A 72,089-nucleotide genomic window follows, 5' to 3' on the forward strand; every position below is an offset into this window, starting at 1 on the left:
ATATTAGAGTGGAGGCGCGGGCACGACTACCGGACATTTGATGTTGCATTGCACGACCGGTGCGTTACCAGCAGGCCGGAGGTATCGGGTGATTAGGGCGCGTACCCACAAAGAAGATTTTATCCGACTGCAATGAGTCTTTAATAAATTAGTGTGATTGTATAATCGGTTGTACGTGCGCCAATCCCAGATTTAACACAAACAGTTAATGGTTTTTATTTCTTTAAAGCAACACGGACCTAAAATACACATACAGATGTAGCCATCTTTATCTTGACTATTAACGCATTAAAGGTTAACTAAAAACATTAAACGAACTTCTAACACGTCAGTGACATCAGAAATTTTGATTGGATTGCCGAGACCCCCAATTGCTAAAACGAAACGGGAGAAGGGCTCGTGTGACCGCTTAGTCACTTCATTTCAGCTTCTTCCAGAACTCGACGTAGCGGAGTACAGGGTCTATAGAAAGTCTGAGCCTGCACACCAATACATCGGCTTTCCAGAAAAAGGCGAACAGAAAAACAGCGGCGCTGGGTCAGACCTTCCGTGCACTGTTACATCAGCTTTCCGAGAAAAGCAAACAAACGGCTCAGCGCTCACACAAGCACTTCTGCCACTTCGTTTTAGCAACCGGCAGAGGTCTCCACGCTCAGACCCCCACCAATCAAAACTTATGACATGTCAGAAGTTTGTCAAACATTTCGCTCCCCTTTAAATACACAGCGCCAAGAAACGTTAACGTCTTTTTCAACAGCTTTTGCCGTGTGACATCGCGTCGCAGCAAGTCAGCCAGTTTCGCACCCCTTACACCACTAGCTAGGGGAAAGCAGTGGCGCTCCACCCATTAGGGCTTATTCACACGAACGTTGTATACATCCGTTAAAAAATGTCGGTCGCCTGAGTTCGCACTCGGTCGCCTGAGTTCGCACTCGGTCGCCTGAGTTCGCACTCGGTCGCCTGAGTTCGCACTCGGTCGCCTGAGTTCGCACTCGGTCGCCTGAGTTCGCACTCGGTCGCCTGAGTTCGCACTCGGTCGCCTGAGTTCGCACTCGGTCGCCTGAGTTCGCACTCGGTCGCCTGAGTTCGCACTCGGTCGCCTGAGTTCGCACTCGGTCGCCTGAGTTCGCACTCGGTCGCCTGAGTTCGCACTCGGTCGCCTGAGTTCGCACTCGGTCGCCTGAGTTCGCACTCGGTCGCCTGAGTTCGCACTCGGTCGCCTGAGTTCGCACTCGGTCGCCTGAGTTCGCACTCGGTCGCCTGAGTTCGCACTCGGTCGCCTGAGTTCGCACTCGGTCGCCTGAGTTCGCACTCGGTCGCCTGAGTTCGCACTCGGTCGCCTGAGTTCGCACTCGGTCGCCTGAGTCCGCACTCGGTCGCCTGAGTCCGCACTCCGACAGCTTAGTCCTCGAATTAGTGTAGAGTATCCGGCGCGTCCTGAGCAGCTGAATAGCCGCATGCTGGATGGAGACTGATCAAGACAAAACACCACATCCATTTATATCCCGTCCTCCATATAACAATGCGGACACCGGTAACTCCATAATGACCACATTCCCCGTTACAGGAGCACACGCACCAGCGTAGATAACCAGGTTATTACCCCCCCCGTATAGGACGACACACAGGACAGAGGTTTTATGTCATTTATTTTCCTGTTAGAGAATGCAAAGATACAGAACTGCACATTCCCTACAGGACTCTGCAAACCTTGGCAGTCACACGACCATGATCTCCTGAACACCACGGTCAGGCTGCAGATACAGAACTATTGTAGATGGTGCAATAAAACCCAAAGTGACCCGCCAACGCCCAGGGGGACACTAAACCTGGCCCGGAAAGTCACTTAATCGGCTAGTGGGACGGGGTTTCTTGGCATTGCTGCGTCTATCCGTGCAGAAATCCTCTGGGACTCCCTTAGATATGACATATGGCAGCTGCGGCATCAGTACTCCTGCGTTTATACTATGTATAACTATACCATAGAGTTCCCTGCATTTATGGAAGCAGCAATACTAAAATCTCCAAGTAATTTTAAAACCCATGATCACAATTGAAGCCCATGTCTCAATCCAGAATTATACTCCAGAGTTGCACTTAATTCTGCTGGCTTCAGAGCTGAAATCTCCCGGCATTCCCTGCTTGATCAGCATCTGCACTAAGATCGCTCTTGTGATTATTACTCTGGTAAATGCCTAGTTGCATTACAGGACCTCAGTTAATCAGCAATCGTGGTGGACAGACTTCTCCCTATTTCCAACCACAAACAGCAGAATTAGGAATGCAGCTCTGGATGAGAATTCCAAATCAGTACAAGTAATGTAGTTCCAATGTGACAATTTTGGTTTTAATGTAGATTAATTCTATAAACGGTCAAATGAGAATTAAAGGGCGAACAGATACTTCAATGCTAAAGCGGACGTGACCTGAAAACTAAGTGCGCACTCAGTAAAAAAGCAATTTTGCCAATTAAGAAAATCCCATAATATATAAAACATTAAAATCAACCTGGACAGGCGCATCGTCAACGGACAGAAGAGTTTGAGAAGATGTATCAGTTCGTTATAACCAGACAGCAAGTGATTGTGCAATTTCTGCTAAATAAAGGGGGGGGGGGGCGCTTGCCGAGAACCCACCTGCAGTCGGGATCAGTGTCAGGGTCTCCATCCAGCCCTGGCCAAGAGATTAAAACAGACTATACAGAACAGATTTGGAGACCGGTCTCATCTATCCTGGGTCACATACACTGATTAGAAGTTCCACTTAAAATAAAGCAGGACTTCAGCTTCACCCCCATCCTAAAGTAGCAAGCTATAGGGTAAAACATACTTGCCATAATGTGAATCCTTGATTCAATGGATTAAAAATTGGTATAAAAAAACCACAGTGGTAGAGGAGAAACCGAACGAGACCTTGGCCCGTGTTCACCTGGGAGTTTCGGTACAAGAAACCATCACTGCTAATTAAAAATGGAGGGTGGATCACGTGACCTGCAGGATCATGGGACCCAACGTCACCGAGAGATGAGTCGGCGTCTAGCGCAATACTGGGAAAATGTCAGAGTTAGTGGATTTACACCATGCGGCTGCTCCAGGCAGTCCCAAGTAAATCCCCAGCCAGGACCGCTGAACTTTTCCTGCCCCACTTCCCAGGGTCCGTTCCAGTCAACAATCCCATAGATGATCCCAGTCCGTGGAAACAGTCCGTTCAGTGTTTTCAGAGCTTCTTGAGACGGCTGTACAGCTCCCGCTTGCTCTTCTCTCCGGCCCACGTCCGGCTCTTCATGCGACACTTGCGCAGATCTTCTTTAAAGTCTTCGTGGTTCATGGGACGGTAACCTTCTGGATCGCAGAAAGGCTGAGGAGGCAGGAAAAGCAGCAGGATTAAGAAAGAGCACGGAGCAAGACGGTCCTCAGATCACCCGTTATGTGAACCTCGTTGTGGGCGACTACATCAAGACTAAAAAAAAACACCAAGAGCTGTACTCCATGTGATCAAGTCCACAGGATCTACTCTGGGGGTGGGTTGGTAATTGGGTTGACCACTATTGCAAGATCACATACACATATGTAGAGGTGTATGGTTAATTCATTCACAATTCAAAAGGAGTGATCGAGATGCATATCTATCTCTCCATCTCATCGCTAATCTACAGGTTGCAAATACAAAAAGGTCCCCATTGATTATAGTCCAGAGCTGCATTCATAATTCTGCAGGCTTCAGCTATGGTTTTGCCTTTCAATTGTCCGCACAAGGTTTGCTCTTGCGATTTGCATTTGGGAAACAACAGCAATGTTTCTTTAAATACATAAATAAATTACCTTGCACTTAGGAAAGAAATCCTTGTAGCCTCCCAGCAAGATGTACAGCTCAGGGTAGTGCAGTTGGGGGTACTCATTCAGGTCTCTGTCCTTCTCTCGTAAGAACTTGCACCTGCGAAGAGACGAGATCAATTCTAGTCACAGGCAACTTACACAGGAGGACCATGGACCGGCACGGCTAATAGTAACATCTGCGACGGCCAGTGAAGTTCAGTAGATCTGGTCGATATTTCAGCTTTGGACGCCATTAAGTCACAACCTGGATAATCACTCACATTCTGGGTCCCCGCTCGGAGGAGAACTCGCAGTGGAAGATGATGATCACTCGCTTGGGCCCGTGGGGCTGGATCGCTTTCTTCAGCAGATAGTCTTCTACCTGTTGTTCCATGTACAGATTGATGGCTCCCTGTGAAGGAAAACAGGAGGTTCTTTAATGTCGTCAGCCCGAGTGAAGTCGCACTGCAGCACCGCTATGCAGGGAAGGACAGTGGTGGGGACACAGGGCTACACCAGCATTGTGGCCTCCATCCTCAGGATTATATCCTAGTGATAAACCATCGCTTTGTGTGGTCGAATTAGCCCTTTAAATTAGATTATGCTCCATTTACATCCAGAGCTGTATTCACAATACAGCTGTACCATTAAAACAGGCCGGTTACTCTACATCGACATGTAACCCCCAACAGCGTAGCTGGAACTATCCTCTTATTAGATGTCCCATAATGCACTGCACTCGTCATAGGAAAGCAGAATTTAGTTTAGCTTTGAATGCAACCGGAGAAGACGTCATCCAAAAGGCTTAAGGTTAAACGACTCCAGGGAGAATGTACGATGGACGACTCACCCTTATGTGTCCCCCTTCATACTCGTACGGGTATCTGCAGTCAATGATCACACATCGCTCAATTACAGCGTCAAACTGCCCGTTCAGGATAATCGTCACCTGGAGGAGTTCAAGGCAGACGATCAGAACAGGCTCAGCAATGACGGCAAGTAAATTCTGCTCACACCGAGATCTCACCATGTCTGGGGTGATGTATTTCAGCTCCTGATGTTTACCGCTCACAACTGGAAACAGGAAAGCCTGTGGAGGGAGAAAGTCATGAATTCCTTCATAGATAAACTCCTAGTAGTGCGGCCCAGATTTTCTAGGCGAGATTATAAATACAGAAAAATGGAATAGTAATTCTGATATTCCGCAGAATGACAAGTGTGCTCCAAGTCTAAAGGAATTGGTTTATAGTATAGACGTGTCAGGTGAGGCGACAGATAAGAAAAAAAAATACAAAATAAGATTTTGCTCCTTTACCTTTGAGAAGTCACCAATAAGATCCCTTTGTTCATTGTCCAATATACTCTCAATAGTTTCTTTAGAGAAGGACTTGGAGCGCATCAGACACGTGCCCTGCAAGATAGAGATGGTCAGTGAATAGCGGTCACCCGCAGGACGCAGTCCACGTGCCGTCTTCCTCCAGACTCACCGTCGCAGCCTCGTGGTCTTCCGTCACCTCAAACATGCTGCGCCGCCTCTTAATCTTCTCCGGCGTGTCTCCGTGCGGAATCTCCGGCCTCTTCGTTGCGAGTCTGCCCACGGGAGTGTTGGAGAGGGAAGCCGCCTCATAACACTGGAGGAGAGACCAGCACACCGTTTAATATTTTACCACGAGCTGAATATAAAGAAATGGGCACAAATACTTACAAGCTCAGGGCGGCTCAGAACCAGGGGAGCAGTCCAGAGGCTGGCAACACCACAAGGAACCTCAGCGTCGTTCTAGGGGGAAAAGACGACAATTCAGAGGACGAGATCGGCTGCAAATCTCTTCTGGATCTCGTCCGTGTATGAAAAACCTGCAGTTCTGACACTTCTATATAGACAGAGCAATGATGGGGTGATCAGGCGGCAGAAAATAATCTTGTATTGATCTTAACAGTTTATGACGCAGCTTCCTAACATACGACTTACGGAACTGGCCCCTCTCAGACTCCGTACAATGTCATGCGTCCTTTAGTTTCTTCTGATTTGACGATGACAGTGGGCCCGTTCACGTTTTGGTGCCTGAAGTTTATCCGCTAGGGGCTGGAACCGAGGCTCAGAACGAAAGGCTATGGGTGGGTCCTGCAGTTTTTCAGAGTGCGCTAAACAAACAAGTCCCTCCTCATAACCTCAACGTGAAGAGCGAGCGTGGCGTAAGTGGGGTGCGGTGAATAACCTTTAATGCATCCACAGGATAGGTCATGAATGTCAGATAGGTGCGGGCCCCAGAGCTGGGACCCGCATCCATCTCCAGAACAGGGCCCCCTAAACCCCGTTCAGCCGTGGTGTGTTGCAGCTGAATGAGGGGTTTTCCGACCATGAAAAAAAAAAAAAAAAAGTTATATGGTCATGAGTTACGTAAACAGCGTAACTCGGAGCTACACGGCTTCTGTGACGCCCATTCACTACTATTGGAGTTACGGAAAGAGCAGAGCTCAGCCAGTTACGCGGTTTACATAACTCGATCATTTAACGTTTTTCATGGTCAGAAACCTCATTCAGCCGTAACACAAAGCGGCCCCGTTCTGGAGATGGGTGCGGGGACCGGCATCGGACGTTCATGACATTCTGTGGACAAATGTCTCCTGGGAAAACCCCTTTAAGGGAAAATGATTGGTGGACATTAGGAAAAGTGTTCATGATTTAATTGATATTTTGAGTTCCCGGATAAACACATTAAATTTACATCCAAGCAGGCCAAGCTAATGTCCAAAGAAACAGCCAACATGGAAGAGCATCAGGTACAAAATCCCCAACTGTAGGACAAGATATTCTATTACTCCCTGTTATCAACCAATTCAAGTTGGGGATATGATCAGCGTGGGAAAGGTGAACGTGCCGTTTTCTTCCCACTTCGAGCTGAGGAGAGAGACTATTGTGGGGTTATCCCAAGATAAACATTAACCTATCCTCAGGACAGGGGATTAGTGTCTGATTGTTCCAGGCAGCACCGGTCACTAGAGGGGGGACACGAGCCCCCTTCATCCTTGCTGCACTCCCCGCACTTGAATGGCACAGCGGTTGAGCATGCTCCCTGCCACTCCATTCAATATCTATGGGACTGTGGGGAAAAATAGCAAAGCGCATGCTCAACCGCAGCTCCAGTCAACGTCATCACTGCAGTTTTACCAAGAGAACTAATGGGGGCGCTTGGGAGTCAGTTGCCGTTACCAGTGGGCCCCCAGTAATCAGACGTTTGTCACCTATCCTTGGTAGAACCCCTTTATGCCCAGGCAAATCCCTACACCCCTCCCAAACATGATCGCTCCTTTAGGTCCCATCCTCAGACTATAACCTTGCCCTTGTATTAGCCGTGTAGTGCCCGCAGCTTCAGTCAGGATCTTACCTCGTCATCTTCTCCCTCCAGCATGTCCAGGAAGCCATCGTCGCTGCTCTCCGTTGTGGTGGAGGAGCAGGAAGACTTCCTCACCAAGACCAGATCGTGTCCTCCGAATTCATAGTCCTTCCTTGGAGAAGAGAACTAGCAAAATAAAAAAAATAAAAAAGCCGTCAGAGACTAAACATCCTACACAGAAACCTCCCCTAGAGGCTGCACGTGGCCCCATCCAATGCCCCATCATAAGGTATAGGGGAAGCGTCGCCTGTAACGTACCATGCACGCCGGAGCCGACTTCTGCCTTTGCACAAGCGCTTCCTTGCCCTCTCCGTGGCTTCGTGGTCGAGAGAAGCTTCTGTAACATGGTCTGGCTGGAATTTTGAATTGGAAGGGTTCCTGAAAAGAATAATTTACAAACTGCAGGCTACACGGCTGGACAACATGCGTCTGAATCTGTAACGTCAATCCTGATATTGATAACACGGCTGAATACAAAACAAATAGTGCTTGTCATTTGATATCGGTCCTTGCAATCAGTGAATGGAAACAGTCTGCAAAACCCCTCATTGCCTAACCCTGCTCACAGCAGAGGGTTTGTTATAGTGCATCAGTAGTTCGGAGCTAGCTGCCTGGAGTTTAGGACTGCTTGCTTAGATTTAAACATGATCAGCTAGGTCAGAAGAGGTTTTCAGAATGCTCTTATTCACTGCCAGCAAGCAGATATATTGACAATGTGAGGGATTACAACAATTAGATTAGAACAGTACCTTATTATGCAACGCACTGTATAGTTTATCACGTTACTTACATTCTCTTTGTTCTCGTCGTCCAGATTAAATACTTCACAATCCAAAGAATCGGAGAGGTTTCTCTTGAAGGCCGGACTGGAGCCGAGGAGACTTTTCTGGAGGGCAAAGAAAGTTTTGCAAATTTAACCGGTGAGAATTAAGGTAGTGTCAAGTCAGATCACCGCAGCCAAACCAGAGACCCCGCACCACAACATGCCGGGTGAGAGGTGAAGACATGTAACCCCTCTTTTTTGGGTGCCTTCACAACACGTACAGCATCATTGGGACAGATTGTACTTTTTTTGCAGCAATCCTAATTATTTTTATTAAATGCCGTGGCCAGATTTTTGCAGTAAGTCAGACAAATATAAGACTCAACACAAAAAAAAAAGTGCAATTACAAAAAGAGGACTGGCACCCCAAGGCCGGGATTCCACAAACCACAACACTGCAGAATTTTCGCAATGGAGTTCTGTGCGGAGGTTCCACAGAATTTACAGTAGCGGCGAAGTAAATGAGATTTTGAAAATCTGTCCACGCCGCGGAAAAAACGTTAATTGACCTGCGGTGCGGAAGTTAGATCCTTAGTATGCCGATTTATGCTGCCTTTTCGTTGCAGGTTTTCCCCATTCGTCCACTACAGCCGATCACAGGCTCTAGCGGTCCCACGGGCTGCAACGTCAAGGGAGGCCGGACATGGCACCATGACAACGGCCATTGTAAGCATTAGTCATTTTTTTTACCGCTGCTTTTCACAGTGAAAATGGCAGCCAAAAAAACATGCACAAAAATGTGGTGCGCTTTTCGGGCCGGAATGTGCTGCGTATTTCAGGTCGGTTACGCTGCGTGTCTGCCACGTGGGAACCCGGCCTAATGCACACGAACGTAGCCATGTGCACGGTCGCGATTTCCGGCTCGGCCGGCCACGGAATGACAGCTGCGAGCCGGCCGTAAATCGCGGATTGTGCACATGGCCGCAGCCATTATTTTAAATGAGCCCGGACCATGCGTGGGCCCATAGGATTGAATGTGGATTTTCAGGGGAACTGCGGCTGCAAAAGCCCGTTCGTGTGCATGAGGCCTAAGGGTAAAAATACCTTCAGGAAGTTGTGATTTTGTTTCTTAATCTTGATAGTCTGGAATATTTAATAATTTGTCAGATTGCGGAAAATTAAAATAATTTTCTTGTGATAAAAAAAATAAAAATCATAAGGTCCACAGATAAAACGAGTAGTAGCTACAGCTCAATACAGACCGTTCTGCATGTGGAACTACTCACCGGCATGGACCGTCTCCTCCCTAGAGGGAACTTTGCGCTGAAAGAAAATAAAAAATATATATTTATGCTAAATTTTTTAAAGAAAGGAAACCCCACAAAACAGGTCTGAGCGGATTGTAGGTTTCATTTAACCGGGTGCAAAACAGTCCTTATAAGTACAGAAACGGAGTCCGTACAGCACGCCGAGGAAAGCCCAGCAGAGAAGGAGCAGCACAACATGGCCCAGCAGAGAAGGAGCAGCACAACAAGGCCCAGCAGAGAAGGAGCAGCACAACACGGATCACCCAACAGAATCGTTTTAATAAGCTCCCACGGATCGCAGTACTCGGACCCCCAACGATCAAAACGTGACAGGTCTAAAGTTACATAAGTTTGGTTACCCTTTAAAGGGGTACACCCATCTCAGAAATGTACGGTATATTCAGAGGTGGTATCCGCATCTCTCAAACTGGACCCCCTGTCCCACCTTCTGCAGCTGAACTCCAGCCACTGAGTTACAGGGCGGCCGGTAGCAAAAAAAGAGCCAAGAAACCCCATTTCCGTAACTCCCATTCACTTCTATGGGTGTTCTAGAAACGGCGTAGTAAGACGCGATTGGCTGTTTCCAGAAGACCCAGTCACCTCATTACTCAGTGACAAAGGATAGGACAGAGGGGGGGGGGGGGGGGGGCTGACGGGATGGTCTGGCGATAAGTGGGGGTCCCACAGGGGGCACCTGCATCTATCAGACACCTACAGTATAGGTTATGGATACGCCATAGACGTCCGAGATGGGAAAACATCTGATTGCTTGCAGTAAGTCCTGTGCTTGCTTTGTAAAGATTTTTCTGAGCTTTACTTGAAACCAATGTAATATACTTTGTGCTCACATTTCACAAGATCTATGCTTGCTGTCAGACTATGAGCATTCACAACCAGAAGCGACAACACATGTCCAGACCCAACACCATAGCATTTAGCTCAGAGGATAGTCTAAAATAACTACGTGCGCAACAGTCTCTCTCCGGTCCCGATATTCGTTACATTGTATCAGTCCAGAGTCCGGCTTGTTTATTAAACCAGATACAATTGTAGCAGTGAACGCGACACATGACAAACTTACTTTTTCGTCCGTCCAGTATCAAAGATCGCCTTTTCAAACCTGAAACCAGAGAGCACTAGCATTAGTCGGAGGTGTGCGTCAGAAGTCACCACCATGATCAGTCCGCTCAGCAGGACGCGTTCACTATAGAGGGGGGGGGAGACGGGACTATATGGCAATGTCCTAAAACATCACCAGCAGGACGCATAGATGGTTATCTGACAGTCCAGACCCAGCAGCGTCCGCATGTAAAGGTCAGATAATGGGGACATCAGCCTAGGATAGATAAACTCGTCTGACAAGCCGCGGGGTAAACAGGAGGGTGGCAACCTAACAACCCGGGAACGCCAAGTATGTCAGCCACAGCCCCCCCACCCACGTCCTCACTCATACACTGTAGGGTATTCAGCTCCATCCGCACGAGAATGTCAGGGGGCAACTAGAACATTCAAGCGCGGCCAAATGTCATGAACCCCAATTTTCTGCCAGATCTAAAGAGTGTGGGGAGCAGTTTTAGGATATCGTCAGATAACGGCTCTTACGTCTCTTCCAGGTCCTTTAAGTGCATTGGTGGGGGCGATTCAAGACCGAGTCCTACAAAAAAAAAAAATCATAAAGTAGATTCACGGACTGTAAACAGTCAGCAGGTTATAATAGTGCAGGAGTGTAATAAGAGGAGCGGCTGCCATCAGTCATACATGGATCTGGAGGTTCTCAGCCCTGGAGATAGGAGACATGGCACTCGTGGGGGCAGGGAGGGGGGGGGGGAATTCTGCACTTCTCATCAATTATACAGTCAGCCTCTCCCATGCTTAAAATGGCAGATAACAGGGGACAATAGACTAATCAAATGCACAGCAGAGGGAATTATTTACGGTCCCTTTAAACAGGACAACCCCTATATATACCCTGGAGCAAATGGACATTATAGAAAGACAACTTACGGTCAGAACCCCCCCCCCCCCATTCGTGTAGGAGTAGAAAGCCACCAGGACAGCAGCTCCGTCAGTGTCTCCAGAGCATAATCTAATATTAAAGGGGTCATCTGATCATAATGTCACCGCTCATCACCTGCATCCATGGACTCCGAGGAATCTGTTCTCTGAAAAGAAAAGCGGTCACATAGTTTCCTCTTTGGAGTTTCACATTGACTGAGAAAAAATAAATAAAAAATAAGTCAGCCACCAGCAGAGAACACAGGTATTTACAGGTTAATATGAACTGGACAAGTAAACAGCATAAATACACAATACAACATAATATCTACACAAGAACAGAGGCCGATAGTCAAACTCAGTACCTTATTGTACCAGAAAATCCAGCACAACAGTCACCCCGTAATACTGATCTGGAGTTATATCCTGTATTATACTCCAGAGCTGCACTCACTATTCTGCTGGTGGAATCACTGTGTACATACATTACTTATCCTGTACTGATCCGGAGTTACATCCTGTATTATACTCCAGAGCTGCACTCACTATTCTGCTGGTGGAGTCACTGTGTACATACATTACATTACTTATCCTGTACTGATCCTGAGTTATATCCTGTATTATATTCCAGAGCTGCACTCACTATTCTGCTGGTGGAGTCACTGTGTACATACATTACATTACTTATCCTGTAGTGATCCTGAGTTATATCCAGTATTATACTCCAGAGCTGCACTCACTATTCTGCTGGTGGAGTCACTGTGTACATACATTACATTACTTATCCTGTACTGATCCTGAGTTACATCCTGTATTATACTCCAGAGCTGCATTCACTATTCTGCTGGTGGAGTCACTGTGTACATACATTACATTACTTATCCTGTACTGATCCTGAGTTATATCCTGTATTATACTCCAGAGCTGCACTCACTATTCTGCTGGAGGAGTCACGGTGTACATACATTACTTATCCTGTACTGATCCTGAGTTACATCCTGTATTATACTCCAGAGCTGTACTCATTATTCTGCTGGTGGAGTCACTGTGTACATATATTACATTACTTATCCTGTACTGATCCTGAGTTACATCCTGTATTATACTCCAGAGCTGCACTCACTATTCTGCTGGTGCAGTCACTGTGTACATACATTACATTACTTATCCTGTACTGATCCTGAGTTACATCCTGTATTATACTCCAGAGCTGCGCTCACTATTCTGCTGGTGGAGTCACTGTGTACATACATTACATTACTTATCCTGTACTGATCCTGAGTTACATCCTGTATTATACTCCAGAGCTGCGCTCACTATTCTGCTGGTGGAGTCACTGTGTACATATATTACATTACTTATCCTGTACTGATCCTGAGTTATATCCTGTATTATACTCCAGAGCTGCGCTCACTATTCTGCTGGTGGAGTCACTGTGTACATACATTACATATCCTGTACTGATCCTGAGTTACATCCTGTATTATACTCCAGAGCTGCGCTCACTATTCTGCTGGTGGAGTCACTGTATACATACATTACATTACTTATCCTGTACTGATCCGGAGTTACATCCTGTATTATACTCCAGAGCTGCGATCACTATTCTGCTGGTGGAGTCACTGTGTACATACATTACTTATCCTGTACTGATCCTGAGTTACATCCTGTATTATACTCCAGAGCTGCACTCACTATTCTGCTGGTGGAGTCACTGTGTACATACATTACATTACTTATCCTGTACTGATCCTGAGTTACATCCTGTATTATACTCCAGAGCTGCGCTCACTATTCTGCTGGTGGAGTCACTGTGTACATACATTACATATCCTGTACTGATCCTGAGTTACATCCTGTATTATACTCCAGAGCTGCGCTCACTATTCTGCTGGTGGAGTCACTGTGTACATACATTACATTACTTATCCTGTACTGATCCTGAGTTATATCCTGTATTATACTCCAGAGCTGCACTCACTATTCTGCTGGTGGAGTCACTGTGTACATATATTACATTACTTATCCTGTACTGATCCTGAGTTATATCCTGTATTATACTCCAGAGCTGCACTCACTATTCTGCTGGTGGAGTCACTGTGTACATATATTACATTACTTATCCTGTACTGATCCTGAGTTACATCCTGTATTATACTCCAGAGCTGCACTCACTATTCTGCTGGTGCAGTCACTGTGTACATACATTACATTACTTATCCTGTACTGATCCTGAGTTACATCCTGTATTATACTCCAGAGCTGCGCTCACTATTCTGCTGGTGGAGTCACTGTGTACATACATTACATATCCTGTACTGATCCTGAGTTACATCCTGTATTATACTCCAGAGCTGCGCTCACTATTCTGCTGGTGGAGTCACTGTGTACATACATTACATTACTTATCCTGTACTGATCCGGAGTTACATCCTGTATTATACTCCAGAGCTGCGATCACTATTCTGCTGGTGGAGTCACTGTGTACATACATTACTTATCCTGTACTGATCCTGAGTTACATCCTGTATTATACTCCAGAGCTGCACTCACTATTCTGCTGGTGGAGTATAACACAGGCTGTAACTCATTAGTTTGGGTATGTATGTCATAAACATCTTATATATCGGTGCGGGTCCCTGACCTGTGAGCCCATCTCTAGAAGTCATTCCACCCCCTTTACCGACTGGAGAGTCGGCCATTCACAAACATCGCATGGCATGGACAGGTTCTCCACTCATATACCCCCCCCCCCCCCCCAGATAACCCACCACATCTTGGGGAGCATTACAGCCTGGCTTTCGTCATCACATGTATAGACAAGATGCAATCCAAATAATCCCACCTAAGTGATGGAGTGCCCCTTTAAAGGATCTACATATAAATACATTGTACATGGAGAGGACTCCTTCACAGCAGATCCATGCAGACATATTCCTTATTGTAGGACTAAGTATTATTTGTTGTACGTTACCTCCCGAGGCCTGCCAGCTGGTCCATGTTGAGAGCCAGGTTGGTGACTGGAGACAAGGCCAAGGCGGTATCTGCTTCACAGGAGAACAAGGCCTTCACCACGGGTAAACCGGAGAGGCGGCTGCTTCCCCTAACGTGAGCTGGGGCCGAGCGGTACATGTCCATCCTTAGGAAAACTCTGCGGCCGGGCACAGCACTGCAAAACAAAGTATTAAGAGGTCAATAGAGAAGCACAGACACGACAAATACAGAGGAAGAACTGAGGTAAATCTCATGTGTCACGTACACGCGGACGGTTATAACCGGGTGGTAAATAACTAGTTTTACGGAAAAAAAAAAAACAAATAACTTTATCATGCGGTCGGCCACAGTAGAGAATAAAGGGAAGGTTAGCAGCACATTTCTGATGGTAGTGTACCTTTACTTGCGCTCACTGTAGCCTGCGTGTTCTCCTTAATACGCAGGACTCAACGGGCACCCTCACGGCCGGACATACGATGACTCTACCGGGCTCGGCCCGCAGCTCCCCTCTTAACTCTCACCGATCACCATTTCCACCGCCCAGCCCGCCTTGGATTTGGCGCCACCAACGTGTAACCAATCAGAGCTCAGGACGACAAAAAGGCCAGCCAATCAAGTGCTTGAGCATAGGACGTCCTGTATGCACAGTTTACGCGATGGCGCCAATCGTTAAAGTCGTTGATTGGTCAATGAGCGATATATTGGTGAGTGACAGGTAGAATAACCAATGAAAGAGAAGATCGAGCACCAGGGGAATAATGAGTGACAGAACTCTTATCCAATAGTAAATAACGTAACAGTTTGACAGAACAGAAAGTGACAGCGTCGATGTCCAATAACCGCTCACGTTGGAGAGTGACAGGACGCGCAGGCAGAGGCATCTGATGGTTACTGGCCAATGAGATCGCAGATGCTTCGGTGATTGACAGGAAAAGGGACGTCAGAGAAGAGATGAAATGCAAATAGTGCTGGGAGGCAAGGCGAGAGAAGTAGAAGCCAGAGCTGAACCTCTGCCACCCCTGCTCCATCTCACACTGAGGTAATAATTGACAAACCAGTAAGAACCGTAGTGTGGACCAGAGCAGCCAATCAGATTTCATTTCTTCCGGTCAGATAAAAGCAGCCACCTGATTGGTTTTTAAGAGACACACATTCAACAAAACCGTCTAGACGAAAATCTGGCCTTGTTGTCCTAGACAACCAATCAGAGCTCAGCTTTCATTTCCTAAACTACTCACAAATAATGAAAGCTGAGCTCTGATTGGTTACCACTGGCAACAAAGACCGTTTTTACTGTTGAATAGTTTTGATAAAACCCAAATATTTGTTCTCATCCCCAGTGGTCACCATGACTGACACTACTCACCAGCACCACCGTGATTGGCTTTATCATTGACCCGTGTGGTGAGCGGTTAAATAGCTATAAGTCTACTGAGACGATATGATGGAGCGGATTATTAATCATTGTGTTTCCCACATTTAAAGGGATTCTCCTCTTTTGCTGCTTCTGGCCTCAAAGTCAGAGCAGGGCGCTGCATAATTAAGCATTTTTGGCGCTCAGGACCCGAGGAGAGTTCACTGACCACCCTGTGCATGCAGAAAATGAGGACTCGTCTATAAGGGGCTCATCCGCGTCTTGTTTCTGGGGGGGTAAAGCCTCTGTACACATACATGAGAGGACAGCAGGACTATCAATCAGACTTCTGACAAGGGGCATAAGGGAGATTCTGAAGCGTGGCGTATAAAGGGGCGCCCTGTGTTTGCCACCCAATATGTTGTGGCCCAATGCCCTGCTCATTTACATAGGACATGCCGGATTCGCATATAGTGCATATGACCCCTTCATCACATCCCAAAATTAATACAACCCCTAAACTAATACAGACCCCAGACCAGACCCCTAAACTAATACAGACCCCAGACCAGACCCCTAAACTAATACAGACCCCAGACCAGACCCCTAAACTAATACAGACCCCAGACCAGACTCCTAAACTAATACAGACCCCAGACCAGACCCCTAAACTAATGCAGACCCCTAAACTAATACAGACCCCAGACCAGACCCCTAAACTAATACAGACCCCAGACCAGACTCCTAAACTAATACAGACCCCAGACCAGACCCCTAAACTAATACAGACTCCAGACCAGACCCCTAAACTAATACAGACCCCAGACCAGACCCCTAAACTAATACAGACCCCAGACCAGACCCCTAAACTAATACAGACACCAGACCAGACCCCTAAACTAATACAGACCCCAGACCAGACCCCTAAACTAATACACACCCCAGACCAGAACCCTAAACCAATACAGACCCCAGACCAGACCCCTAAACTAATACAGACCCCAGACCAGACCCCTAAACTAATACAGACCCCAGACCAGACCCCTAAACTAATACACACCCCAGACCAGAGCCCTAAACTAATACAGACCCCAGACCAGACCCCTAAACTAATACACACCCCAGACCAGACCCCTAAACTAATACAGACCCCAGACCAGACTCCTAAACTAATACAGACCCCAGACCAGACCCCTAAACTAATGCAGACCCCTAAACTAATACAGACCCCAGACCAGACCCCTAAACTAATACAGACCCCAGACCAGACCCCTAAACTAATACACACCCCAGACCAGAACCCTAAACCAATACAGACACCAGACCCCTAAACTAATACAGACCCCAGACCAGACCCCTAAACTAATACAGACCCCAGACCAGACCCCTAAACTAATACACACCCCAGACCAGAGCCCTAAACTAATACAGACCCCAGACCAGACCCCTAAACTAATACACACCCCAGACCAGACCCCTAAACTAATACAGACCCCAGACCAGACTCCTAAACTAATACAGACCCCAGACCAGACCCCTAAACTAATGCAGACCCCTAAACTAATACAGACCCCAGACCAGACCCCTAAACTAATACAGACCCCAGACCAGACTCCTAAACTAATACAGACCCCAGACCAGACCCCTAAACTAATACAGACCCCAGACCAGACCCCTAAACTAATACAGACCCCAGACCAGACCCCTAAACTAATACAGACCCCAGACCAGACCCCTAAACTAATACAGACACCAGACCAGACCCCTAAACTAATACAGACCCCAGACCAGACCCCTAAACTAATACACACCCCAGACCAGAACCCTAAACCAATACAGACCCCAGACCAGACCCCTAAACTAATACAGACCCCAGACCAGACCCCTAAACTAATACAGACCCCAGACCAGACCCCTAAACTAATACACACCCCAGACCAGAGCCCTAAACTAATACAGACCCCAGGCCAGACCCCTAAACTAATACAGACACCAGACCCCTAAACTAATACAGACCCCAGACCAGACCCCTAAACTAATACAGAAACCAGACCAGACCCCTAAACTATTACAGACCAGACCCCTAAACTATTACAGACCCCAGACCACATAACTAATACAGACCCTAAACTAATACAGACCCCAAACCAGATGCCCTAAAAATATACAGACCCCAAACCAGACCCCTAAACTAATACAAACCCCAGACCAGACCCGTAAACTAATACAGATCCCAGACCAGACCCCTAAACTAATACAGATCCCAGACCAGACCCCTAAACTAATACAGATCCCAGACCAGACCCCTAAACTAATACAGACCCCAGACCAGACCCCTAAACTAATACAAGTGTAACGTCTATGGCCGCGGCCCGTCGTTCTGACTTACCCTCTGACGGCCATGGACATGTGAGTTCTCGGTGGCATCTACCTCCAGGGAGACGCCGGCACTCACTTCCTGCTCCAGAGACTGCCTCCCGCAGGGCGCGCTGGGCCAGTGCGCGCACAATTGCAGGTAATCTGCAATCAGTCCAGAATGCTGCTGGACTATAAAAAGGGCTCTGCCCTCTTGATCATTGCCTGAGCGTTGTTGTATACCTAAAGTTTGTCTTGCAAATGGTCTCCCAGTGTTTTCCATATCCCAGTGTTACCCGTTCCTGCTGCCTGTACCCTGTATCCTATGCCTCTGTGCCATCTAGAGTTGAAGTTGAGCTGTGTCTTCCGCTGCATCTGCTGTGTTACACCCACCGGGGGTCTGTCAGCTGCCAGAGCCTTATCTTTAGTCTGAATCACCGCTACTGTCTACATTTCCACAGGTACCCTTTCTGGACTATAGACATTGTATTTTACCTGGTTGGCCAGCTGCCTATCCGCTACGCGGTACGGCCCAGTGGGTCCACACCCCGCATCGTGACAGTACGCTCAGGCCATGGATCCCGCTGGTCAATTCAAAGGTCTGTCACCCTCCCAAGCCATGCAGGCGGACCTGCAGGATCTGCGAGCACGACAGGATCAACTTCTTGTGGCAGTAGATTCCATGGCACAGCAGCTTGGGGCGCTAGCTGCTTCCTTTCCTGTTCAAGTTCCTGCGATTGAACCTCTTGCTACACCTCCTGGCAGCTCCGGTTCTGATCCTCGGTTCTCGCTGCCACTGCCACCTCGTTTCCATGGAGACGCAAGTGCGTGCAGGGGATTTCTTAACCAGTGTCATATCCACTTCACCCTGCACGCCAGAGCATTTCCTTCAGACGGAGCCAGGATCGCCTTTATTATCTCCTTACTTGCCTGGCGTGGGCGAACCCAATATGGGAATGACAGGGACCCGAGATCAAGACTTCAAGGGGTTCGTGCAGTTAATTTGTACGGTGTTTGAGGAGCCTGGACGAGTCTCGTCAGCAGCCACTGCTATGCTGAACCTTCGCCAAGGAGACGCCTCCGCGGGCGAGTACACCATCCAGTTCCGGACCCTGGCAGGAGAACTGTCTTGGAACAATGATGCGTTGGTAGCTTCCTTCTGGCATGGCCTATCACCTGAGATCAAGGACAAACTTGCTGCCCGGGATCTACCAACTACCTTGGACAACCTGATTCTACTAGCTACTCGAGTGGATATAAGACTCAAGGAGAGATCTCAAGAGGTTCGAGAAGAGAGACGGCTGCCTAGACTGGCGCCCAACTTCCAGCAACCCCTCTTGCCTGCATCTACTGCTCCACCTGAGGTTCCTATGCAGGTGGACCGGATTAAACTGTCAGTCCAGAAGAAGCAGCACAGGCGCACCGATGGACTCTGCCTATATTGCGGCCTCGCTGACCATGTCGTGTGTCTGTGTCCCCAGAAGCCAAAAAACCCAGACGCCTAGGACTGGTTGGAGAGACAACCCTGGGTGATACAGCATTTAATAGAGATCTCTCCTCCAAACGGTTTATTCCTGTGACCATTGTCGTTGGCGAGAGTTCCCCACCTGGTCTCTGCCTACCTGGACTCTAGCTCTGCAGCCAATTTCATCTGCCAAGACCTTGTGGATCTTCTTCAGTTGCCCACTGTTCTGCTGGAAAGGCCGTTGATCGATGCCTGGGTAGATGGACTGCCGCTGCCTGACCCAATTTTGTCCGTGACCAAGCCGTTTAGGCTTCAAGTGGGAGCTCTTCATTCTGAGCTCATCTCCTTGTTTGTCCTGCCCAAGACAGTCAACCCCGTGCTGCTGGGTTTGCCTTGGCTCCGTCTACATGCCCTGTCCTGGATTGGATCTCCGGTGAAATTCTCCAGTGGGGTCCCAAGTGTTTCGATCGCTGTCAGGTGCATGTCCATCCGCCTCAGTCTCCTTTGCATCAGTCATTGGCAGGGTTGCCTCCTTGTTACTCTCTGTTCTCAGACGCCTTCGACAAGAAGGAAGCAGAGACGTTGCTACCACATCGAGCGTATGATTCCTATCAACTTGGTTCCTGATTCGTCTCCTCCTCGCGGTAGAGTATACCTTCTCTCCTTACCTGAAACCCTGTCTATGTCGGCCTACATTAAGGAGAACCTGGAGAGGGGCTTCATACGTAAATCCTCATCCCCGGCCGGAGACGGGTTTTTCTTTGTCAAAAAGATAGATGCATCCCTCCGACCCTGCATTGACTACCGGGGCCTCAACCAGATCATGGTGAAGAACAGGTACCCATTGCCTTCTATTTCGGAATTATTTGATCGCATACGGGGGAAAACTTTTTTTTTTAACCTAGACCTATGGGGGGCCTACATTCTAATCTGGATTCGTCAGGGTGACAAATGGAAAACTGCATTTAATACACGTGATGGGCACTACGAATAGCTGGTCATGCCCTTCGGCCTGTGTAACGCCCCCGCGGTGTTTCAAGAATTTGTCAATGACATTTTTCGTGATCTCCTTTATATCTGTGTTGTGGTGTATCTCGATGACATTTTGATTTTTTCCCCAGATCCAGTAACTCATCAAGAGTCATGTCCGCCAGGTTTTGCTTAGATTAAGGGAGAATCATCTTTATGCCAAGCTGGAGAAGTGCGTGTTTGAAAAAAAGTCTCTACCCTTCCTGGCTATATAATCTCCGATCAGGGCTCCAAAATGGAACCTGAGAAGGTAAAGGCTGTCCTGGAATGGCCACGCCCCCAAGGCTTAAGGGCCATACAGCGCTTCCTGGGAATCGCCAACTTCTACCCGCTGTTCATTCCCAACTTCTTTTCATTGACGGCTCCCATCTCTACTCTCACCAAAAAGGGCATGAATGGCAAGGATTGGACTCCAGAGGCAGAAGCCGCATTTAAAACCTTAAAAAAGGCCTTCACATCACCCTGATGTATCCCTACAGTTTTCATTAGAGGTGGACGCCTCCTCTGTTGGTGCTAGTGTACTGTTGTTCCAGAGAGGTTCGAAAGGCAAGACTGTGGTATGTGGCTACAATTCTAAGATGTTTTCTCCCGCAGAGCGCAACTACTCGATTGGGGATCGGGAGTTACTGGCCATCAAGCTGGCCCTGCAGGAGTGGAGACACCTACTAGAAGGCACAGCTCATCCAATCCTGGTCTTCACGGGTCACAAAAACCTGACCTATCTTCAGACGGCTCAGCGGCTGAATCCTCGTCAAGCCATGTGGTCGTTGTTCTTTGCTCGGTTTCGGTTCGAATTGCACTACCGACCTGCCGACAAGAATTTGAGGGCCGATGCCTTGTCTAGGTCATTTGAAACAGAGGACACTGTGGAGTCCCTACAGAATATTATTGATCCTTCCTGCATCTTCTCGGTCAATGCTCTGCAAGTTAGAGACATTACTCCGGGAAGGACTTTTGTACGTCTGGATGACCGAGGAACAATCCTTTGCGGGGGTCACAGTTCCAAGCTGGCAGGTCACGCGGGTTCCCGTAAGACCCGAGACCTTATTACCCGTCAGTTCTGGTGGCCTATGCTGCCCAAAGACGTCATGGACTTTGTCTCCTCCTGTACGGTATGCGCAGCAAATAAAGTTACCCACTCCAGACCTGCTGGTCTGCTCCAAACACTGCCTGTGCCCGATGCCCCCTGGCAACATATTGCAATGGACTTCGTCACAGATCTGCCTCCCTCTGCTGGATGCAGTGTGATCTGGGTGGTGGTGGATCGATTTTCCAAATTGGCTCATTTTGTTCCCCTGACTGGTCTGCCTTCTGCTGCTCGACTGGCCGATCTCTTAGTTCAACACATCTTCCGTCTGCACGGCTTGCCTCTTCATATTGTCTCGGATCGAGGGGTCCAGTTCACCTCGAAGTTCTGGAGAGCGCTCTGCGGTCTCCTCGGTGTAACTTTGGACTTTTCCTCGGCCTACCATCCCCAGTCCTATGGTCAAGTCGAGAAGGTTTACCGGATTATGGAGAACTATCTGCGGCACTTTGTCTCCAGGCGGCATGATGACTGGGTGCAGCTGCTCCCGTGGGCTGAGTTCTCCTATAATAACCATACCAGTGAGTCCACCACCTCCAGTCCGTTCTTCATCGTCTACGGACAACATCCTTGAATACCTCTTCCTGTCTCTACTATCTCCCAGGTGCCTGCAGCAGACTCTACCTTCAGGGATTTTCTGCAGATATGTCAACAGAACCGATCTTCTATCCTGCTAGCTGTGGACCGCATGAAGAGAAAGGCAGACACTAAAAGACGAGAGCCTCCCCAGTTTCTTCCAGGTACAAAGGTCTGGCTGTCTTCCAGGAATATCTGGCTGAGGGTGCCGTCTTGCAAATTTGCCCCAGGTTCCTCGGACCCTTCGAGATTCTGCTACATATTAACCCAGTGTCTTACAAGCTTCGGCTGCCTCCTACCCTCAAGATCCTTAACTCCTTCCATCTCTCCCTGCTGAAGCCCGTGGTCCTGAACCGCTACTCCAGGACTCCTAGTTCCGCAGTGGCTCCTGACGGTTCGTCAGGGACTTTCGAAGTAAGAGAGATCCTGGCCACCAAGAAAGTGAGAGGTAGGACGTTTTATCTGGTGGATTCGAGGGGATTTGGTCCAGAAGAGCGGTCTTGGGAGCCAGAGGAGAACATCGATGCTCCTATTGTCATGAAGAAGTTTCTCTCCCGCTCTTGTCCCAAGAAGAGGGGGGATACTGTAACGTCTATGGCCGCGGCCCGTTGTTCTGACTTATTCTCTGATGGCCATGGACATGTGAGTCCTCGGCGGCATCTCCCTCCAGGGAGACGCCAGCACTCACTTCCTGCTTCAGAGAATGTCTCCCGCAGGGCGCGCGCACGGCCTTAAAGGGCCAGTGCGCGCACAATTCCAGGTAATCTGCAATCAGTCCAGAATGCTGCTGGACTATAAAAAGGGCTCTGCCCTCTTGATCATTGCCTGAGCGTTGTTGTATACCTAAAGTTAGTCTTGCAAATGGTCTCCTAGTGTTTTCCAGTTCCCAGTGATACCCGTTCCTGCTGCCTGTACCCTGTATCCTGTGCTACCGTGCCTCTGTGCCGTCTAGAGTTGAAGTTGAGCTGTGTCTTCCGCTGCATCTGCTGTGTTACACCCACCGGGGGTCTGTGTGTTGCCAGAGCCTTATCTTTAGCCTGAATCACCGCTACTGTCTACATTGCCACAGGTACCCTTTCTGGACTATAGACATTGTATTTTACCTGGTTGGCCAGCTGCCTATCCGCTACGTGGTTCGGCCCAGTGGGTACACACCCCGCCTCTTGACAACAAGCCGGAAAAAAATGAAGAAAAAGTTCATGCAGTGTTTCGGTTACGGCGCCAGGCTAGTGAGTATAGATGAGATGTGGATAATAAAAGTATTCTTTACTCGTTCAGACTACACTTTTCAGATCTGGTATGATCAGCGTCTATAACATTCAGATGGAAATAACTGGAGCATTACTTTAACTTTGCTATGACTCTTGACATTTCTACACCTTGATTGGAGACCATCTGTGGTAAATTAATTTGATTTGACATGATTTGGAAAGACACACCTCTGTCTATATAAGGTCTCACAGCTGACAATGCGTATCAGAGCAAAAACCAAGTCATGAGGAGGAAAGAGCTGCCTGTAGAGCTCAGAGACAGGATTGTGTGGAGGGACAGATCTGGAGAAAAGTCCAAAAAAAATGTCTTCTACACTGAAAGTTCCCAAGGGCACAGTGGCCTCCATAATTCTTAAATGGAAGAAGTTTGGAACAATCAGGACTCTTCCTAGAGCTGGCAGCCCCACCAAACCAAGTAATTGGGGGAGAAGGGCCTTAGTAAGAGAGGTGACCAAGAACATAATGGTCACTCTGGCTGAGCTCCAAAGATCCTGTGTGCAGATGGGAGAAACTTCCAGAAGGTCGACCATCACTGCAGCACTCCACTGATCTGGGCTTTATGGCAGCGTGGCCAGGAAGAAGCCTCTCCTCACTAAAAGACACATGAAAGCCGCCTGGTGTTGCAAAAAAAAAAAAAGGCACCTAAAGGATCTCAGACTGTGAGAAACAAGATTCTGGGGTCTGATGAAACCAAGATTGAACTTTTTTGGCCTCAATTCTAAGCGTCATGTCTGAAGGAAACAAGGCACTGCCCGTCACCTGCCCAATACCACCCCTGCAGGGAAGCATGGTGGTGGTGGCAGCATCATGCTGTGGGGGTGCTTTTCAGCGGCTGGGACCGAGAGACTGGTCAGGGTTGAGGGAAAGATGAATGGAGCAAAGTACAGAGATATTCTTAATGAAAACCTGATCCGGAGCGCTCTGCACCTCAGACTGGGCCGAAGGTTCACCTTCCAACAAGACAATGACCCATAGCACAAAGACGAGACGACACAGGAGAGGCGGGGGGACAACACAAGAGAGGGCGGGGGGGCAACACAGGAGAGGCGGGGGGGAAACACAGGAGAGGCGGGGGGACAACACGGGAGAGGCGGGACGACAACACGGGAGAGGCGGGTGGACGACACGGGAGAGGCGGGGGGACGACACGGGAGAGGGGGGGACGACACGGGAGCGGCGGGGGGACGACACGGGAGCGGCGGGGGGACGACACGGGAGCGGCGGGGGGACGACACGGGAGCGGCGGGTGGACGACAGTCGAGGCGGGGGGACGACACAGGAGAGGCGGGGGGATAACAGGAGAGCCGGGGTGACGACACAGGAGAGGCGGAGGGACAACAGGAGAGGCGGGGGGACATCTCTACGTATATCATGGAGTGGCCCGGCCAGAGCCCTGACTTGAACCCAATCGAACATCTCTGAAGAGACATGAAAATGGGGAAGGGGATGTGTTCGGGGGAAGGGTGGGGGTACCAGTTGTAATTAGCCACTGTTCTGAAGGTGCGGTACTGTACTGTGCCGTATTTATGTGTTAACGTCCGTATGTAAGTTTAGCACATTCCTGCCCCCCGCTGACATCTATAATAATCCCTCCCCCGCCCTCTTGTGTATGTGTTAAATATTCGCTGAGAGATCCTAGAATCCTGAATCGCTGATCTAGTTATGTAACAGTGGTGCCACGTGTCATTGGGTGATGTCGGGAGCTTCCTGAGGAAAAACGTCAGTTTTTCACGTCTGTGGTTCCCCCATGTGGGTCCTGTTTTCAAGGATTCTCATAGACTTGAGTCAATAAGTCCAAAGCATGACATCCAATGTAAGTCGTCCACCAGGAGGACTAGCCCCAAACCGACGCCACACGTATCGCCTTCAAAAAGCCTTCCTCAAGGGTTAATAGTCTACACCTAATGGTGGATCCCAGACTACATGCACATGACCGTTATTTTCGTCAGTGTGCTGTCCGTTACTGACCCATTCATTTCCATGGCCCCATGCACACTACTGTGTTTTTCACGGTTCTGTGTGGGGGGCCCTGGGACTGGGCCACAAAACTCAGAGCAGGTCCTATTCCTGCCCGTGTTTGCAGCTCGGTCTCACCCATTAAATTATATGGCGACGTGTAAACCACAGACAGCACACGGATGCCACCCGTGTGCTGTCCGTGTTTTGCAGATCCGTTGTTTACAGAACCGCAAAATACAAACGGTGGTGTGCATGCATCCGTGTCACTGATCACGATTTAGCCGGTCTACAGTTTTCTTTATCTTGTTTTGGTTCTAATAAGATGTGAATTAGGGCCCATTCAGACGAGCGTAAAACTCCAAAATCACGCGCAGCACACGGACCCATTGATTTAAATGGGACCGTCCACACATGCAGGAGTTTCCACACAGCGTGTGTCCGTTGCGTGAAACTCACTGCGTGTCACGCATGGAACACGCAAAGCACAGATGCAAAGCACACGCAACGCACACGACCAAATTAGCCTTACTCTTTACCGGCTCATTGTCTTTGATTTTGCGCTGCTTTTGCGTTGGTTTTTGCTGTATTGTGTTATAGGGCACATGGTTTGCACTCCTCAGACATCTCGTGTGCCCGCCTGTCCTGTTTTTTTTACATTTATCACAGTGGTGCACGTTGTATGATAACTCTGGCGCATCCGGCTAGACCCGTTAGCCACTTTCTTCCGTATTCCACTTCTTGCTTGTCTTAGTATACAACAGTTTTTTGGCGCACGTGGGCCCCGCTCTCTTGCCGTCGCATTCCCTTTGTATAGTTAGGTGTAAACATATGTTGTTTTGGCGCAAATCGATAATACATTTCTCTAAATTGATTAGCGCCAAAAACGGCACAACGAAGGCCACAATTCTGGCGCAATAGTAAATCTGATCTTATCTTAAATCTGAACTTTTCTTTATAGCGTGATTTACATTTTTTTTTTCTTTAACTTTTGACTTTTCTTTCCAAAAATTGTAATAATAAATTTTCGGTGCGTCTGCACCGCTGTACCCCGCGCAGGTGAGGGCGCTCTTCTCCTGCGCCGCTTCTCCCTGTAGATCGCGGACACTTTCGCTTCATTTCCTCACCATGGCTTCTCCCTCAGGAATGATTGACGTGGGATTCACCAGCAGGACAACCCTCTATAGCACAAGGATCCCATTAGTGGTCGCACACACTGCGTATCCACGGATCTATAATATTGGCGCCCAATAACCTGTTGCAAGGTGCCCTAATAAATCCCATATAAATTTATAATCTGTCAATGGTTCCGTCATCAGATAAGAAAAACAATTTTTGGTCTTTTTTCCAGAAATGGCGCCACATCTGTCCATGTCCTGTGTCTGTTTTTTTTGGCCCAGCTCCATTCACTTGAATACCAGACGCAGCCCCTGGCGCCGTTTCGGGGAAACAAAGCGCTTATCCTGGACAACCCCATTGAGTCTCCGCCTTTGAATATCACTTTTTGTTGTTTTTGTTATATAAAAAAAATATCTCCTGCGGCTGCGTAGAAACCATCAACAAGCTGATGTTGACGCATATGTTTGCCATTGTATTTGTTTCTGTTTAGTCTCTGCAGGACCCTGCTGAGAAGGAGCTCGGGATAATACGATTTTCTGATTAACATCTTAATACCCTCGTGCAGCCCGCTTCATTTTCAAGGTAATTATTCCTAGAAATAGTCCGTCTCAAATGAGAAGGGAACAGCCTATGGCTCCCAAATAGACATGATAGAAGCCAAAATCGAACAAAAGGAGCATATAGACTAGAATATATATATAGTGTATCAAAAAGATGTTTATTGATTAATTTAAGCAACAACAAAGATAAAAACACAAATATATAATATATTACAAAAATGATACCAAACACCAAATATACAACGCCACATTGGTTTCCATGGAGTGAGATCTGATATTATTTTGCTACATTAGGTAAAAGCAGCATGGTAAGGAATATATGTTGCTGATATACGTCTAGAAGTAAAGGTCAGTACATATAGAGGTGTATCGAATCATCACCTTGAAAAACCTCTGACATCAAATATGAAGATAGTACAGAAACCTTGCCAGGAAAAGAAAAGATTAAAGAGAACCTTTCACCTCCCCATACAGGTGCAGCATGTAATGGGGAGGGCTGAACAAACCCTGGGGCACTTTAAAAAAAAATTCTACCTCCCTCCGTTATTTAGATATCGGTGCCGTTATATTTGACGCCCGATATTTAAATAAACCCCTGAAAAGTCAAAGGGGCGTGTACTGGCAAGGGGGCGTGTTACTATGGCTGTGACACTGTCCAATCGGATATGGACAGTGTTACAGCAAGAGAGAGAGTGTGCGATTGCGGTCTTTTCACCCGAACCGGCAAGGGGGCGTGTCACTGCTAGGGGCAGTGTAAGAGCTGTGGAGAGCGCGCGCGCATCTCTTCAGCTCCTGTCGGAGATCAGTCTTGTACTTTGTCTGCCGAACTGGCGAGGGGCAGTACAAAACGCATTAAAAACGCATTATTCGGTGCAAAATTTATCTGTGGAGTTTCCTGCGGTTTGGATGCAGATTTTCTGCACTAAATTCCGCAACGTGTGCACGTAGCCTGAGGCTTCAAAAATACGCACCAAAACGGCAGGAAATTCGCAGGTAAATACTGCAGCAGATCACGCATTTTTTTGATGCCAGTTTTTCCATTTTGATGCGTTTTCATGCTGCGGATTTTGGTGCGTTTTTCCTCCGTTTTAGGCCGATACAATTTGGAATCGCAAGATAAATTGACATGCTGCGGATTTTAGAATACGCACCGCAGGTTAATTTACGTCCCGAAAAATACCGCAGCGTGTACATGAAATTTCCCAGAATCTCATTGACTATGCTGGTGCTGTATTATGCTGTGGATTTGCTGCGCGGTAAAGCCGCACGTAATATGCATCGTGTGCATTGAGCATAATAAGTGTAACACCAGCGACGGGTCGCATGCCTCCTCCAGCCGACTGCCTATCTCCCAAGCCGCCAGCGTCTTCTGTTGTCCTCCGCTCGTGGCCGCACTGTCCCTAATGCACTCCAGCTGTCTCTTAAGGGGCCAGCGTGCGCAAAATTTAAAAGTCACTCAACCAATCCATGTTGTCCTCAGGACTATTTTAGTCACGTCCACTATCCACCTGGTGCCTGAGCAACATTGCAACAACCTAGTGTTATCCTGCGAAGGTTCCTGTGTGCATCTGTATCCAGTCCGCTATTGCTATCTGTGGTCAACCTGTATTTGGTTATCCTTTACCTGCCTGTGTCCAGTTTTCCGCTACCTGCCTGTGGCCAGCAACCTGCTGTCCGCTCCGATCCTTCAAGGTGCCATCTGTCAGTGTCTGTTTCTAGCCTGCTTGGCCAGCAGCTACTCCGCCGGAACCACCTCAAGAGATATCGACCTGGTAGCCTCCCCGCAGCGCAGACCAGATCCTTGTATAGGGGTTAAAGGGTGAAGATCTGGGAGGCTACTTAATAAGGCCCTTAGAGGTGTCCCTAAGCCAAACCGGTGGAGTACCTCAGTGTGTCCACAACCTGCTGGTCATAACAGTAAGAACAGCAGCTGGCCTGCTTGTTGATGGTTTCCTGGTAGGGGATTGATATAGTTGTCGAAGGGTATTCGGGTTAAACAATTTACTCCAAGACAAGAAGCAAATGAATGTATGTACAACAAGCTTAGCTGGAACCCCACAGAATCACCAAAGAAGAAGACAGAAGATGTAGCAGAGACAAACTATGTTCAGGGGGCACAAATGCTTACCAAGTCAAATGAAGCCGAGGGGTCAAGTAGATACTAAAACCCTAGAAGAATAGCCAAGTGAATAGGATTTGGCTTAATGGGGTTGTCCAGGATTAGAAAAACATGGCTGATTTCTTCCAAAAACAGCGCCACACCTGTCCACAGGTTGGGTATGGTATTGCAGCGGAGTCCTATTCACTTCGATGGAGCTGAACTGCAATACCCGACAAAACCCAAGGACAGCTGTGGCGCTACTCAAGAAAATATAATTTTGGCGCTAAAGTCTCCAGAAAGGAACAGAATATTCCGTATGATGTCTGACCACAAAGCTATATAGCGGAGTCCAGGTCTCCCTCCTCCGACTGGAGATGTATCTGGTGATATGCACAGAAAATGTTTTTCACGTTTTTTTGAAGGTACGCTACAATGGAAATTAATAGAAAATATGTTATTGGTTAAACACCGTAGGGGGTGGGGGAGAACCCACCATGACCAGTTCATCTAGGGAATCAGCCACTGGGCCACAGTTTCCAAATGGACATCCCCTTTAAAGACTGGAGCACAATCTGACTTTTTGCGTAGGAATGAAAAAATTTTCACGCCCCACAAGGACGGCACCTATTGGGGTTGCGTGTGAACATACAACGTCAAGTGATCTCACGATAGCAACATTGTTAGATATTTTCACGAATATCGCGGTATTCAAGATGAGGACCCTTCCCACAACTCCTTACAACCATGACTGGCCCATTGCGCGAGATCGCAGCGCTACACGTCACAATCCGTATGTTTCCGTACAGCCCCGGACTTAAGGTTTATTTACACGGTGGAGTCAAATTGCAATTTTTCACAATCCGGCAACCGAAAAGGCAATTTGACTGCACCATGTGAATAAGCCCTTGAGGGATGTTTACACGAGTCGCTTCTTTTCTTGTATCCGCAGTTTTGTGCGATCACAAAACTTACGACAAAAACGGACAAAACACAACATTTTGTTTAGGGTGCCCGTACAAAATGCGGGTGATGGTATGGTAGTGGCCGCACTCACAAGAACCACGCAGCATAAGAAAGTACCGTGGAATAAGATGTTTTATTAGGGTATATTCGGACGGTGCAGTCGTGCGCACCACTGAGAACCGAACGGCAAAAAATGGGGGCATTTTCCCCCCCGAATTGCCACAGATTAAACTCATTAAAATCATGAAACCGCAGAAAAACCGACCGCACCTTCTAAATATACACTTTACCTGTACTTGCGGTTTTTGCCACGCAATTCTCGGCTGCGTAGGAATTACCACGCTCAGCCGCGTCGTGTATGGACGCACTCAGGGAGCACTCGGGCCCACGGTTTTTAAATTTTGACGAGCTTCACCTGTGCTGGCTGCGGAACCGTGGAAATTTGTGGTAAAATCTGCAGTCTGAATACACCCGTAGGCCCCCCATACACAAGACGGAAATGTTACAGATTTTCTGTTCGCATTTGCACACGGAAAGTTTGCAGCGAATTGCAGTCCCATCCACGCGGATGAGATTTGTCCAAATTTTATCCAGATGCTGCTGAACATTTTTCCCACAGAAATCGGGGCATGCTCATTCTGTTCAGGACGCCCACTACGGATTTCACACTTTACTGCGGAAAATCCACAAGAAATCTGCCACATGTGCTGGTACTCCTGTGACCTGCAGGCTTCTGGATGACCTCTGTGTGTATATATGTATATATCCTCCTGAGCTCCCCGCACAGGGGTTGTGTATCAGTCGGCTGATGAGGTCTCTCCACCCTGCAGAGCTGGAGCGGCTGGTAACAAGGCTGCCGGTGATTATCACTTATATAGGAGAGACGCCGCACTCAGGCTGTAACCGGATGTAGCGTCGGGTTGGATACTCTGCGGAGTAAGATGTTGCAATGTCGAGAGCGCTCCCGATCCAGGTAACGCAGTCACGTCTGATCCTCACGAAACAGTGTAACGTTATCATAAAACCCTCCGCTCTGCTAGCTACGAAGCTAAAAGTGATACCGTTAAGGAGTCACACCCAATTTATTAAAGGAGTGCGCCATTTCTTGGTGTACGGGAAAATAAATGTCTGACATTTCTGGCCAGTTGCGCCACGTATATTAAAAGCCACGTTGCGTTTACGGAATTTGCAGGATAAAACCACAACAAAAATAGTCCTATATAAAACCCCTTATCAGAACGGCTACAAGGAGGATGTTGAGAAAAAAAAAGCTAAATATTGGAGCTGGTGGTTTTGGGAGGAGGGGAAATTTCCACCAACGCCTTCTGTGTGATTGCGTATATATTGGCGCCCGGTATTTGCACACCCTCCAGTACGTAATTAGATCGTCCTCGGCTAATGTCTGTGGGTGTTACACAAGAAAGGAAGGGGTGACCCGGATCACTGTGGTTGTTCTCACCCCCAAGATAAGCAGCGGCCCTACCCCCCGCCTCCATATACACGGTTGGCCTATTGTGTGTGTATTTGTATATATACTTATAATTTAGTCCATTGCTCGGCTTTAGGCTGTTTATTAATATGGGGTTGTACATTCAGTTAAAGGGGTTGCCCAGGGTTAAAAAAAAACAAAAAAAAAACATGGCTGCTTTTCTCCAGAAACAGCGCCACTCCTGTCTATGAGTTGTCTGGTATTACAGCTCAGCTTTATTGAAGTGAATGGGGCTAAGCTGCAATACCACCCACAACCCTCGAACATTGTGGTGCTGTTCCTGGAAGAAAGCCGCCATGTTTTTCTAATCCTAGACAACCCCTTTAAGGAATTTTATGTCTGTCCTCACCAGCCGAGCACTTCTCAGCCTCAACACTTGTCTATTGAGCAGATGCCCAAACCAGGAATTTCCGGCTTCTCTCCATGCTCTCTACCATAGTGTGAACCTAGCCTTAGGGTGTTACGCTGAATGAGGGACTGTCACCCGGCCACCAGAATTCCTGCATTTCGGGGGTCCCAACAGGTCATGAAAAGGGGTAAATAAACAGATGGGTCTGGAGAGAGATGGAGGAGACATCAGGATTCAATACAAAATGAGGCCGGGCATAAGTGATCACATACTAGACTGAGAGGATGTAGATGGCACAGGGCAAAATGGGGCTGAACATACATGGTTGGGATGGCCCCGAGTGTAAGGCTGGATTCACACGAGCACATTACGTCCGTAATGGACGGAACGTATTTCGGCCGCAAGTCCCGGACTGAACACAGTGCAGGGAGCCGGGCTCCTAGCATCATAGTTATGTACGACGCTAGGAGTCCCTGCCTCTCCGTGGAACTACTGTCCCGTACTGAAAACATGATTTTGGCCGCAAGTCCCTGCAGTGTGTTCGGTCCGGGACTTGCGGCCGAAATACGTTCCGTCTATTACGGACGTAATGTGCTCGTGTGAATCCAGCCTAACGGGAAGACACTTATAGGAAGGGGCAGAAAAAATTCAGGGGTTTACAAGTGAAAGAGCTCTGTAAGGAGGTGGAAAAGAGGATAGGGGGTACAGGGGATCAGCGGGGCAAAGGAATAATCCCTTGGCATAGAGCCGCAGGAGGTCTGCGACGGGGGCAGTATTAGGTCCTGTTCGCACTGAGTTTTTTTTTTATGCGGAAACAGGGAAAAGAGGTCGAAAACCGCTCACGGGGAAAAAGCGTCATTCTCTTCGGGCATTTGCCTCTGACCTCCCATTGACATCAATGGGACGCAAAGAAAGTGGTTTCCGCTATGTTTTTTGCCCACGGTGCTAAATGGCCGTGGCCAAAAAATAAGGCAAAGAGAATACAGGGAGGTCAAAATATTTCAGCCTGCAAAAAAACTCTATGTGAACTAGGCCTTATAGTAGTTATATTCTTGTATATAGGGGGCAGTATTATAGTAGTTATATTCTTGTATATAGGGGGCAGTATTATAGTAGTTATATTCTTGTATATAGGGGGCAGTATTATAGTAGTTATATTCTTGTATATAGGGAGCAGTATTATAGTAGCTATATTCTTGTATATAGGAGGCAGTATTATAGTAGTTATATTCTTGTATATAGGGCCAGTATTATAGTAGATATATTCTTGTATATAGTGGCAGTATTATAGTAGTTATATTCTTGTATATAGGGGCAGTATTATAGTAGTTATATTCTTGTATATAGGGGGCAGTATTATAGTAGTTATATTCTTGTATATAGGGGGCAGTATTATAGTAGTTATATTCTTGTATATAGGGGGCAGTATTATAGTAGTTACATTCTTGTATATAGTAGTATTATAGTAGTTATATTCTTGTATATAGGAGGCAGTAATATAGTAGTTATATTCTTGTATATAGGAGCAGTATTATAGTAGTTATATTCTTGTATATAGGGAGCAGTATTACAGTAGTTATATTCTTGTATATAAGGGCAGTATTACAGTAGTTATATTCTTGTATATAAGGGCAGTATTATAGTAGTTATATTCTTGTATATAGGGGGCAGTATTATAGTAGTTATATTCTTGTATATAGGAGGCAGTATTATAGTAGTTATATTCTTGTATATAGGGGGCAGTATTATAGTAGTTATACTCTTGTATATAGGGGGCAGTATTATAGTAGTTATATTCTTGTATATAGGGGCAGTATTATAGTAGTTATATTCTTGTATATAGGAGCAGTATTATAGTAGTTATATTCTTGTATATAGGAAGCAGTATTATAGTAGTTATATTCTTGTATATAGGAGCAGTATTATAGTAGTTATATTCTTGTATATAGGAGGCAGTATTATAGTAGTTATATTCTTGTATATAGGAGGCAGTATTATAGTAGTTATATGCTTGTATATAGGGGGCAGTATTATAGTAGTTATATTCTTGTATATAGGGAGCAGTATTATAGTAGTTATATTCTTGTATGCAGGAGCAGTATTATAGTAGTTATATTCTTCTATGCAGGAGCAGTATTATAGTAGTTATATTCTTGTATATAGGGGCAGTATTATAGTAGTTATATTCTTGTATATAGGGGCAGTATTATAGTAGTTATATTCTTGTATATAGGGAGCAGTATTATATTAGTTATATTCTTGTATGCAGGAGCAGTATTATAGTAGTTATATTCTTGTATGCAGGAGCAGTATTATAGTAGTTATATTCTTGTATATAGGGGCAGTATTATAGTAGTTATATTCTTGTATATAGGGGCAGTATTATAGTAGTTATATTCTTGTATATAGGAGCAGTATTATAGTAGTTATATTCTTGTACATAGGAGCAGTATTCTAGTAGTTATATTCTTGTATATAGGGGGCAGTATTATAGTAGTTATATTCTTGTATACAGGAGCAGTATTATAGTAATTATATTCTTGTATATAGGGGGCAGTATTATAGTAGTTATATTCTTGTATATAGGGGGCAGTATTATAGTAGTTATATTCTTGTATACAGGAGCAGTATTATAGTAATTATATTCTTGTATATAGGGGCAGTATTATAGTAGTTATATTCTTGTATATAGGAGCAGTATTATAGTAGTTATATTGTTGTATATAGGGGCAGTATTATAGTAGTTATATTCTTGTATATAGGGAGCAGTATTATAGTAGTTATATTCTTGTATGCAGGAGCAGTATTATAGTAGTTATATTCTTGTATAGGGAGCATTATTATAGTAGTTATATTCTTGTATAGCGGGCAGTATTATAGTAATTATATTCTTGTATATAGGGGGCAGTATTATAGTAGTTATATTCTTGTATAGGGGCAGTATTATAGTAATTATATTCTTGTATATAGGGGGCAGTATTATAGTAGTTATATTCTTGTATACAGGAGCAGTATTATAGTAATTATATTCTTGTATATAGGGGCAGTATTATAGTAGTTATATTCTTGTATATAGGGGGCAGTATTATAGTAGTTATATTCTTGTGTATAGGGGGCAGTATTATAGTAGTTATATTCTTGTATATAGGGAGCAGTATTATAGTCGTTATATTCTTGTATATAGGGGGCAGTATTATAGTAGTTATATTCTTGTGTATAGGGGGCAGTATTATAGTAGTTATATTCTTGTATATAGGGGGCAGTATTATAGTAGTTATATTCTTGTATATAGGAGCAGTATTATAGTAGTTATATTCTTGTATATAGGGGCAGTATTATAGTAGTTATATTCTTGTATATAGGGGCAGTATTATAGTAGTTATATTCTTGTATATAGGAGCAGTATTATAGTAGTTATATTCTTGTATATAGGGAGCAGTATTATAGTAGTTATATTCTTGTATATAGGGGCAGTATTATAGTAGGTATATTCTTGTATATAGGAGGCAGTATTATAGTAGTTATATTCTTGTATATAGGGAGCAGTATTATAGTAGTTATATTCTTTTATATAGGGGGCAGTATTATTGTAGTTATATTCTTGTATATAGGGGCAGTTTTATAGTAGTTATATTCTTGTATATAGGGAGCAGTATTATAGTAGTTATATTCTTGTATATAGGGGGCAGTATTATAGTAGTTATATTCTTGTATATAGGGAGCAGTATTATTGTAGTTATATTCTTGTATATAGGGGCAGTATTATAGTAGTTATATTCTTGTATATAGGGGCAGTATTATAGTAGTTATATTCTTGTATGCAGGAGCAGTATTATAGTAGTTATATTCTTGTATAGGGGGCAGTATTATAGTAGTTATATTCTTGTATATAGGGGCAGTATTATAATAGTTATATTCTTGTATATAGGGGCAGTATTGTAGTAGTTATGTTCTTGTATATAGTGGCAGTATTATAGTAGTTATATTCTTGTATGCAGGAGCAGTATTATAGTAGTTATATTCTTGTATATAGGGGCAGTATTATAGTAGTTATATTCTTGTATGCAGGAGCAGTATTATAGTAGTTCTATTCTTGTATAGGGGGCAGTATTATAGTAGTTATATTCTTGTATATAGGGGCAGTATTATAATAGTTATATTCTTGTATATAGGGGCAGTATTGTAGTAGTTATATTCTTGTATATAGTGGCAGTATTATAGTAGTTATATTCTTGTATATAGGAGCAGTATTATAGCAGTTATATTCTTGTATACAGGAGCAGTATTATAGTAATTATATTCTTGTATATAGGGGGCAGTATTATAGTAGTTATATTCTTGTATATAGTGGCAGTAATATAGCAGTTATATTCTTGTATATAGGAGCAGTATTATAGTAGTTATATTCTTGTATATAGGAGCAGTATTATAGTAGTTATATTCTTGTATATAGGGGGCAGTATTATAGTAGTTATATTCTTGTATATAAGAGGCAGTATTATAGCAGTTATATTCTTGTATACAGGAGCAGTATTATAGTAATTATATTCTTGTATATAGGGGGCAGTATTATAGTAGTTATGTTCTTATATATAGGGGGCAGTATTATAGTAGTTATATTCCTGTATATAGGGGTCAGTATTATAGTAGTTATATTCTTGTACATAGGGGGCAGTATTATAGTAGTTATATTCTTGTATATAGGAGCAGTATTATAGTAGTTATATTCCTGTATATAGGGGCAGTATTATAGTAGTTATATTCCTGTATATAGGGGTCAGTATTATAGTAGTTATATTCCTGTATATAGGGGTCAGTATTATAGTAGTTATATTCTTGTATATAGGGGGCAGTATTATAGTAGTTATATTCCTGTATATAGGGGTCAGTATTATAGTAGTTATATTCTTGTACATAGGGGGCAGTATTATAGTAGTTATATTCTTGTATATAGGAGCAGTATTATAGTAGTTATATTCTTGTATATAGGGGGCAGTATTATAGTAGTTATATTCTTGTATATAGGGGCAGTATTATAGTAGTTATATTCTTGTATATAGGGGGCAGTATTATAGTAGTTATATTCTTGTATATAGGGGCAGTATTATAGTAGTTATGTTCTTATATAGGGGGCAGTATTATAATCTTATAATATATTCTTCTGTGTGGAATCACTCTTTTAATAAAATATACTGGTGTGCATAGTAATGCACTTATTTTACCGATTTTAGATGTTTAGTGCATATCAAAAATATTCACGTTCTTCTTTTTTTTTTTTTTTAATGTATAACGATACTGAATAACAGAGATATTGAAAGAAGAAATGTCTCTCCTTTTGTCTTCTCCAGACATTTTATAGTGCAAACATTACGGTTATAGCAGGTTCCAGGAGCATCTGATAATATATAATACCTAGAAACCTGCCTGTTTGCCCTGTGCTGACTAGTCATGGGGCTATCAATATAAATACCCTTGTTAATTCTCGAGTCTTCTTCTGGGGCGGACAAGCTGGCTAGACATTATGTAGCTTTTCGCTGCTATTAATCCAAAATCCCCATTAAAATTTACCATTGACTCTGCAAAACATGCATGTCGTTTTAGTGGAGAGGAATTACAGGCGTGACATAGACCGGTTATGCCGCGTGTCTCGGTGAGGTTTTTTCTGTTGGCGGACGTCTGGGGACATTCTACAGGCCCCTTAGACTTGACTGTTGATGGATCCCATGTACATTGCCGGGTTCCACCAACAGAAGTACTATGACTCTGGCCAGCTATAATCGGGTTTGTCAGTTTCTACATGTCTTCCGTTCATTGATCTCTTATTTTCTCTGCTTTATCTTTTATAGATGCAGCTGATGTTTGATGACGTGGCCTTGTATTTCTCAGAGGAAGAATGGAGGAACTTGGGTCAAAGCCAACGGGAACTTTACAAAGAAGTCATGAAGGAGAACTATGCAAATCTACTGTCTTTGGGTAATAGAGATTTCCCTAACATAAGTCTGTAATAGTGTAAAGGGGAGATAGCACCAGGACCCTGTTTAACCTTTCATTGAGGATGTATGTAAGACATCAGGACTTTATAAATGCTTGCCGCGACTAGAATGTGAAGGCTTACTCTTTGATCACTTTTAAGTCTAGAATCTTATCTTGACACCAGGACCAAGTCTCTAGGAGTAATATTTGGTAAGCCGCACTGGTGTGAAATCAAGGAGCAGCAAGAAAAGTTTGACTTCCTGGTGCTGTGTCTGTGTAGGGGAGGAGGTGGGAGAGGATGAAGCTGCAAGTGAGAGCAGGAAGAAATATCCTAGCCTGTTACTAGATCACCCCCTGTACAAACTCCAGTGACCCCGGGAGGGGGGAAACAGGAACTGTTCTTCATATCATCACCCCTCTTACCAATGAGAAAGGAGTTGTGCTCTCTGATTGTCAAATGGGGGTAGTGGCAGATCCCCATAGGGCTGTTTAGGATGGCCACCTGGACGGACCCGAGGATGCCCAAAGTATAAAAGCACTTCACAGTTTTGTCTAGTGTTTCTGCTTCAAAATGCGGCAAAAAACGCAACAAAACTGCTTTAATAGTGCGCACGGAGGGGGGGTTTCCAGGTTCCCGGTAAGTCCCCTGTGACAAGGGCCGGAAGGCCCTTACATACTGTGAGACTCCTAAGGACGCGGATACAATTGACAGTACTGACAAGACAGGGGAACTATTAGTTCCCTTTCCCGCCATTCAACGTGTTTTTGGGATGCAGACAGCGCGATGGAAAGACAGTGTGTGGCACTGTCTGCAGAGGGCAGTGTGTGGCACTGTCTGCAGAGGGCAGTGTGTGGCACTGTCTGCAGTGGGCAGTGTGTGGCACTGTCTGCAGAGGGCAGTGTGTGGCACTGTCTGCAGAGGGCAGTGTGTGGCACTGTCTGCAGAGGGCAGTGTGTGGCACTGTCTGCAGAGGGCAGTGTGTGGCACTGTCTGCAGGGGGCAGTGTGTGGCACTGTCTGCAGGGGGCAGTGTGTGGCACTGTCTGCAGGGGGCAGTGTGTGGCACTGTCTGCAGGGGGCAGTGTGGCACTGTCTGCAGAGGGCAGTGTGTGGCACTGTCTGCAGTGGGCAGTGTGTGGCACTGTCTGCAGAGGGCAGTGTGTGGCACTGTCTGCAGAGGGCAGTGTGTGGCACTGTCTGCAGGGGCAGTGTGTGGCACTGTCTGCAGGGGGCAGTGTGTGGCACTGTCTGCAGGGGGCAGTGTGTGGCACTGTCTGCAGGGGGCAGTGTGTGGCACTGTCTGCAGGGGGCAGTGTGGCACTGTCTGCAGGGGGCAGTGTGTGGCACTGTCTGCAGGGGTCAGTGTGTGGCACTGTCTGCAGGGGTCAGTGTGTGGCACTGTCTGCAGGGGTCAGTGTGTGGCACTGTCTGCAGGGGGCAGTGTGTGGCACTGTCTGCAGGGGTCAGTGTGTGGCACTGTCTGCAGGGGTCAGTGTGTGGCACTGTCTGCAGGGGTCAGTGTGTGGCACTGTCTGCAGGGGTCAGTGTGTGGCACTGTCTGCAGGGGTCAGTGTGTGGCACGGTCTGCAGAGGACAGTGTGTGGCACGGTCTACAAAGGACACTGTGGCACTATTTACGCTGGTTTTTACAATACCAGTAGTGGTCAGCACATATCCACTAGCCTAGCCCTTAGAGCTTGTAATATAAAGGGCTATACTGGTGGATAAGTGAAAACCAATACTCGTAGCGTAAAAACCAAAGGGTAGCAGGAGCGTGACAAAAATAACTTGGTTTGAAAGTTATGTGTTTGGAAACCCCCCCCCCGCTAATATTCCTGCGTGTGCCCCTGGTCCTGCAAAAGAACCTGCAGACATAAGGTCACATGACCATGTAGACAGATCCTTAAACGAGAGAGGAGAGCAGCAAGACTCCATAGAAAAGAGTGTAATCTCCTATGTAAGTATATGGGGTCTGGTGTCTGTTTAGTTTAGGGGTCTGGTCTGGAGTCTGTATTAGATTAGGGGTCTGGCCTGGGGTCTGTATTATTTTAAGGGGTATGGGGTCTGTATTTAGCGGGTCTGGCCTGAGGTCTGTATTAGCTTAGGGGGTCAGGTCTGGGGTCTGTATATAGGGGGTCAGGTCTGTGGTGTGCATTAGTTTAGGGGGTCTGGTCTGGTTGTCTGTATTTAAGGACCAGATTCTGTATTTAGGGGGTCGGTATTTAGGGTGCTTGTTCTGGGGTCTGCATTTGTTTAGGGCGGTCTGGGGACTGCAATAGTTGAGATCGTCTGGGGTATGTATGTATTCTGGGGTCTGGCCTTGCTTAATGGTCTGGTCTGGAGTATGGAACAATTTAAGGGGTTTGGTGTCTGCATTTTTGTGTTTGCTATAGGGGCTGGAAATGGCTGCGAAAGCGAGAAGCAAAGAGATCTCGGCAGGAAACTCTGCAGTGGTCAGGACAAGTCACCATAACTGTTTGTGTCAGACAGAGAAGAAAAGAGAACGACTCATCAGAAAAGGCGTCACCTGTAAGTCATTGGCTTTATAGAGGATCTGTCACCTTTCCTGACATGTCTGTTATAGAAAAGCCCTGTATTACACAACACGTCTTTGTGTAGCCCAGGACTAATAGACAAATGTGTGTTACCATTCCCATTGTCAAGAGGATGTGTGATACTCCTTGTGATACTGTCAGCAATGTTTGGAGACTCAGTATGTAGGGACACAGCCCTTTGACAAAGGGAATTATAAAACACAGTTGTCAAAGCTCACATAGAAAGGTGTTGTTCACTATAGACATGATAGGGCGGCGGTAGAGAAGGGGGCCAAAGTTTTTAGAGCAGCCCAGGTCCTATGGTCTAATTAATTTGCCACTGATGGGGGGGGGTCTTTATTTTTTTTCCACTTTAAAAGGGATAAGAAGAACTTGCACATATAACCACCCCTGCTCCTAATCTAACCACTTCGTGTCTTGGATGTTGCTGGCATCTGGGGTCAGATTTTTAGCCACAAATGTATTTTTATGGATTGTTAACAATTACGCTTTGATGCAAAGCTGCATGAAGGTGCCCATGAGTGTAAAGTGCTGGGTGGCGTTTTATTCAGGGTTTATTTGTTTATGACAAAAGTGTGAAAATTGTCACGGCAAGAAAAGGGTTCAATTACGGCCCCTGCAAGTATTCGTACCCAATATACACCCCTAAAAATGCCACAATGGTCTACTAGGAAGTATCAATTTGAAGGTGAAATCTCGGGGTTAATGAATATTTAGTCATATTTTTCTTTATAGTTTTGGACGCTATCTGTACCGTCATGGGTGTTAATGACCCTCTATGCAGCCGTCACTGGTGGCCAAACTATAGAACATCTGCATTTTACACCATTCGAATAAGTATTATGACGCCACCCAAAAAGACAACCTGACACTATTGCTTTATCAGTGCACCCCTCCTCCACACCTGACGCCTCGCTGGTTAGATCAGGGGAGTGTTAATAAAGTTGCGTTAAGCCCCAATTACCACTGGTGGGAGTCATTGTGTTTTTCCTTTATACACTCCTCAACATTGAAATTGCAACACCAAGAAGTACAAGTCGTAAGTTTATGGAAATCGAGGAAGTCGCAGGTGTTGTGAAGATCTGCAAATGATCACATTTTTATACCCCTAGCTCCAATCTGTGGCATGTGTGGGGGAGGGATAAAAGCCGGATTGAAAGCAAAGTTTTTAGCCACTTGAAACCTCAAAAACGAAGAGGGACACAATCCTTGACCTGAGGGACCTTGGTTTATCACTCCGGCAGATTGCTACGCACCTAGGCCGAGATGTCTGCGCTGTTCAGCGTTGCGTGTCCCGGAGGTTGGGAGAAAAACTATGAACGGCAATGACAGCAATAGGTGCGTGGAGGCGAACCTCTGCATGGACGGATCATCTGATTGGAAGAATGGCGCGTAGTTATATCCATTCTGTACTGCAAGTGAAATTGGACGTCACATCCCAAGCCTAGGGCGGCAACCAGCGTCGACACAAACTATCAGAAGGTGATTGCACAATGTTGAGCTACGAGCCAGACGTCTAGCTACAGGTGTTCCATTGACCACACGCCACCGCTCTCAAGGGCGTCCCGCTTTTATCTCGGATGCAATGATAGCCGTAGATTGGTCTGGAGACCACGTGGACAACGCCATGGGGAGGCCTTCACAAGGGAACGTCACACCGGTCCTACTCCCGGGATTATGGTTTGGGTGGCATTTTGTATGGTAGCCGGACCCCTCTAGTCTTCATTTTATGTATACGAACAGCTTGACGTTGCATTGATTTGGTCATGGAACCAGTGGTGCGGCCATTTCTTCAAAGTGTCCCAGAAGCTGTTTTCAACAGGACAACGCGTGTTGCTCGTGCTACTGTGAGCAGCCTGTGTGGCCTTAACATGCTACCATGGCCTGCAGTATCTCCGGACGTGTCTCCCATCAAGCACATCTGGAACGTCATTGGTCAGCAATTGTAAAGGGACCTGCCAGCTGCCAATCCTGATGATTTGTGTGCCCAAGTGCATTCAGCGTGTCATAACATATCCATTAATAACCTCATTGATATCTGCCAAGCCGTGGAAGTGCGTGGATTTCTGTGCGTTGCGCTCATACTCTATACTGAATAAATCAAAATGTTTAGAATTTGTGTCCATTTTTGTATCATTTGCATATCACTAACATATCATTAACCTGTCTATCCATCCTGTGATTTCCAAAATTCGAATTTTTTTTTTTTCTTGGTGTTGCGATTCCAATTTTGAGGAGTGTATAATATCGTATATACGGCTCGTGGAGTAATACAAATCTCTCTCCTATCCTGTACGCCGGGCTGCTGGCTCTTACCTACATTGATACATTGTTACATGCTGTGTGAGCAGGAAGACTAGATCTGGATGTAAACAATGTTTCATTTCAGACCCCACTACATGTAGAGGTCTATAGTAAAAAACGTATGCCGCGCAGTATTCGTCTTTCACAATGGGGACCTATGTTCGGCGTATGCCTATAGAGTCGCATATACCAGCAGCCTTCCATCAGAGGTTTACGTCAGGATATGCCTCTGATGGAATGAAGTGCGGACACAGACTTCGGACCCTTCGCCATGTGCTAGATCTTGCTGTAACCCGTGTTTTGTCTGTTCATTTCAGGACTTGAAATGGAAACACCGCCCGTGTTCCAGCAGATTGAGCTGTGGGAGAAACCGGACGTGCCGAACATCAGGGTATATGACAAGTCAAAACTCTCCTCAGATACAGGTACGGCGATTGTGTCTCTAACGTCTTCCAATAATCAGAATTCTGGGAACAACCCCCCCTCCCCCTCCCCCAAAAAATCTCCAAAATCTGCTTGTGTAATACCAACCCAAAGGCGGCCATAGTGTTCACCCAACGACCAGAAGCAGATATCGCTTAGAAAACCCTAACGTAGACTCTGATCACATCGCAGTGTTCATTTACATTCAGTGCATAGACCGGGGAAATATCCCGACGTGTGCACACGTAACCCCCGACATATGCAACTGTAGGTACGTCGCCTGTAGGCTTCCATGTAAAATAAATGTGTACCAGGGGTATTTGTTTCTTTGTGGGATGCCTCAGCAGGGGTTACAGACATTAGACCCCCACTAAATAGACATTGGTGCCATATTCTAGTCTGTGCCACCAATGTCTGAGACACTCCTTTAAGGGGTCGACCCAAGAACTTGTTTATCCCATCCCCAGTCTTTTGAGGACATTACGTTATTAGAAATACTGTCCTGGCTTCTTGTACATCTATAGAATATATCTCTGTTTTTATTTCTTAGAAATCGAGAGGCCAAAACAAAACACATTGCGAAAGACAATGCCGGTGGATTTCCTGGCTGTGCCGACCGTCGCCAATTATGTGATAACTAGTAAGTGACTAATCCGCTGTGCATCGATATTATCTGATATTATAGCATCAGTAAAGCAGCACATGGGATGGGAGTATACATTGTATTCACCTACAGAATTATTCTACATAAACCATTGAGTCACTGTGTACATTCATTACTTATCCTGTATTATACTCCAGAGCTGCACTCACTATTCTGCTGGTGGAGTCACTGTATACATACATTACATTACTCATCCTGTATTATACTCCAGAGCTGCACTCACTATTCTGCTGGTAGAGTCACTGTGTTCATACATTACATTACTTATCCTGAGTTATATCCTGTATTATACTCCAGAGCTGCACTCACTATTCTGCTGGTTCAGTCACTGTGTACATACATTACATTACTTATCCTGTACTGATCCTCAGTTACCTCCTGTATTATACTCCAGAGCTGCACTCACTATTGTGCTGGTGGAGTCACTGTGTACATACATTACATATCCTGTACTGATCCTGAGTTATATCCTGTATTATACTACACAATGGGCGAGAGACATAAAAAACTGGTGCAAAGGAAAAATGGAGTAGTTGTCCATGGGCACCAATCATTTTACAGTTCTCATTTTTCAGAGGCCTTTTGGAAAATGAAAACAGCAACTTTTCCTTTGCACGTTTTGATATATCTCCTCCACTGTGTAGAATAATACAGGATGTAACGGAGGATGAGTAAAGCATAAACAATGTACGTACACAGTGACTCCACCAGCAGAATAGTGAGTGCAGCTCTGGAGTATAATACAGGATGTAACTCGGGATCAGTACAGGATAAGTAATGTAATGTATGTACACAGTGACTCCACCAGCAGAATAGTGAGTGCAGCTCTGGAGTATAATACAGGATGTAACTTAGGATCAGTACAGGATAAGTAATGTAATGTATGTACACAGTGACTCCACCAGCAGAATAGTGAGTGCAGCTCTGGAGTATAATACAGGATGTAACTCAGGATCAGTACAGGATAAGTAATGTAATGTATGTACACAGTGACTCCACCAGCAGAATAGTGAGTGCAGCTCTGGAGTATAATACAGGATGTAACTCAGGATCAGTACAGGATAAGTAATGTAATGTATGTACACAGTGACTCCTCCAGCAGAATAGTGAGTGCAGCTCTGGAGTATAATACAGGATGTAAGTCAAGATCAGTACAGGATAAGTAATGTAATGTATGTACACAGTGACTCCACCAGCAGAATAGTGAGTGCAGCTCTGGAGTATAATACAGGATGTAACTTAGGATCAGTACAGGATAAGTAATGTAATGTATGTACACAGTGACTCCACCAGCAGAATAGTGAGTGCAGCTCTGGAGTATAATACAGGATGTAAGTCAAGATCAGTACAGGATAAGTAATGTAATGTATGTACACAGTGACTCCACCAGCAGAATAGTGAGTGCAGCTCTGGAGTATAATACAGGATGTAACTTAGGATCAGTACAGGATAAGTAATGTAATGTATGTACACAGTGACTCCACCAGCAGAATAGTGAGTGCAGCTCTGGAGTATAAAACAGGATGTAACTCAGGATCAGTACAGGATAAGTAATGTAATGTATGTACACAGTGACTCCACCAGCAGAATAGTGAGTGCAGCTCTGGAGTATAATACAGGATGTAACTTAGGATCAGTACAGGATAAGTAATGTAATGTATGTACACAGTGACTCCACCAGCAGAATAGTGAGTGCAGCTCTGGAGTATAAAACAGGATGTAACTCAGGATCAGTACAGGATAAGTAATGTATGTGTGTATATATAAGCTGTATGATGCTCTGTGATTATTCTATGTAAAAATTTGTAATGTTCCACCAATGACATTGTAGAGGTATAGGGATCATACAGGGGTGACACTGTCCTTATTTAATGCAAACTTCAATGTTTACGTTGTAGAAAGTGGATCTCCCAACGAAAACCGGACCAAGAAGGACGTGGTTGACGACTGTGAAACTCCCAGACCGAAGAAAAGCTTAAAAGACCATCCGCCAAAATGTCTGAAGTGTAGAGGTGTCTTTAATTGCTACTGCAGCTTAGTGAATGTGAACAGCAAAAAACAATTTGTCTGCGTTGACTGTGGAAAAGGTTATATGCAGGAGTTGCATCTCATCGGGCACCAGAGGACTCACTACCGCGGACTACAGTATCAATGCTCCTTGTGTGAGAAGAGCTTCAAAAAGATCTCACACCTCAAGAAACACCAGAAAACTCACCAAGTCATTGAATACAAGTGTCACAGCTGCCCGTCGGCTTTCCAGACAAGTAAAGACTTGAAGGAACACATGGCAGTGCACCGGAAACCAAAGCGGTGTACCAAATGCGGTGAGAAGTTCGATTCTGACCTGCAACTCATCTTGCACGTGGAAGAAGCCCATTCAAGACTCCTAGAATGTTCCCTGTGTCCTCAGCGCTTCCAATACAAGAAGGCCCTAGTGAGCCACCAGCGCGAGCATGTAAGGAATGAAATATACAAGTGTCATAAATGTGAGAAGGTCTACACCAGACTGATCTATTTTCTAAAACATGCCAAAGTTCATTCCAAGGACAAAGGTGGTGACGGGGACCTCCAACCCAAGAGTCCTCCAAAGGAACCGGAAGCCAAGAAGACCAACTCCAAAGCCCTCACCCCCAACACACAACCACTTTCGAACCACAATAGGGTCACAGACATTATTCGGTGGGCTGACGGTAAAGACATCCCATCTAAAGAAGATGATTCCCCACGTGTCGGTCCTTCCGATTCTTTGTTGGTTATGGACCCTGCAAAGAATCAAGGGCAAAGTTTACAGAGGAAGAAACACCTTTCGGATGAGGATCTCGCAGGGCTTGATGTTGAGAGACTCTATAGGTGTAAGAACTGCAAGAAATGTTTCAGGCATCACAGAACGTTGCTGAGACACGGACGGTCTCACAGCCTGGTGCTTGTATGTCACGATTGTGGACAAAAGTTTGGGAAACTGCTGAAACTTTTTATGCATAGGTGTAAATATGAGAGGAAGAGACCGTACAAGTGTAAGTACTGCGAGAAAGCCTTCAGCTTCCGGTCCCTGCTTCACCTGCATCAACATACACATGATTCTTCCAAAGCTGGTCATGGTGGGACGATACCCTCCAAACAACCACCGATCCCGTTCAAGGAGACGTGTCCAAACACAAGGAAGTTTACATCACCATCAAGTCTCCTGCAAAAGAAATCCAATGGGATCCAAGCAACCGAGAACCCATCTGATGTGTGTACACAAGACGTCATTGGGATATCTCCGACTAATTTGAATAAAATCCTAAAGAGACCACGGCAGGAGATAGTGGCCTGCAAGGACTACGTGAAGCGCGTCTGTTACAGACCCAGTGAGTCTAGATACACTGTGTAAGATATATGACCTGACATAATAAATATTTATGGCGTATTGTCCGTTGTGCATGTGGCTGTCGGGTCATGGACATCTTGTGTATGTCTCATCTGGACCAATGAAAAATTGTAGTCCTATAAAGTATTATGGAAGTTCCTACTACATCCTCCCACTCCATTCCCTACATTGTAGCAAAGTTTATAATGAGCCGTTAAAGCTACTGCTTTCCTTTGTGGTAGAAGTGGTAGTCTAAACTCATGGAGACATCTGCAGGCTTCTGAGCTGAATGCTCCCAGCATTCCCTGCTTCTTCAGTGTCTGCTCAGAGCTTGCTCTAGTGATTTGCATTCTGTAGAGTCGTCTTTACATCAGGCATTGTACAGTCATCTAATGCAAAAAAAAAAAAGACTGACTCCTGTCCTGCATTATAGAAGCTCAGCTAAGCTATTAGGAGGGTATCTGATGACTAGCTTGCTGACTGTTTTGAATAACAACCCGCAGAATAGTGAGTGCAGCTCTGGGGAATAATACAGGATGTAACTCAGGATCAGTACAGGATAAGTAATGTATGTACACAGTGATTCCACCAGCAGAATAGTGAGTGCAGCTCTGGAGTATAATACAGGATATAACTCAGGATCAGTACAGGATAAGTAATGTATGTACACAGTGACTCCACCAGCAGAATAGTGAGTACAGCTCTGGAGTATAATACAGGATGTAACTCAGGATCAGTACAGGATAAGTAATGTATGTACACAGTGATTCCACCAGCAGAATAGTGAGTGCAGCTCTGGAGTATAATACAGGATGTAACTCAGGATCAGTACAGGATAAGTAATGTAATGTATGTACACAGTGACTCCACCAGCAGAATAGTAAGTGCAGCTCTGGAGTATAATACAGGATGTAACTCAGGATCAGTACAGGATAAGTAATGTAATGTATGTACACAGTGACTCCACCAGCAGAATAGTGAGTGTAGCTCTGGAGTATAATACAGGACGTAACTCAGGATCAGTACAGGATAAGTAATGTATGTACACAGTGACTCCACCAGCAGAATAGTGAGTGCAGCTCTGGAGTATAATACAGGATGTAACTCAGGATCAGTACAGGATGTAAGTAATGTAATGTATGTACACAGTGACTCCACCAGCAGAATAGTGAGTGCAGCTCTGGAGTATAATACAGGATATAACTCAGGATCAGTATAGGATAAGTAATGTCATGTATGTACACAGGGACTCCACGAGCAGAATAGTGAGTGCAGCTCTGGAGTATAATACAGGATGTAACTCAGGATCAGTACAGGATAAGTAATGTAATGTATGTACACAGTGACCCCACCAGCAGAATAGTGAGTGCAGCTCTGGATTTAATACAGCCACGTGCTGCACATATATGGAAATATTTCTCTCTAATCAGCGTTGCAATTTAATATACCATTTTCCCTACTGACAATCTCACATTAAGCAAATTGCTGCAAGAACATGGAGTACCACTAAATTAATCATGAATTTCCTGCATTTTTTCTTACCCTGCCTTAAGGCCTCATGCGTACGACTGTAGGCATGTGCACGGCCGAGATTTTCGGGTCGGCCGGCAGTGGATTGTCAGCCTCGAGCCGCCTGCAAATCACGGACCATGCACATGGCCGCGGCCATTATTTTCAATGAGCCCGGACCGCAGAACACGGCCGTAATAAGACATGTCCGTTTTTTCTGCGGTCCAGGCTCCTGGGCCATGCACGGACCGTGGAAACCACGGTCGTGTGCATGGCCCCATTGGAATGAATGGGGCCGCAATTCTCTCGTGTATTTTAGGGGGAATTGCGGCCGCAAAAGCACGTTGGTGTGCATGGGGCCTTATAGTATTGAAACGTGTCTAGAGGAGGAGTCGTGGGTCAGACGTGCGCCAGTTTGTGACATAAATGATTAATGTACATTTACTCCATCCATGAGGTGCCAGGCAGGTAAATGTGTCGTTCGCTCTGTTACTTGGCGTCGCAACTTTAAAAAATAAAAATAAAAAATGGCGGCCAGATTTTGTACATTCTATCCTAAGTTTAGATAAAGCTAGAACAGACAGGCAGAAACTGCGCCACACTTTTCACAATGGCGTACGCTGTATAATACTTTGTGGGCATTTTTGCTAGCTGTTACTTTTATCTTTACACCACCACCACCACCACCTCGCTCGTGTACTTTATACACATGTTTTGCGGCCAAAAAATGCTGCAGCGCGTTAAAAGCTTCAGACTCAATCTAACGACTTGTCTGAGGCGCGCCTTTTTTCTTAACACTGTTCAGGACTGTCCAAGGCGCAAAAAGGGTCTAAAACACACAATCAATTTGCCGCACGACATGTACTCCTCTTTTTGGGGGCAATTTGCTTAGTAAATCTCCCCCAGTGGGTTGCATGTTAATTGCACTTGTGTGGTTAAATATTAGGCTTATTTACAAGACTATGGCGAGGGCCTCAGCAAGGCGGCCACATTTTATTCCGTACCCGGACGACGGGTCGAATAACCCAAACATCATCATCATCGAGATCTATGCTGTTGATTCGGGTTGTTATGGCCGGTGGTTACACCGTTCTATGGACACTAATATGTGGTGTATTATAGCAGTGTGAATGAGGCCAAACTCTGCTAAAATATTGATATGACCATAATATATACTTTATAGGAGACATATTTTTTTTTTATACAGTTGCAAATTGCGTTTCTCTTCACAGTCAGTCATAACATTCTGCTACCTGTACCACCACTAGGGGGAGCTCACTAAATGCAGATATATACAGCTCCCATAGAGTTACATGATAACATGCTGCTGCCTGCTGTGACCACTAGGGGGAGATCACTAAATGCAGATATATACAGCTCCCATAGAGTTACATGATAACATTCTGCTGCCTGCTGTGACCAGTAGGGGGAGCTCACTACATACAGATATATACAGCTTCCATAGTTACATGATAGCATTCTGCTGCCTGCTGCCACCACTAGGGGGAGCTCACTTCATACAGATATCATGTAACTGTGGGAGCTGTATATATAACATTCTGCTGCCTGCTGTGATCAGTAGGGGGAGCTCACTACATACAGATATATACAGCTCCCATAGAGTTACATGATAACATTCTGCTGCCTGCAGCCACCACTAGGGGGAGCTCACTAAATACAGATATATACAGCTTCCATAGAGTTACATGATAACATTCTGCTGCCTGCAGCCACCACTAGGGGGAGCTCACTTTATACAGATATCATGTAACTGTGGGAGCTGTATATATAACATTCTGCTGCCTGCTGTGACCAGTAGGGGGAGCTTACTACATACAGCCCTCATAGGGAGCTCCCCCTAGTGGTGACAGCAGGCAGAGAACTTTATTATGTGACTCTATAGCCATTTTCTTATCTGTGAAGGTCATTTTGGGCGAGAACTATAAATTAAAACAACAATTCTCTACTTTATCGCGTCTGGTCTTCTATCGATAGAACGCATATCTGTTGTTTGGCTTGAACAACTTTACAAGGACTGCACCTGTCAACGACCCTATAATCGAACACCGCACATCAACTTCTCCAGAAATACGTCTGCCACGCTCGTTCCGGTCACAAAAAGGTGCGGACGGTTATAATGTAAATCGGCTGGCCACAATCTCTAGTGTATGGTAGCTTTAGTCTATGAAGGGATTTGGAGCTCGGACCCTTATAAAGATATAGTGAGAAATGAATCAGCACAAAATTCTGTATGTAGAAAAAACTAAACGGTGGTCACTGGGGGGACCTTCACTTTTTATTCTGTGTTCACACATCTGACATATTTCCAAGGCAGAAACACAAGGGATTTATGCTGCGCATGTGCAGCCGTTCTGCGCGGGGATCAGCCCCGTTGTCATTGAATGGGGTTAATCATCTGCATTTCCATTTTAGCAGACCATAATCCGTGCGGAAATATTCCATTGCACGTGAACAGGTCTGTGGAAACACCATTCACATGCAGACTGTTACGGGGGCCACTAGATTTCGTTTTTGCTACTCTACATTCGCACTGCGATACCTTTCTTGGTGTAGATGTAAGAGGTTAATTATAGGCACCATTTTGCAGGAATATAAATTATTAATTTTTATATTAATTTACAAATTCAAAAATTTCCACCATGGTTTATGTTTCGCTTTCACTCTAATTGTCCTCTTTATTGTACAAATTGTTCCAATTATGGGGAAACCAAATATATATTTTGTTGTTTGATTTAATAAAAAAATATATTAAAAAATAATCATGTTCTATTGTTTTCTTTTCCAACTTTATTATTTATGGGATCTCTTAATTATATATATATATTTTTAAATGTACTGTTATTTCTATACTTTTATATGGACGGGCATCTGATGAATAACCCTGCACATAATCGCTGCATTGGATACGTGTCATAGCAGGAACTGCTTGGAACCAGCACTGTATACAAACTTTGAAGAGGACACAGCGCTGCGCCCCTTCTTTCTCTGGATCGGTGTTGGTTCCGGCTGTTGGACCCCCAACCGATCTGAAAGTGATGGCATAATTTAGTGATATTCCACTACTTTTAAGATGGTAATAACTTGCCCACCCTCTAAAGATGACGAGAGATAACTCTGATCATTCTGTCCTAATCTACACAGCAAGGCAGACAAGGGAGCTGCAGAAAACAAAGTGTCAGCGTCTTTCGTTTGCTCTAGTGGCTAGTGTGAGAACTGCAATCCGTAATTTTTTTTTTTTTTTAAAGGAGTCAAAAAGTGTTAAATATGTTATTAAAAGCCTAAATGTCATTTTCTGTTGATACATTACATCATGCAGTTTTGCAACTTTCCAATATACTTTGAGCCTCATTAATTAAAACTGTATAACAAACGCTATCCTTCTTGCCCACAGCAATCATACACTGCTCTGATTGGTTGTTATGGGCTCAAGGCCAGTTTTAGTGTTAGGCCTGGTTCCCATATATCCGGCAAAATATCACTCCGGTGCCGAAAGTCCAGAGAGAAACTGATGCCAGAACTCCTCTCATTCTTTCCTATGGGAGCATTTCTGGAATCATTTGCTTGTTTTAAAGGGTAACTAAACGTTCGACAAACTTCTGACATGTCATAAGTTTTGATCGCTGGGGGTCTGAGCACTGAGACTTCCACCGATCACTAAAACAAAGCGGCAGAAGCGCTAGTGTGAGCCGCTTGCTTTCTGTTCGTCTTTGAGCTGTACACGTAACATCGGCATTCCAAGAAAAGCGAACAGAAACTACGCGGCTCAGCGATCACACGAGTGCTTCTGCTGCTTTGTTTTAGCAATCGGTGGGGGTCTCCGTGCTCGGACCCCCAGTGATTGAAACTTCTGACGTGTCAGAAGTTTGTTGAAAGTTTAGTTACCCTTTAACGCTGGATGTTTACTTTTGCCACACAGCAAAACATTGCATGCAGCTCTGGAGGCCGCATGGTGCTCAAAGGCGTCATCAGTTGTGTCCGGCTCAGGCTACGGGCATACTTTGCAGTAAATCTGCAGGTATTTCCGCACCCAATATGTTTATGCCGATTTAATGCTGCAGATTTTTTGGGGGGTTTTCAGAAACTTGTCATAGTTCTGAGATGGAAACGCAAGATAAACGGACGTGCTGCAAATGTTAAAATCCGCACCGCAGCTCAATTTACTTGCGGAAAAATTCTGCAACTTGTAGATGAGTACTTGAAATCTCATTAACTTTGCTGCGACTGTATTGTGCAGCAAATGTGCATCAGGAAAATGTGCACGTAATATTAATCGTGTGCATGTGACCTTAACCCCTTCCCGACCACCCCACGTAGATTAACGGACTGCAGAGCTGGTCCTTGTGCCTGCCGCCTGTTAATTTACGTGTGCTGCTAACAGAGCCAACAGGCGGTCCCCGCAGCCCGGCATCTCCCAGTACAGCCTGGCGGTGATCCGAACCGATTAACCCCTTAAATGCAGCAGTCAATAGCGACCGCCGCATTTAAGTTGTTATAGCAACATCAGCACCCCGCTACACGATTGTGGGGGCCGATTGTTGCGGGGGGGGGGGGTTGCTATGGCAACCGGAAGCCTATCAAAGGCTTCCGGTCTGCCATCTATGGAAGGCGATTAGGTCCTGCCAGGGTATTATAACAATCCAACAATTGGATCTTCAAGTCCCTAGTGGGACTAAAAAAAAAAAGTTACAAAAAAAATGTACAAAAGTAAAATGTCAAAATAGTAAAATTTAAAAATCGCCCTTTTTCCCTTATAAGTCCTTATTAGAAAAAAAATAAAACTACGCATGATTGGTATCGCCGCGTCCGTAACGGCCTGATCTATAAAAATATAATGTCATTTATCCCGCACGGTGACCGCCATAAGAAAAATAAAAAAACAATACCGGAATCGCTATTTTTAGTCACTTCAGCTCCCAAATAATTGCATAAATAGGGATCAAAAAGTCGCATGTACCCAAAAATTGTACCAATAAAAACGACAGTTTGTTCCACAAAAAACAATCCCTCACACAGCTTTCCGGATCGAAAAATAAAAAAAAGTTGTGGCTCTTAGAATATGGCAACACAAAAAGTAATTTTTTTAAAACCGTGATTTTATCGTGCAAACACCGTAAAACATAAAGAACCTATATACATATGGTATCGCCGTAATCGCATTGACCCACAGAATAAATTAAATATGTCATTTATAGCGCAAGGTGAACCCCGTAAAAAAAAAAAAAAAGCAATAGAAGTTTTGACGGCCTAATTACACTAAATTCAGCAAAAAACCTATGGGATCAAAATGCTCACTATACCCCTAGACAAATTCTTTTTAGGGCTGTAGTTTCCCAAATGGGAACACTTCTGGGGGGTGTCCACTGTTTTGATCCCTCCTTTGCAAATGCGACATGACACCCGAAAACCAATTGAGTAAACTTGAGATCCAAAAGCCAAATAGCGCTCCTTCCATTCTGAGCCCCGCTGTGTGTCCAAACAGCCATTTATTACCACATGTGGGGTATTGCCGTAATCAGGAGAAATTGCTTTACAAATCTTGGGGCGTTTTTTCTTCTTTATTACTTGTAAAAATTGATAATTTCTAAGTTTTATTGGAAAAAAATTTCATTTTTACAGACTTATTCCTCTAAATTCAGCAAAAAACCTGTGGGGTTAAAATGCTCACTATACCCCTTGATGAATTCCTTGAGGGGTGTAGTTTGCCAAATTGTCCCTTTTTGGGGTGGTTTCCACTGTTTTGGCCCCACAAGACCTCTTCCAACCAGACAAGGTGCCTAAAATATATTCTAATAAAAAGGAGGCCTCATAATCCACAAGGTGCTCCTTTGCTTCTGAGGTCTGTACTTCAGTCCATTACCACATTAACCCCTTCGCACTCAGGTCAGTACTATTATGTCGCGCTAAGTACATCGTTCGCGCTCAGGTCAGTAATAGTACTGACCTGAGTAAACACGGCGCCATCTTTCCCCGGCGCGTGTCTGAGCTGTGATACCTGCTGTTTCCGACAGCAGGCTATCACAGCTTAGTGTGCAGGGACCGATCGCGGTGGTCCCCGCCGATTAACCCCTTAGAAGCCGCATTCAATAGCGATCGCGGCTTCTTAGGGGTTAAGCTGCCATCGCCGGCCTTCTACACGATAGCGGGCCGCGATGGCTACTATGGCAACCAGAATCCTAACAATGGACTCTGGCTACGCCATCGACGGAAGCCTAGTGGGTCCCGACAAAGTCAGGACCCACTATGCTTGCTGTCAGCTCTAATACACTGCACTACGTATGTAGTGCAGTGTATTAGAATAGCGATCAGAGCCTCCTGCCCTCATGTCCCCTAGTGGGACAAAGTAAATAAAGTGTGAAAAAGTAAAAAAAAGTTGTGTAAAAATAAGAAAATAAAAGATTTAAAAGTAATAAAAGTAAAAATCCCCCCTTTTCCCTTATCAGTCCTTTATTATTAATAAAAATATATAAACAAACAAATAAACTATACATAATTGGTATCGCCGCGTCCGTAACGTCCTGAACTACAAAACGATGTCGTTATTTATCCCGCTCGGTGAACGCCGTAAAAGAAAATAATAATAAACCGAACCACAATCACAATTGTTTGGTCACTTCATCTCCCAAAAAATGGAATAAAAAGAGATCAAAAAGTCGCCTGTACCTAAAAATGGTACTGATCGAAACTACAGTTCGTTACGCAAAAAATAAGTCCCCGCACGGCTTTATTGATGGAAAAATAAAACAGTTCTGGCTCTTAGAATAAGGTAATACCAAAAGTGAATGATTGTTTACAAAACGTATTTTATTGTGTAAATGCCATAAGACATAAAATAAAACTATAAACATCTGGTATCGCCGTAATCGTATCGCCCCGCAGAATAAAGTGAATATGTCATTTATAGCGCACGGTGAACGCTGTAAAAAACATAGAATAAAAAACAATAGTAAAATTGCTGTTTTTTAGTCACCACGCCACCTAAAATTAGAATAAAAACTGATCAAAAAGCCGCATGCACCCCAAGAAAACTACAATGGATTCCTCAAGGTCTCTAGTTTCCAAAAAGGGGTCACTTTTGGGGGGTTTCCACTGTTTTAGCACCACAAGGCCTCTTCAAACCGGACATGGTGCCTAATAAATTTAATTTAATTAATTAAATGTCACCTCTACTTTGCTCTAAATTCCTGTGAAACACCTAAAGGGTTAATAAACTTTCTAAATGCTGTTGTGAATACTTTGAGGGGTCTAGTTTCTGAAATGGGGTGTTTGATGGGGGTGTCTAATATATGGGCCCCTCAAAGCAACTTCAGAACTGAGCTGGAAATTAAAAAATAAAATATAAATGAGGCAATACTTCGCTTCTTACATTATACTGATAATGAGCCGTGCCCACCCCGAGATGACCCCAGTTTTGACCGTTTGTATAAACGGAGACCCCTATTAGACCGTTTCAGTGCCCGGTTTTTCCAGCATTCACCCCCGAGAAGTGTATTTCTATAGATGAATCCCTGGTACATTTTAAAGGGAGGCTTCAATTCCGCCAGTACCTGCCGGGTAGGAGGGCAAGGTATGGCGTGAAGATGTATGAGCTGTGAGAGTGCATCAGGGTATACCTACAAATTTAGGATATATAAAGGGAAGGACACCAGTATTCAGCCCCCAGAATGCCCCCCCCCCCTTACTGGGAGTTAATACAAAAATTGTGTGGGATTTGGTGCACCCACTGCTGGACCAGGGTCACCACCTCTACCTGGATAATTTTTATACCAGCGTCCCGCTCCTCAACTGCCTCGCTTCCAGAAGTCCTGCGGCATGCGGCACTGCTAGAAGTAATCTGAGAGGCCTCCCTAAGACTCTGCAGGGCAAAGCTCAGAAGGGGTGAGAGCAGGGCACAATCTAGCAGCAACATATTGTGTGTCAAGTACAAGACCAGGGAGATGCCACACCAGTACCCATGTACCTGTACGAGGTACCAGTACAGGGACCCCCAAACCAGACTGCATCCTGGACTACAATAGGTACATGGGACGGGTGGACTTGTCAGATCAAGTCCTGAAGCCTTACAGTACTTCTGGAAGCGGGGCCACAGGCATCGTACCAGGGCAACACTTTTTAGGAGAAGTTCCCCAAACTGGCAAGAAGGGAAAAAGTCAAAAGAGGTGCAGAGTCTGCTATAAGAGGGGGATAAGGAAGGACACAATATATCAATGTGACGCGTGTCCCGAAAAAACAGAGCTCTGTATAAAAGAGTGTTTTAAAATTTATCATCTATCCCTTTATTTTTAATTTACCCCAGTTTTATTCGCTCTGATCCACTTCGCACAGCTTACCCCTCCTCATCTTTCCCCTCTGAGCCCTGCTGTATGCCCAGGCAGCTGATAACAGCCACATGTAGGGTATTGCCGTACCCAGGAGAACCAACATTACAGTTTATGAGGTGTATGTCTCCGGTGGCGCATGCTGGGCACAATATTTCGGACACTGAATTGGCATATATGTATAGAAAATTGCAAATTTCACCCTGCACCAACTGCTGCACATTATCTTTTACACAATACCTGTGGGGTCAAAATGCTCACTACACCTCTAGATGAATGCCTTAAGGGGTGTAGATTTTAAAACAGGGTCACTTCTCGGGGGTTTCAACTGTACTGGTACCTTAGGGGCTTCTGCGTACAAGACTTAGCACCAGAAAAGCTCCAGTAGGCAAAATGGTGGTCCTTTCCTTCTGAGCCCTGCCGTGTGCCCAGGCAGCTAATAACAGCCACATGTAGGGTATTGCCGTACCCGGGAGAGCCCACATTACAGTTTATGGGGTGTATGTCTCCGGTGGCACATGCTGGGCACAATATATCGGACACTGACATGGCATATATATAGAAAATTGCAAATCTCACTCTGCACCATCTGCTGCGCATTATCTTTTACACAATACCTGTGGGGTCAAAATGCTCACTACACCTATAGATGAATTCCTTAAGGGGTGTCGTTTTTAAAACGGGGTCACTTCTCGGGGGTTTCAACTGTACTGATACCTCAGGGGCTTCTGCACACATGACTTAGCACCAGAAAATTCCCAGTAGGTCACATGGTGGTCCTTTCCTTCTGAGCCCTCCCATGGGCCCAAACGGCAGTTTATCACCACAAATAGGGTATTGCCACACTCAGGACAAATTGGGCAACAAAATGCGGTATTTTATTCCTTGTGAAAATAAGAAATTTTGAGCCAAAACTACCTCTTATTGGAAAAAATATTTTTTTTTTTAATTCACAGCCCAATTCAAATAAATTCTGTGAAAAAACTGTGGGGTCTAAATGGTCACAACACCCATAAATAAATTCTTTGAGGGGTGTAGTTTCCAAAATGGGGTCACTTCTGGTGGGTTTCCATTGCTTTGATACCTTTGGGGCTCTGCAAATGCGACATGGCACCCGAAAACCAATCCAGCAAAATCTGCACTCCAAAGAACACACAGCGCTCCTTTCCTTCTAATACCTCCCATGGGCCCAAACGGCAGTTTATCATCACAAATGGGGTATTGCCGCACTCAGGAAAAATTGGGCAACAAAATGGGGCATTTTGTTCCCTGTGAAAATAAGAAATTCTGATCAAAAATGACATCTTATTGGAAAAATTTTCATTCTTTTAATTTCACAGCCCAATTCAAATACGCGCTGTGAAAAAACTACAGGGTCAAAATGGTAACAACAACCATAAATGAATTCCTTGAGGGGTGCAGTTTCCAAAATGGGGTCAGTTTTGTGGGATTCCTACTGTTTTGGCACCTCAACACCTCTCCAAACCTGGCATGCTGCCTAAAATATATGCTAATAAAAAAGAAGCACCAAAATGCACTAGGTGCTTCTTTGCTTCTAGGGCTTGTGTTTTAGTCCACGAGCGCACTAGAGCCACATGTGGGACATTTCTAAAAACTGCAGAATCTGGACAATACATATTTAGTAGTGTTTCTCTGGTAAAACCTTCTCTGTTACAGAAAAAAAATAGAATAAAATTGAAATTCAGCAAGAAAAATGAAATTTGCAAATTTCACCTCCACTTTGCTTTAATTCCTGTGAAATGCCTGAAGGGTTAAAAAACTTTCTAAATGCTGTTTTGAATACTTTGAGGGGTCTAGTTTTTAAAATGGGGTGTTTTATGGGGGTTTCTAATACATAGGCCCCTCAAAGCCTCTTCAGAACTGAACAGGTACCTTAAAAAAATGGCTTTTGAAATTTTCTTAAAAATATGAGAAATTGCTGTTCATGTTCTAAGCCTTGTAACGTCCAATAAAAATAAAATAATGCTCTAAAAACTATGCAGATCTAAAGTAGACATATGGGAAATGTGAACTAGTAACTATTTTGGCTGGTATAACCATTTGTTTTAAAAGCAGATGCATTTAAATTCGGAAAAATGCTATTTTTTTAAATTTTTCTCTACATTTTGCAATTTTTCACAAATAAACACCGAATATATCGACCAAATTTTACCACTAACATAAAGCCCAATGTCTCACGAGAAAACAATCTCAGAATCGCTTGGATAGGTTTAAGCATTCCGACATTATTACCACATAAAGTGAAATATGTCAGATTTGAAAAATGGGCTCTGAGCCTTAAGGCCAAAACTAGGCTGCGTCCTTAAGGGGCTAAAGCAACATGTGGGATATTTCTAAAAACGGCAGAATCTGGGCAATAAATATTGAGTTGCGTTTCTCTGGTAAAACCTTCTGTGTTACAGAAAAAAAATTTATTAAAATGGATTTTCCGACAAAAAAAAAAGAAATTTTTAATTCCTGTGAAACACCTAAAGGGTTAAGAAACTTTCTGAATGCTGTTTTGAATACCTTTAGGGGTGCCGTTTTTAAAATTGGGGGACTTTGAGGGCCTTATATAGCAGAAACCCCCCTGAGTCACTTCAGAACTGAACTGGTACCTATAAAAATAGGTTTTGGAAATTTTCTTGAAAATGTGAGAAATTGCTGCTAAAGTTCTAAGCCTTGTAACGTCCTAGAAAAATAAAATAATGTTCAAAAAATTAAGCCAACATAAAGTAGACGTATGGGAAATGTTAATTAGTGACTATTTTGTGTGGTATTACTATAGGTCTTACAAGCAGATATTTAAATTTAGAAAAATGCTAATTTTTGCAAATTTTCCCTAAAGTTTGGTGATTTTCACAATCAAATTTTTCCACTAACAAAGTACAATATGTCACGAGAAAACATTCTCAGAATCGCTTGGATAGGTAAAAGCATTCCGGAGTTATTACCACATAAAGTGACATGTCCGATTTAAAAAAATTCGGCTGCGTTCACAAGGCCAAAACAAGCTCAGTCCTGAAGGGCTTAAACAATTGGCCAGACGAAACCAATATGCGATTCCAGCCTTAGACATTTTTGATAATTGAGGCCCTTTCGTGTTTAAATTCCTCACCATTTTCAAGGTCTTGCTGTCTGACAATATTAGGTCAGAATGGGTTTTTCAGACTTCGCAGTAAGCAGAGATTGTGAAAGTGGAGCGTAAACCGATTAGAAATGCCGGAAAATTAGCGTACAAAATGATTACGCTTTATTTACATCAGACTGGACGAGCCATTTAAAATCCACCTTTTGTTTGGAAAAACATTAATTTTGTAAGAAATCTAATAAAGGTCATGAAAGCGCAATTCCGGAGGTTGACACCCCCCCCCCCTCATATAGAGGTCGTGATAGTAGAATATCAATTCTCTGAATTTTCTCATTTTTGTTTCCCGTGCTCTTAGATTTCCCCAATATTAAACACCTCAGAACACAAAAACTTGAATCCCATCTATCATGTGTCCCTGGAAGTAAATCATCAGGACCATCATTGTGCTTTTCTGAAACGGCGCTCAAAAAATCCCTGCAAAGACAGCACTCACTGATAAAATTCTGTCTACAGTCACCACTAGGGGGAGCTCCTATGGAGAGGCCATCAATATAAAATACACCAAGTGCAGTAAGCTCCCCCTAGTGGTAGCTGCAGGCAGTCCAAATTGTATCATGTGACTACGTACATACATTAAGATATCAGTCCAGATTGAGACTAATCTTTTATATGGCAATTCTAATTTCCTTTTCACCCCGTTTATTATTCCTTCCTTTACCCTACTCCTACTTATAAAATCGTATTCAATCTAGTGTAACATCTGGCCACAGCGTGTACTTGAGATTTTGGTGGGGGTTGTAATGAACACCATGTTCCTCCCCCTTTATTTTATTGGCCACTTTATCCCTAAAAGATGCTATAACTATTGACAGCTTATACTCCACCTCATGGTGTCGTGGTCACGTGAGCGTCAATCATAAAATCTAAAGGCGAACCTCCAGCCATTCGTCTACCATCCAGGCTTCCCCTACCTTCAGTTTGATACTTCCTGTCAGCCATGTTTGCTCATATAAAACGAATATCTCTGATCAGTCGGCCAAGTACAGGGTCTACGGTCACTATGCACCTACCTCTGTCAGCTCTCCCTGGCTACAACCCCAACTGTGCACATCTGGGAACGCCAGAAAGAATTGGCGCTCGTTGTTATGGCCGAGCAAGAGGAACCTAAGTGACATGAACAAGTCAAAAGTGTCAACCAATGAAAAATACTATAAACAGTAACGTATAGTCCTTACACACCTACACCAGGGGTCAGCCGGCCGTGCTGAAACTACAAACCCCAGCGTGCCATTAAAACAAACCCCAGCGTGTCATATCCTGACGTAAATGGAAACAACAAACCCATAAACAGTTAGGCTGGGTTCACACTACCTATTTTCAGACGTAAAAGAGGCGTATTATGCCTCGATTTACGCCTGAAAATACGGCTCCAATACGTCGGCAAACATCTGCCCATTCATTTGAATGGGTTTGCCGACGTACTGTAATTTACGCGTCATTTGACAGCTGTCAAATGACGACGCGTAAAATGACTACCTCGTCAAAGTGCAGGACACTTCTTTGGATGTTTTTGGAGCAGTTTTCTCATAGACTCCAATGAAAACAGCTCCAAAAACGGACATGAAAAACGCGAGTTGCTCAAAAAACGTCTGAAAATCAGGGGCTGTTTTCCCTTGAAACCAGCTCTGTATTTTCAGACGTTTTTGGTCACTACGTGTGCACATACCCTAAAATGCGGTACATACAATACACAAAAACAGTGACCATTGATAGCATGCAATAATATAAAGACAGCCATAGACACCCCCCCCCCCAGAGAACTGGCAGCGAGGCGTGCTGGGTAGCATTTGATTATGGTAGGCGTAAAGGTGCCCATACTCCAAGGTAATCATCAGGGTGAGCGCTCCTCCCAATCATGATTAACGTGGCTGAGCTTGCATGTTTATAATCGGGTGGGTACAAAGGATGGGGCATATTAACCCCTTCCCTCTTTGGCCACTTTTGACCTTCCTGACAGAGCCTCATTTTTCAAATCTGACATGTTTCACTTTATGTGGTAATAACTCCGGAATGCTTTTACCTATCCAAGCGATTCTGAGACTGTTTTCTCGTGACACATTGGACTTTATGTTACTGGCAAAATTTGCCCGATACATTCAGTATTTAATTGTGAAAAACACCAAAATTTAGCGAAAAATTGCAAAAATTAGCATTTTTCTCAATTTAAATGTATCTGCTTGTAAGACAGGCAGTTATACCACACCAAAATGTTGCTAACTAACATCCCCCATATGTCTACTTTATATTGGCATCGTATTTTGATCATCATTTTATTTTTCTAGGACGTTACAAGGCTTAGAACTTTAGCAGCAATTTCTCACATTTTCAAGAAAATTTCAAAATGCTATTTTTACAGGGGCCAGTTTAGTTGTGAAGTGGCTTTAAGGTCCTTAGATATTAGAAACCCCCAATAAGTCACCCCATTTTAAAAACTGCACCCATCAAAGTATTCTAAACAGCATTTAGAAAGTTTCTTAACCCTTTAGACGTTGCGCAGGAATTAAGGCAAAGTAGAGGTGAAATTTACAAAGTTCATTATTTTTTTCCAGAAATTCATTTTGAATCCATTTTTTTTGTACCACGGACTGTTTTACCCAAGAAATGCAACTCAATATTTATTGCCCAGGTTCTGCAGTTTTAGGAAATATCCCACATATGGCCCTAGTGTGCTACTGGACTGAAGCACCGGCCTCCGAAGCAAAGTAGCACCTAGTGGATTTTGGGCCTCCTTTTTATTAGAATATATTTTAGGCACCATATCCGCTTTGAACAGGTCTACTGGAACTAAAACAGTGGAAACCCCCCAAAAGTGACTCCATTTTGGAAACTACACCCCTCGAGGAATTTATCTAGGGGTGTAGCAAGCATTTTGACCGGCCAGTTTTTTTGCAAAAATTTTTGGAACTAGGCCATGAAAATGAAAATCTACATTTTTTCAAATAAAATGTAGGTTTAGTTAATTTTTTTTCATTTCCAAAAGAACTAAAGTAGAAAAAGCACCACAACATTTGTAGAGCAATTTCTCCCGAGTAAAACAATACCCCACATGTGGTAATAAACGATTGTTTGGACACACGGCAGGGCTTAGAATGGAAAGTGCGCCACTTGGCTCTTGGAGCTCAAATTTAGCAGGAATGGTTTGCGGAGGCCATGTCACATTTGCAAAGCCCCTGAGGTGACAAAACAGTGGAAACCCCTAACAAGTGACCCCATTTTGGAAACTATACCCCTCGAGGAATTTATCTAGGGGTGTAGCAAGCATTTTGACCGGCCAGTTTTTTTGCAAAAATTTTTGGAACTAGGTCATGAAAATGAAAATCTACATTTTTTCAAATAAAATGTAGGTTTAGCTAATTTTTTTTCATTTCCAAGAAAACTAAAGTAGAAAAAGCACCACAACATTTGTAGAGCAATTTCTCCCGAGTAAAACAATACCCCACATGTGGTAATAAACGGCTGTTTGGACACACGGCAGGGCTTAGAAGGGAAAGAGCGCCATTTGGCTCTTGGAGCTCAAATTTAGCAGGAATGGTTTGCGGAGGCCATGTCACATTTGCAAAGCCCCTGAGGGGACAAAACAGTGGAAACCCCCAACAAGTGACCCCATTTTGGAAACTATACCCCTTGAGGAAATTATCTAGGGGTATAGTGAGCATTTTGACCCCACAGGTTTTTTGAAGAAATTATTGCAAGTAGGCTGTGAAAATGAAAATCTACATTTTTTCAAATAAAATGTAGGTTTAGCTAATTTTTTTTCATTTCCACAAGAACTAAAGGAGAAAAAGCACCATAAAATTTGTAAAGAAATTTCTCCCGAGTAAAACAATACCCCACATGTGGTAATAAACGGCTGTTTGGACACACGGCGAGGCTGAGAAGGGAAAGAGCGCCATTTGGCTTTTGGAACTCAAATTTAGCAGGAATGGTTTGCGGAGGCCATGTCGCATTTGCAAAGCTCCTGAGGGGACAAATCAGTGGAAACCCCCAACTAGTGACCCCATTTTGGAAACTACACCCCATGAGGAAATTATCTAGGGATGTAGCAAGCATTTTGACCAGCCAGTTTTTTTACAGAACTTATTGTAAGTAGGCCGTAAAAATGAAAATCTACATTTTTTCAAAGAAAATGTAGGTTTAGGTATTTTTTTTTTCATTTCCACAAGGACTGAAGGAGAAAAAGCACCGCAACATTTGTAAAGCAACTTCTCCCGAGTAAAACAATACCCCACATGTGGTCACAAACATCTGTTTGGACACACGGTAGGGCTCAGAATGGAAGGAGCACCATTTGGATTTTGGAATGGTTTCTGGGTGTCATGTCATATTTGCTGAGCCCCTGTAGTACTAGTACAGTGGAAACACCCCAAAAGTGACTCCATTTGGGAAACTGCACCCCCTGAGGAATCATCTAGGGGTATAGTGAAAATTTTGATCCCAAAGGTTTTTTGCTGAATTAATTAGAATTAAGCCATGAAAATGAAAATTTTTTTTTTTTCCAACAAGATGTCGTTTTAGATACACATTTTTCATTTTTGCAAGGAATAGAGAAGAAAAAGCACCCCAACATTTGTAAAGTAATTTCTCCCGAGTACAGTAACGCCCCATATGTGGTTATAATCGGCTGTTTACGTATATGGGAGCATTCAGAAGAAAAGGAGCGGTATTTATCTTTTGGAGCGTAGATTTTGCTGGAATGGTTTGTGGACGCCATGTTGCATTTGCAAAACCCCTGATGTACCAAACAAAAGTGACTCCGTTTTGGAAACTACACCCCTAAAGGCATTTATCAAGGGGTGTAGTGACAATTTAGACTCCACAGGTGTTTTTCAGAAATGAATACGCAGTGGATTGTGCAAAGTGAAAATTGCAATTTCTCCACTGATCTGCCCATTCACCGCACAATATGTTGTGCTCCTAGAGAATCTTACCCCATAAATTGTTAAGCAGGTTCTCCCGGGTATGGTAATGCCTTACTTGTGGCCATAAATTGCTGTTTGGGCACACTGTAGGGCTAAGAAGGGAAAGACCGCCATTTTGAGCATGGATTTTGCTTGGTAATAGTTCTGTTTGGGGTTTTGCTGGTATTTCCGTTTATAATGTGGTGGCATATGTAATCTGTGCGGAGTCCATCAGGGTATATGTAATCTGTGCGGAGAACATCAGGGTATATGTAATCTGTGCGGAGTACATCAGGGTATATGTAATCTGTGCGGAGTACATCAGGGTATATGTAATCTGTGCGGAGTACATCAGGGCATAATAAGAGGGTATAATAATGGGGTAAATAATACAATTATCCATAGATGTGTGTTACGCTGTGAAGCGATCCGTTATGCACAGGCCGGTGTCACACTGATAAACGGTTTTCTTTCTTATCCCCCTTTTGTAACACTCTTTACACTGCACCTTTTGGGGACTTTTTCTCCTTCGTAGTTTGGGAAATATTACTGGGAAAGTTTTGCGCTGGTATAATACGGGCGCCCTCGCTTCCAGCGGATGTGCTATGTCCCTTCCCTTTCCTAGTTCCTAAATCCTGGGGCCCTGAAACTGAAGGAATGTTCCCCTCAGGCCTGCGCATTGAGATGTTTTTCATCACCGCATTACTAGTGCCGTAACTTTTTTATTTTTCAGTAGATTGAGCGGTGTGCGGGCTTGTTTTTTGCGAGACGGGCTGTAGATTTTATTGGTACCATTTTAGAACACATACGACTTTTTGATCACTTTTTATTTCATTTTTTGGTAAAGGAAATTACCAAAAACAAGCAATTCTGGAATAGTTTTTTGTTTTTTTTATCGGCATCCACAGTGTGCCCTAAATTACATGTTAGCTTTATTCTGCGGGTCGATACGATTACGGCGATACCAGATTTATATAGTTTTTTTTATGTATTGCGGCTTTTGCACAATAAAATCACTTTTTTTATAAAATCATTTGTTTTCTGTGTCGACATTCTAAGACCCATAACTTTATTATTTTTGCGTGCACAAAGCGGTGTCAGGGATTATTTTTTGCGGGACGGATTGTCATTTTTTATTAGTACTATTTTGGAGTAAATGTGACTTTTTGATCACTTTTTATAGCATTTTTTGGAAGGAGACGTGACCTAAAAACAAAGATTCTGGCGCTGTTTTTCATGGTTTTTTTTTACCGCGTTCACCGTGCAGTATAAATTACATAATAGTTTTGTAGTTTGGGTCGTTACGGACGCGGCGATACCAATTATGTATAGTTTTTTTGATTTTTACGGTTTTTCCCATAATAAATGACTTACTATGGGAAAAAAGTCAGTTTAGCTTTATTTTTATTTGAAATGTGTGTTTTTATTGTTTTACCACATTTTTATTAACTTTTTTTACTTGTCCCACTAGGGGACATGAGGGCCTGATGCCCCGATCGCTACTCTAATACACTGCACTACATACGTAGTGCAGTGTATTAGCGCTGTCAGTTATTCACTGACAGCAAGCCTATGAGGACACGCCGCAGGCGGGTCCTCATCGGCTCCCGTACAAGGCAGACTCGGACGCCATTTTCTGGCGTCCGATTGCCACAGCAACCCAGCGATTGCATCACTGGGTTGCCGATCGGGTGAAAACCTATCAGATGCTGCGCTCTATTGAGCGCAGCATCTGAGGGGTTAATCTGCCGGATCGGAGAATAGCTCCGGTCCTGGCAGTTACAGGAGGGTGCCAGCTGTATAATACAGCTGTCACCCCGCGGTGATGGTGCCGGCTCTGCTCCTGAGCCCGCACCATCACTGCGCCGTATATATACGGCGCTTTGCGGGAAGCACCTCCCGACAGCGCCGTATATATACGGCGGATGTCGGGAAGGGGTTAAGATACAGATCCTTCTTTTCCCCCCAGAGCTGTCGTTTGAGAAGAGTCCGGAGACCTTGATGCACTTTAAATGGTCAGCCGGTCTGCCCGTAATTGGCAGGTTGGGTCGACCTTTACGGTTTGCTTTGGAAACGTTGAAAAAACAAACAAGATTTGTAAAAAAAAACAACTATAGCAACTTTATTGACATAAATCCTGATTTGTATCCAGATGACTGAAAATGCACTTTAATGTTTAGAAGAACGTTCACATACAGTATTCCGAATACTGATTACGTGGAGATTTTATTAAAAACTGAACGGACGCGAGACGGAACATTCTTGTTATCTCGTGTGAACTGAAACATTATTTACACTTCCTGAACTTTAAAAAAAAAACAAAAACAAAGTCTTCCACCCGCTGGTTAATATATAACGAACGGCTGCTAGTGTAAAACTCCGGTAGAGGCGGCGCCGCCGATGAGTGAAAGGCATCAAACTCTGCTGCAGAGTGTAGGAGAAAGGGACAAGATGGCGGTAACGACTATGGATGCCAACGAGCAACAAGGATGAAGAAGTTTCTGAAGACTTGTGGTCATTATCACAAGTTCATGCTGCTCCTTCATCCCACCCCCGAGGCGTCTCCATTCTGTAGTCACCCTAAACACTCCCCACCATCAGCCCTTGGTAGTAGTCCAGTTTCATCCTTCCTCCATGTTCCAGATCCTTGCAGCTTGACTTGTTTCCAGAGAAGTGACCCCCCTCCCCCCATAGTACTTTGCGTTCTACTATCTACAATAGGGGCAAGTCCAGCATTTTTATGTTCACCAATTGGCATGCAGCAATCTCTGAGACCCCCGAAGTGTGGATAATTATATTCATGGCGTGTGACATCCCTTTCAGTAGTTCATGGCGGACATGTAGTGAAGAAGATACCGCCAATGATGACCATCGGGAGGCCAGCTGGAAGAGTTACGGGGCTCCGATTGAAAATTAAAAACTGCGTGTAAAAGCAACTAATTAAAGGGTTTTGGCCTCTCCGAATTCTGCATGTTGTGCACCCGGATGTGGGCCATCAATGTTTCCTCTTTGTTGAAGCTCCTCTCGCATTGGCTGCATGGGAAGGGTTTGTCGGGGGCATGAGTGCTCTGGTGGGCCACCAATTGGGTTTTCAAGAAGAAGCTCTCGCTACATTGGGTGCACTTGAAGGGCTTAGTGTCTGTGTGCACTCCCTCGTGAGTGATGAGCAGGGACTTGTCATTGAAGCTCTTCTCGCAGTGCCGGCACTTGTAGGGCTTGGGCTTTAGGTGGCACTCCCCGTGGGCTTCCAGGCTGCTGCGGTTGGGGAACCATTTGTTGCAATGGTTGCATTTCTGAGGCTTCTCCCCGGTGTGGGTTCTCTTGTGGGCGACGAGGAGAGAATGGTCGTTGAATTTCTTTTCGCACTGGTCGCAATGGTAGGGTTTCCCTTCTCGATGGATGTTGCTGTGAGCTGCGAGCAGCGCTGGCTTGGAGAAACTCTCTTCGCACAAGGAACAGGGATAGGCGAGTTTTCCAGTGTGGATTCTTTGATGGGCTTCCAGTATGGATTTGTCTCGAAACCTTTTCTCACAGTAGTTGCACTGATGAGGTTTCTCATCCAGGGGGAGGAGGGGGCTGCTGCTGCCACTCGAATTGGAGCTTTCAGTCGGGATTCTAATAGTCACTGGAATTTCAATATGATTGTTAGGTTGGTGCATCCTCCGATGCACCATCAGGTCGATCTTGGAGACGAAACGGGCGTTGCAGACTTCACACACATTGTTCTTCTCGGCTTTGTGAATCTTGCGGTGGGCTTCCAGGGAGGCACTGTGCTTGAAGCACTTCTCGCACTCATTGCAATAATACTGTCTGCGTCTTCTCAGGTTTCTTCCATGGGTAGGAGGAGAGTAATCGCTGTCTTCATCGTCCTCTTCAAGGCTTTCCTCATCCAGGTCGTCATCGAGAGGAACAAAGTCGTCGTCCTTACGTGACTTTTTCACCGGCCTTCTCTTCTCCTCCTCCTCCTCTTCCGGGTCAGGCTCAATATAGACGTCAATGGTTTCTACATGGGTAGGACTATCATCCATTTTGGGTGGATTTCAGACTTGCTTCCTGACTATTGCTTCTATATAGTCTGTCGAAAGTAGAAAAAAAATAAACAAAACAGTGGTTTATTCTGGAAATCTCTCGCACATTTCCCCTCTCTTACAAATCAGAGGATGTGATTGTCATATTTAGGGGGTTTCTAATACAGGGGTGAGGTGAGACGTTACACATCTAATCACCGCCTGCTACTAATACCATTTGTCAACTGTGATTATATGAAGACGTGAATCTGCCAAGCGTCTACTTTGCGTAAATATACGGGTGTGGCGGAGGGACAAGGTGATTTTTTTTATTTCATCATTCAGGTTTTATGTCAAGTGTGAAAATTGTTAAAGCAGTGAAAGGGTTAAAGGATATTTTAAAAGAATCAGTCAGGTTTTTTAGAAAACTCTTAATAAACGTGCTCCATTGGATTTGCAGGTGAACAGAAAAGGGTGGTCAGGAATATACTCACCAGTAACAATCAATAGAGATCACAGCACCGATCTAAATGCCACCTGAGCAAAGAAAGGAGACGGATATTAGACAACGGCCACTGTATACATAAACATAGTACAGCAGATATAAAGCATGTAATGTGTATGTACACAGTGACTCCACCAGCAGAATAATGAGTGCAGCTCTGGAGTATAATACAGGATGTAACTCAGGATCAGTACAGGATAAGTAATGTAATGTATGTACACAGTGACTCCACCAGCAGAATAGTGAGTGCAGCTCTGGAGTATAATACAGGATATAACTCAGGATCAGTACAGGATAAGTAATGTAATGTATGTACACAGTGACTCCACCCGCAGAATAGTGAGTGCAGCTCTGGAGTATAATACAGGATGTAACTCAGGATCAGTACAGGATAAGTAATGTAATGTACACAGTGACTCCACCAGCAGAATAGCAAGTACAGCTCTGGAGTATAATACAGGATGTAACTCAGGATCAGTACAGGATAAGTAATGTAATGTATGTACACAGTGACTGCACCAGCACAATAGTGAATACAGCTCTGGAGTATAATACAGGATATAACTCAGGATCAGTACAGGATTAGTAATGTAATGTATGTACACAGTGACTCTACCAGCAGAATAGTGAGTGCAGCTCTGGAGTATTATATAGGATGTTACTCAGGATCAGTACAGGATAAGTAATGTAATGTATGTACACAGTGACTCTACCAGCAGAATAGTGAGTGCAGCTCTGGAGTATAATACAGGATGTAACTCAGGATCAGTACAGGATAAGTAATGTATGTACACAGTAACTCCACCAGCAGAATAGTGAGCGCAGCTCTGGAGTATAATACAGGATGTAACTCAGGATCAGTACAGGATAAGTAATGTAATGTATGTACACAGTGACTCCACCAGCAGAATAGTGATTGCAGCTCTGGAGTATAATACAGGATGTAACTCAGGATCAGTACAGGATAAGTAATGTAATGTATGTACACAGTGACTCTACCAGCAGAATAGTGAGCGCAGCTCTGGAGTATAATACAGGATGTAACTCAGGATCAGTAATGTAATATATGTACACAGTGACTCCACCAGCAGAATAGTGAGTGTAGCTCTGGAGTATAATACAGGATGTAACTCAGGATCAGTATAGGATAAGTAATGTAATGTATGTACACCGTGACTCCACCAGCAGAATAGTGAGTGCAGCTCTGGAGTATAATACATGATGTAACTCAGGATCAGTACAGGATAAGTAATGTATGTACACAGTGACTATCAGTACGGTTTGTCATCACTTCCGTATCATAGAAGTCAAACCCCCAGAACACCCAACGATTCTGAGAACTTAGGGTCGCGGCGCTATTCTAATGCTACAGATTCTTTCCTGTGGCCCCTCCCATACAACTGTTGTGCAGGTTACTCCCAACAAAGTCTCCTGAATGACGTTGTGCTGCAGTTCTTTATCCGGCAGGTGGACAGGAGAGGACAGATAGTCCTGCTCCCAGGTGAGAAGTGGTTACAATTAAACCAGTCTAGACAATGCTCTATGAGATAAATACATCATCAGCTGACCGTTTGTTGCAATATATCAGTCTGGACTCCCGGCTTTTAAGATCACAGAGTATTACTTAGACGAGGGGTGCACGTGGCCTGGGATGCCGCTCTCACACCCACATATTTACTGACTCCTCGCTGTTTGGCCCTCCAAACAGAAAGATGAGGTGTGATAGTTGTAACAGGGGGGGGGGTGTGGAGTAACGGGGGAGGGGGGGGGGGGGGGGGTGTGGAGTAACGGGGGGGGGGGGGTGTGGAGTAACGGGGGGGTGTGTGGTGGAGTAACGGGGGGGGTGTGTGTGGAGTAACGGGGAGAACTATGGGGGCATTATACTGTGCGGGGGCCACTATGGGGGCATTATACTGTGCGGGGGCCACTATGGGGGCATTATACTGTGCGGGGGCCACTATGGGGGCATTATACTGTGCGGGGGCCACTATGGGGGCATTATAGTGTGCGGGGACCACTATGGGGGCATTATACTGTGTGGGGACCACTATGGGGGCATTATACTGTGTGGGGACCACTATGGGGGCATTATACTGTGTGGGGACCACTATGGGGGCATTATACTGTGTGGGGACCACTATGGGGGCATTATACTGTGTGGGGACCACTATGGGGGCATTATACTGTGTGGGGACCACTATGGGGGCATTATACTGTGTGGGGGCCACTATACTGTGTGGGGACCACTATGGGGGCATTATACTGTGTGGGGACCACTATGGGGGCATTATACTGTGTGGGGACCACTATGGGGGCATTATACTGTGTGGGGACCACTATGGGGGCATTATACTGTGTGGGGACCACTATGGGGGCATTATACTGTGTGGGGACCACTATGGGGGCATTATACTGTGTGGGGACCACTATGGGGGCATTATACTGTGTGGGGACCACTACGGGGGCATTATACTG

At 44.8% G+C, this 72,089-nt stretch overlaps 3 protein-coding genes across 6 annotated transcripts in view; 1 reads left to right on the forward strand and 2 right to left on the reverse strand.

Annotated features, from left to right (window-relative positions):
• Positions 1–1,632: 1,632 nt before the first annotated feature.
• Positions 1,633–14,889, reverse strand: CDC25A (cell division cycle 25A). Its single transcript, XM_075827857.1, has 17 exons — positions 14,667–14,889; positions 14,250–14,444; positions 11,412–11,491; positions 10,883–10,934; positions 10,362–10,400; positions 9,260–9,296; positions 8,001–8,096; positions 7,469–7,588; positions 7,202–7,336; positions 5,521–5,592; positions 5,303–5,446; positions 5,131–5,226; positions 4,843–4,905; positions 4,666–4,764; positions 4,097–4,227; positions 3,822–3,933; positions 1,633–3,357 (listed from the first exon to the last, which is right to left on the reverse strand). The coding sequence occupies exons 2-17, from the start codon at positions 14,411–14,413 to the stop codon at positions 3,217–3,219; spliced, it is 1,581 nt and encodes a 526-aa protein (XP_075683972.1). The 5' UTR covers positions 14,414–14,444; positions 14,667–14,889; the 3' UTR covers positions 1,633–3,216.
• Positions 14,890–15,057: 168 nt separating this feature from the next.
• LOC142652232 (uncharacterized) lies at positions 15,058–47,268 on the forward strand. Of its 4 annotated transcripts, none has more exons than XM_075827853.1 (6): positions 15,058–15,308; positions 26,969–27,060; positions 37,787–37,913; positions 43,090–43,197; positions 43,746–43,835; positions 45,758–47,268. In XM_075827853.1, exons 3-6 carry the CDS (start codon positions 37,787–37,789, stop codon positions 47,230–47,232), a joined length of 1,800 nt encoding a protein of 599 aa, XP_075683968.1. In that variant the 5' UTR covers positions 15,058–15,308; positions 26,969–27,060; the 3' UTR covers positions 47,233–47,268. The 4 variants fall into 4 exon arrangements, with proteins under 4 accessions (XP_075683968.1, XP_075683970.1, XP_075683969.1 ...); XM_075827854.1 differs by lacking the exon at positions 15,058–15,308 and adding an exon at positions 15,587–15,673; XM_075827855.1 differs by lacking the exon at positions 26,969–27,060.
• A 19,928-nt stretch (positions 47,269–67,196) lies between these two features.
• LOC142653086 (uncharacterized) overlaps positions 67,197–72,089 on the reverse strand; it is an 11,507-nt gene continuing 6,614 nt past the window's right edge. The window contains exons 2-3 of the mRNA XM_075828794.1: positions 69,604–69,646; positions 67,197–69,177 (exon numbers count right to left, since the gene is read on the reverse strand). Coding sequence (XP_075684909.1) covers positions 68,039–69,130 — 1,092 coding nt within the window. The 5' untranslated portion in view covers positions 69,131–69,177; positions 69,604–69,646 and the 3' untranslated portion in view covers positions 67,197–68,038. The remainder of the gene's footprint in view (positions 69,178–69,603; positions 69,647–72,089) is intronic.

This window comes from Rhinoderma darwinii, chromosome 5 (assembly GCF_050947455.1).
Source record: "Rhinoderma darwinii isolate aRhiDar2 chromosome 5, aRhiDar2.hap1, whole genome shotgun sequence".
NCBI classification, from domain to species: Eukaryota; Metazoa; Chordata; class Amphibia; order Anura; family Rhinodermatidae; genus Rhinoderma; species Rhinoderma darwinii.

Bases quoted from the DNA above. Each gene is read 5' to 3' on its own strand.
- CDC25A (XM_075827857.1), bottom strand. From the start codon at position 14,413: ATGGACATGTACCGCTCGGCCCCAGCTCACGTTAGGGGAAGCAGCCGC. The intron at 7,589-8,000 runs GTAAGTAACGTG...TATTCTTTTCAG, and splicing joins ACGACGAGAACAAAGAGAAT to GAACCCTTCCAATTCAAAAT. The intron at 5,447-5,520 runs GTAAGTATTTGT...TCTCTCCTCCAG, and splicing joins TTCTGAGCCGCCCTGAGCTT to TGTTATGAGGCGGCTTCCCT.
- LOC142652232 (XM_075827853.1), top strand. From the start codon at position 37,787: ATGCAGCTGATGTTTGATGACGTGGCCTTGTATTTCTCAGAGGAAGAA. The intron at 43,198-43,745 runs GTACGGCGATTG...TTTATTTCTTAG, and splicing joins AAAACTCTCCTCAGATACAG to AAATCGAGAGGCCAAAACAA. The intron at 43,836-45,757 runs GTAAGTGACTAA...TTTACGTTGTAG, and splicing joins CGCCAATTATGTGATAACTA to AAAGTGGATCTCCCAACGAA.